Source organism: Onychomys torridus, chromosome 5 (genome assembly GCF_903995425.1).
Source record: "Onychomys torridus chromosome 5, mOncTor1.1, whole genome shotgun sequence".
Taxonomy (NCBI): Eukaryota; Metazoa; Chordata; class Mammalia; order Rodentia; family Cricetidae; genus Onychomys; species Onychomys torridus.
Window position 1 is genome coordinate 1,892,234 of NC_050447.1, and position 72,089 is coordinate 1,964,322.

Consider the following 72,089-nt stretch of genomic DNA (forward strand, 5'->3'; position numbering starts at 1 on the left):
TCTCTTAAATTTTATCAATTTCTTTTTTAACTTTCTTTTTATTTATTATTTGTGTCTTTCACATCATGCCTCTCAATCCCATTCATTTCCCATCCCTGAGTATGTGCCCTCTGCCCTTGCACAGTCAAGATGTAGATATCTCTGCTCCTTCAACAACACCATGTCTGCCTGCATGCCACCATGCTTCTCCCCATGAGGGTAATGGACTAAACCTCTGAAACTGTAAGCCAGACTCAATTAAATGTTTTCCTTTATAAAACTTGTCATGGTCTCTTCACAGTAATAGAAACCCTAACTAAGATACAGAAGGAACATTGCCAAATTCATTTTATGAGGCCACAGTCATGCTGATACACAAACTACACAAAGATTTAACAAAGAAAGAGAATTACAGACCAATTTCCCTTATAAACATAGATGCAAAAATATTCAATAAAATACTTACAAACTAAATCCAAGAACCTATCAAAAAAGATCATCCACCATGACCAAGAAGGCTTAATCCAAGAGATGCAACATATGAAAATCAGTGATTATAATCCACCATATAAACAAACTGAAAGAAAAATGCATGATCAGTAGATGTTGAAAAAGCCTTTGACAAAATCCAACACCCCCTTATAATAAAAGTATTGGGGAGATTAGGAAAACAAGGGATATAACTAAATATAATAAAGACAATTTATAGCAAGCCTATAGTCAACATCAAAATTAAATGGAGAAAAAAATCAAAGCAATTTCAATAAAATCAGGAACAAGATAAGGCTGTCCATCCTCTCCATATCTATTAAATACACTATTTGAAGTACTAGCTAGAGCAATAAGACAACTGAAGATCAACTGGATTCAAATTGGAAAGGAAGAAGTCAAAGTATTATTATTTGCAAGTGTTATGAGAGTATACATAAGCAATCCCAAAAATTCTACCATAGAACTCCTACAGCTGATAAACATTTTCAGCACAGTGGCTGGATACAAGATTAACTTTTAAAAAAGTATCCCTCCTATATACAAGTGACAAATGGACTGAGAAAGAAATCAGGGGAACAAAACTCTTCACAATAGCCACAGATAGTACAACATATCCTTGGGTAACTCTAACCAAGCAAGTAAAAATTTGTATGGCTAGAACTTCAAGTCTTTGATAAAAGAAATTGAAAAAGGTATCAGCAGATGGAAAGATCTCCCATTCTCAAGGATCAGCAAAATCGATGTAGTAAAAATATCCATCCTGCCAAAAGCAATCTACATATTCAACACAATCCCCATCAAAATTCCAATGCAACTCTTTACAGACCTTAAAAGGACAATACTTAAAATCATATGAATAAAACAAAAAACCCAGGCTAGTTAAACAATCCTGTACAATAAAAGAACTTCTGGAGGTATCACCATCCCTGATCTCAAGCTCTACTATAGAACTATAGTAATAAAAACCACATGTTATTGGCATAAAACAGACAGGTGGATCAATGAAATCAAATTGAAGACCCAGATATAAATCAACACACCTATAGACACCTGATTTTTTTTTTTTATAAAGAAGTCAGAAATACACAGTGGGAAAAAAAAAGAAAGCATCTTCAACAAATGGTGCTGGTCTAACTGGATATCAGTATGTAGAAGAATACAAATAGACCCCATGTATATCACCCTGCACAAAAGTCTAGTCCAAGTGCATCAAAGACCTCAACATAAAATCAGATACACTAACCCTAATAGAAGAGAAAGCGGGGATAGCCTAGAATGCATTGGCACAGAAGACAACTTCCTGAATAGAACACAATAGCACAGGAACTAAGATCGACAATAAATGAGACCTCATCAAATTGAAAAGCTTCTGTAAGCCAAAGGACACCATCAATAGGACAAAACAACAGTCTACAGAACAGGAAAGGGTTTTTCACCAACTCCACCTATGACAGAGGGCTAATATCCAAAATATATAAAGAACTCAAGAAACTAGACATCAACAAACCAAATAATCCAATTTTAAAAAGTGGTACAGCACAGGCAGGGAGAAGACACCCACAGCTTGATCAGCCTGGGCAGGTGCAATTACAATGAGCAACTATATGGTAAAGAAATGGGAGAGAAAGAGAAGCAGAGCAGTCCATGTGCTGAGTCCATGTGGAGAGAGGCAAAACTGCAGAAGCAAAGGTGGTGAGGAAGAAACTGAGAACATGTTGGTGTCCGAGAGCAATGCTGCCATCATGTCAAGCTAATCTGAGTGGTCTTCGCTGCCACCTAGAACCATGATGACATCCAAGTCTAGGCTTCTGTGGGTCTTTGTTGATGTCCATGGCCTGTGTTATCACCAAGGGCCATTTCAATCATGTGTGTTGAAAACCAAGGGCCGTGCTGAGCTAGCCCTGCCCTCTGTTGGCCCTGGGAGATCTGACCCTGCCCCTCAAGTTGACCCAACTCTACACAGGACAGCTAGCCCTGATGACCCTGGCACTAGGAGAGCTGGCCCCACTCCTCACCATGGGTGCAGGAGAGCTGACCCTGATGCTGTGAACACAGGAAAGCTAGCTCTACCCCTCACCTGAAGGGGCAACCCAATCAAAGGCCTGAACTGACCAACTCAGCTACCACTCAGATCTACATCCAGTGCTTTGAGTTGCCCACTCAAACATCTACCCCCTCTATGACCTGCTGGACCTGTAAAAGGACTGGTCCTGTGGGACCTGAGCTGTAGGATCTCCAGGACTCAAGGCAACAGCAAGATATCTGAGAGGAGTTTTCTGAGGGTCCAGTGTTGATGGTGTACCAAAAGCCAGAGTCCTTGAACCAGACCAAGAACTCATTACAATGAACAATTGCAAATAAAGCTGTTTGGACAAAAGGGTAAACTGTGTGATGTATTGCAGCTCCCAAGGCCACCAGGAAGAATAAAAAGGTGGTGGAGAGGTGGGAAAGACAGTAACAAAGTAGGGTCTTCTTCTTCTTGCTATTTTGTTTTTGTTTTTAATTAATATTTTTCTTCTTTATTTTCTTTTTGTGGGGGGATACTATAAGGGTGAAGGAAAGATATGGAGAGAGTGGAAAATGAGTAGGATTAGGATACATAATGTGAAATTCCAAGAAAATCAAGAAAAAATTATGTTTAAAAAAATGGGATACAGATCTAAGCAGAGAACACTCAATAGAGGAATCTCAATGGCTGAGAAACACTTAAAGAAATGTTTAACATCCTTAGCCATCAAGGAAATGCAAACTAAAACTATGTTGAGATTCCATCTTAAACCTACCAGAATAGCTAAGATCAATAACACAAGTGACAGCTCATACTGATGAGGATGTGGAGTAAAGGAAACACTCTTCCATTGCTGGTGGGAGTGCAAACTTGTACAGCCACTATGGAAATCAATATAACAGTTCCTCAGAAAACTGGGATTCAATCTACCTTAAGACCCAACTGTACCACTCTTGGGCATATACCCAAAGGATGTTCCATCCTACCACAAGGACAATTGCTCAACTATGTTCCTAGTGGCTTAATTCATAATAGCTAGAAACTGGATGCTGGGTGGTGCTGGTTCATGCCTTTTAATCCCAGCTCTTGAGAGGCAAAGCCAGATGAATCTCTGTGAGTTCAGTCCAGCCTGGTCTACAAAGTGAGACCAGGACAGGCTCCAAAGCTACACAGAGAAACTCTGTCTCGGAAAAAAGAAAAAAAAAAAAACTAGTTTGTTTCTGGAATTGTCCCTCAGCTGAAGAATGGATAAATAAAATGTGGTACATTTACATAGTGGAGTATAACTCTGCTGTTTAAAAAATGACATCATGAAATCTGTAGGCAAAATGGATGAAACTAGAAAAAAATCATCCTGAGTGAAGTAACCCTGACCTAGAAAGACAAACATGCTATATACTCACTTATGAATGGATATTAGCTCTTAAATAAAGGATAACCATGCTACAAATCACAGAGCCAGAAAGGCTAAGTCACAAGGAGAGCTCTAAGGGGTTGCATGGATCTCCCTGAGAAGAAGAAATAGATTTTGCAAGTGGACTGGGGGTGGGTGGGGGGGGGAACAAGAGGGATCAGGCAGAGGGAAAGTAGAGGGAGAGATAACTAGAATTAGGGAGCATTTGGGGGTGATGTGGAACCTACTGCAGTGAAAACTCCCAGGAATCTATGAGGGTGACCCTAGTGAGGACCCTTGTAATGGGGGAAATGGAACCTGAACTGTCCTTCTTAAACCAGGCAGGACTCCCAGTGGTGGGACTGGGACACCAACCCAGCCACAAAACCTTCAACCTACAATCTGTCCTGCCTGCAGGATGTGTTGGGGCAATGGTGGAGCAGAACTTGTGGGAGAGGCCAACAAATGACTAGTCTAATCTGAGGTCCATGCCATGAGTGGAAGCCCATGCTTGACTTTTCCTGAATAGACAGGCTAGATAGCTCAGAGACTAGAATAGGTGCCTAGCTCATTCATCATCAGAGAGGCTTCCTTAGGCAACTGATGGAAGCACATGAAGAGACCCATAGCCAAACATAGGTGAGAGAGAACCAAAATTGAAGGTCCCTCCCCTTGGAGCTTGGGGAACTGTTAAGATCAATCCATGTGACTCTATCTAATAAGTAATAGGGATTTATTAAGATATAAATTGAGAAAATACACTCACAAATACAGAACCTAGTAAACAACTAAAGTCATCCTCTGTTCTGATGGGGAGCAATCCACATGGCAATCCAATAACACCAGGAAGCAGGAAGCAGGACTTTGTGACCTCTCTCCCTTTCCTTTTAAGAGGTCACATTCAGGCTGTATAGCCCAAGGTCAAGGGTGGAGAAAATACCACTACAGGGAACCCAGAGAAAGAGGGAAAGGAAGGATTATAGGAGCTAGAGGGGTTGAGGACACCAGGAGAAGATAGCCCACAGAATGAACTAAGAAGAGCTCATTAGAGTTCACAAGGCTGAAGCAGAAATCACAAACCTACAAGGGCCCATGCTAGGTCCTCTGGATATATGTTATGGTTGTTAGCTGGGTGTTTTTGTGGAACTCCTAACAGTGGTATTGGGGGTGTCTCTGACTCTTTTGCCCACTCATGGGGCCCTTTTCCTCCTATAGGCTGTCTACTCCAGCCTTGATAGGTTTGTGCCTAATCTTATTGTAACTTGTTTTGCCATGTTAGGTTGATATCCCCGGGGGCCTGTTCTTTTCTGAAGGGAAACAAAGGAAAAGTGGAAATGAGGGAGAAGTGGGGTGAGAATGAAAGGAGTGGAGAGCAGGGAAACTTCTGTTGGAATGTATTGATTGAAGGAAGAATTAAAAATAATAATGAAAAACCTCCATTGCTCCCCAAAATCTACATCATGGTCAACAAACCTCAGTCTATGGGCTAAGTCCAACAATCACCTGTTTTCCTATGTAAACCTGCACTGGTACACTACCACACTCACCACACCATCAAGGATGGCCAACAATACTTCCTTGCTACCATGATAATAGTGACATGTAGTGAAAAATAATTCAGACAGACTGAAAAATCCAAAGAGCCAAAAACACTTACTCTATGTCGCTTCACAAAAAGAGACTGCTGTTTTCAGGAGAAAGCCCATACCACCAAGAGTGGCATCAGAACATCAGCATACAAAACAGAGCCTCTGTTCCATTCTGGGTTCCCTGAGTCCTGCATGGGCGCAGCCTGCCAGTCCTGCAGGATCTCCTCTCTGCTCTGTTCTCTGCTTGGCTAACTTCAAGACTGCACACAGAATCAGCCCACACTTCCCTTCTTCTATCTCCTCTTCTCCTTATTCCACTCCCACGAACTCAGATGGTCCCCATCTTCCTTCCTTCCTGATTGCCCTAAAGGTGTCTCTCCCCTCATCTTTCTCCCCACTGACTTGACCAGTGGTCAGGTATGGTCTCCAATGGAGGGTGCACTGGTGCTGTCTTGATTGCCACTGTCTCCAGGCAACTGGCAGAGAATTGGACTCTGAGAAAGTTCTTGATTATGTAACTGGAGAATACAGTGTGCCTCTCCATTGCTTTTCTCAGTTCTGTGCTCCCCATGATAAACCAGCCTGCCTCTATCTCAGACTTGAAAGCCATCTTATAGTAAAGATGAACTAGGTTCATTCTGTTTACAATTAAACCTGTTTCTCAAGGATTGGGCTATGCTCCACCTGTAACCTTAACTACAAATGGTTCTGTACTGCCAGTTCCAGGAAACAGCAACCATGTCTTTGTTTCAAAAGGTTATTATAAGCACTTGTTATGACCACCTTGCAACCATAGTGTTGTTTCAGGAGGTCATTATGACTAACTTGTTCTGCTTCTGTAACTCTACCTCTTTGCCTGCCAATGTCCCATTTGGAAACCCCCTACTCCTGAACTATTAAAACCTTTATCTCACCCATGTCCAATGCTGATCTCTTGAACCCAGCCTTTAGGAAAGACACCTCATGAACATGAATTTAAAAAAGCTTGCTCTAATTAATTTCTTGCTTTAGTTAATTTGGCCATGACTTTGGTCAGTGGTCTTTTTCTGCATCTGTGAGATTAACATCCAGCCCCTCCTCCTATGCAACTTCCTACTGGCTTGGAAAGAATAGACACAAAGAAATAGCACAAAGAGAACATTGCACTTACATAAGCCATACCTGGGGTAGGGGTTGGGGGAGCAGTGCAAGGCAATTGGGGACTGACTTGTTGCTAGAACACAGCAGAGGACAGAATCAGGGAAGTCCTAGAGTGGCCTCTAAACCAGACTCCAATCAGATACCCCACTGGGAGGCCACCTGCAGACACCTTCCAAAGGTGACTCAGAATCAGCACCACCTCTCAGGTTTGACTAATAGCAGAAGGGAGGAAGGTATTCAGTACTCACAAGCATAATCTCCATAGTTTCAATGAGCAAGGCTAAGCACCACCCCTGCCCCCAGGAAAATGTTGAGGAATTTCTTCAGAGTGAGGGACTGTGACAGGCCTTAAATTCCCAAGAGGGCTGGGGAGATAGCTCAGTCAGTAGAGAGCTTGCCTTGCATGAGGATCTGAGTCAGGATACCCAGAACCCATACAAAAAGCTGGGCATGGTGGTCAGACACCTATAATTCCAGTGATGGCAAGATAAGAGGCTGAGACTGGAGGTTTCCTGGAAGCTTGCTGGCCAACTAGCCTACCTGTGGAAGCTCTGGGTCAACGAGAGGCATTGTCTCTAAAAACAGGTGGAAAGCTCCTGAGGACCTTCACCCAAGATTTTACTCTGACCTCCAAATGTGTGTACCCATACACACATGAGTACCTGCATACACACACACACACACACACACACACACACACACACACACTTAAAAAATAAGTAAATTATCAAGAGCACTGAAAATATTTATGTAATAAACTATCTGAGCACCCTGGGATTCTTTCCCTTCTGTTCTTCAAGTCCCACTCACTCCCGCAAAGAGCTAGGCTGTCCTGAACAGGACCTTAGACTCATATTTTGGGTCTAATGGACACTGACTGGTGCTGACTTCATGAATTTGAGATGGTTACTTCTACTCCTGGTATTCAAATTGCTTCTGGTACCAGGGTAGCAGTAGACTTTGGGAGTATTTAAAAGCATGGGAATGAAAAGGAGGTCCTTAACTCCTCTTGGCAAGAGGGGCACATGGTTGTTGCTCATCAGAGAAAGTGAATGGGAGTTTTAGATGCCACATTGAAAGTAAAATACTTCAAAATTCCTCTCTAGTTCTACAGTGCTTCCATCTTCATGCAATTTCAGCCTTTTCCTACCTCCCTCCCAGGAACAGGGTAAGTGATTTGGTTTTACTATGTTCCCTCAAAAATTCAAATGTTGAAACCTACTGATCAAGGTAGGAAGAGGTGAGCCTTTCATAGCTGGTCAGGTGAGGCCATAGGGGCTCCTCTTTCATGGATGGCATTAAGAACCCTAGAAAAGAAGCTCCATTCAATTTTAATCCACCCTGACGATGACTCTTCTGTCACATGAAAGTCCTCCCTTCAGAGGACTCAGCCTTCACCACCAGACAACTTAACCTGCTAGCATCTTGATGTCCCAGACACATCTGTGTGGACAGAGCAGATTGGCCACCAAGACCCTGCCAGGGCACTTCTAGGCATATCATTGCCCTTCTTTGTTAAACCCAGTGTCCAGAGAGCATCAAGTTCCAGAAGGTTCTGACTCATCTAGGGCTTAAGCTCACCTCTCCTTCTAAGTTTCTATGGCTTTCATGGCCACAACAATACCTGTCCACCAAGGACTGTCCTTGTCTCCATCTTTTCTTCAACACAACCTCAGTGTGGACATCAAGCCCTCAGCCCTCATTCATGGTCTCAGCATGAAGGCTGGGACTCAGCATCTTGCATCCCATGTCCAGCTGGGCCTGGGTCCTCACAAAAAATGCTTCTGAGGAGGGGACAATCTAGCCATGTCTTCTGTATACACACTCTGACCTTCCACACAACACTGCCAGGTTCCTGTTTGGTCAGGCAAAGCATGCTGTAGGTTTCATAATGTACAATGTTTATATAAGCACAGAAGAAAGTGCTTCCCAGCTGAGCTTCTGTCCAGCCATTAGGCAGCCAGGGTCCAGGGCTTGTGTGGAACCATCCAGCCTGGCTCTGACACCATGGCTCCACAGGGTTTTCCTGAGTGCACTCATGTGCCCCACTCCAAGTTTGTCCCAAAGCTCCAACCTGTTATGTATAGCATCTTCACCCACACATGTCCCCAGGCAGGATGGGAACAAAATAGTAATTGTCAGTATCTGAAGATTGTCAGATAATAGGAGACAGAGAGAAAGCAGGTTCCATGGGCAAGTGTGATTGAGGAACCCTGAGTGGGACAGAGCCATGCTGGTTTCTTTGCCATTAAACCTCTGGAAGCCTTGAGTGTGCCCACACAGTCTAGACACCCATGTATCAAGCACAGGCAGTACATTTGGCACAAGAAATACATCCGTCAATAAAAGAAGCCAAAAGAAAGGATTGTTTGTTGATGACAGACACAAAACAGAAACATAAGATAAAAGTAATAAGGGGCTGGAGCGATGGCTCAGCTCTTAAAAGTACTGCTTGCTCTTCCAGAGGACCATGGTTTGACTCCCATGTAGCTCACAGCCATCCATAACTCTACTCCCTGGTAATCTAATGCCTTCTTCTAGCCCCCATGGGCACCATGCATGCATGTGATACATAGATATACATATAAAAAACTTATATAAATAAACAGCTATTTTTAAAGAAATAAGTCATATGGGACTAGAGAGATGACTTAGATATTAAGAACCTATATTGCTCTTATAGAGGACCCAAGTTGGTTCCCAAGGGCCCACAGTAGGCAGCCCATAAACCTGTAACTCTAGCCCCAGGGGGTCTGATTTCCTTTTCTGGCCTCCATGGCCGCCTGTTCTCATGAACATATACCCATACAGACACATACACAATTTAAAACCAATTAAATCTTTTAATGAAAGAGAGGAAGAATATATGTGAGATGTTAGAAGGTAGCACATTCTACTGATTTTTATTTTTAAAAGATTTTTGGCCAGACATGGTATCAGCACATCTATATTCCCATGAGGGAAGCTTGGATGGATAGATCAGTTTGTAAGATCTTATCTCAAAACAATTCCTAAAAGCCAAGTAAGAAGAGGGATTAGGATGAGCACAGAAAAGGCATGTGATTGCAATTTTGAACAAGGTAGTTATAAGAAGCTTTGTGGTGAGGCATGAGATGAAGGTGTGGCAGACTGGAATGACTCTGCCAGATCATGGCATCAGCCCCTGAAAGAACTCAGAAGCCACAAGGGCCAGAGGAGAAAAGCAGATAACAGGAGAGTGACAGGGGATGAGTAGGAGAGGGGACTGGATATGTCCAAGTGTCTCCCCACTGGAAGAAGTCGCTCACCCAAGATCACTTTCATGCATATGGTTTCATACCATGTTAACTCAAAGGCAGACAGCTGCCACAAATACAGGGTCTTGAAGTTCTGTGTGTAAGCCTGGGCTGTATACCCAAGTGTGCTCCTATCCAGAAAGTAAGTATCCTCAGACCCTGCCTGCTCCCACCAGCCAAACCTGCCCATCTTTGTCTCAATCCTAGTCAAGAAGATATCTCAGGACTACAGGACAGTAGACATTAGGCAGACAGATTGAGCAGTAAATGCTAAATTTAGCCCACCTTTCCCTAAACATAGGTGCTAACTAGCGTGCTTCTCCTGGCTGTTGTGAGGCTTCCATAAGGAAACAATAGTGACTGCATCTAACAAAGGCCTGTCATAGTCAGCCTGTCAGTATGCAGGTTCCTTTCCTATCTTAGCCTCTTACCTCTGCTTCCTGTAACAAGCAGGGTGGCTTGAAGCCACAGGCCTGACCTCATCTGGCCTGCTGGCTCTGTAGAGTGGGGAGAGAGGGTCTGCTGTCCTAGGCTTCAGTCCCTGCCTTGTCTTCTCTTGGTCTTTTCTATACATGTTCCCTTCTGTGTCCTCACCTCTTACACCTCTTACAAGGTTGCCAGTCACAGGATTTAGGAATCTCCCTTCCCCTGCCAATGAAGCCTCCTAGGCAGGTTCTCATCTCCAGAGTCTGTGCCTCTGTTTCCCTTCTGCTAGCAAACCCTTCAGTCCCTGGGCCTAAGCAGTCCAAATAATGCACTCCAGCATGACTTAGAATAAAGGAAAGATGTTTGTTTCCAAGACATTTCCTACTATGGATTATCCCAGGGCATCTCTGGAGCCTAAGAATGTGTAGACAGGCTATGTGGACAAAAGCAAAAGGTGGGTTCCTAGCACTCACCTGGGCGACCCACGCAAGAGCACAGTCCATCAAAACTGAGGCCACAGTGCCCCCTGGCGGCCGGCTGAGGCCCATGCCGCAGCTTCCTTGTGTTCCCGCAGCTGAGCACAGCGGTGGTGGATGTAAGTGAATTTAGCATCAGCACGGTTATTTAAATTGTTTTAATTAATCTCAGATTGAGCAGTAAATGAACCACTAAGTGGAGAGAGAGCGCTTGGGAGCACAGAAGAGAGGTTAGGAGAGGAAGGCAGAGCCTAGGTGGTAGCCAGAAATAGAGAGTGCTTCATGGGGGGGGGGGCGGGGGGGGGGGGCGGGGAGGCTGCAGGTAGGTAGCTGAGTTCTCCTGGCTCCTGGCTGAGCTCCTGGCACCAGCCTCAGCCAAGACTTGAGGAGGCAGAAGGTTGGGGAGTGCAGAGCTTGAGGGCTGAGGGATACCTTCTCCCTGGCATGAAAGGATAGAGTTTGGAGCATTGGGTATGAGGAAAACAGCAAGCATGGAGGAAGCCTGTTCAGCATGTTTACACTCATCACCCATCATCTCTTTTTCTTTTTTCTTTTCTTTCTGACAGTCTCATATATCCCAGGTTGGTCTCAAACTCCCTATGCAGCTTAGGATGATCTTGAGTTTCTGATTCTCCTACCTCCACCTGCAGAGTACTGAAATAACAGACCAGACATGACATCATCACCTTGTTTTTATTCTGTGCTAGAGACTAAACTCAGCACACACTACCAAATGAACTACTTTCCCAGACCCATCGTTTCACATCTGGCCCCTGGTAGATGGCACTCCAGTGGACAGCCACACATACAAGAGCATATGGGCAGCACAGATTCTACTTTGTTTGTTTGTTTGTTTGTTTGTTGTTTAATGAAGGCACAAAGTTGGGCAGGTAAGGGAGGAGGGATGGATATTAGAAGAGTAGGGGAGGGGTGAATATGACCAAAATACATTGTATAAAATTCTCAAATAACTAATAAAATTACAATCGAAAGCCAATTTGAAGCACCAAGCATCCTCTAGCCAAGGTCAAGAGCTCATGGCAATACCTCAGCCCTGTAGGGCCACCTGTTCCCGCTTCCTGTCTGCAGTACATGAGGGCCCCTGAAATGGACAGAGGTTGTTGTTTCTTGGAGCCTTCCCTCCCCCCTACCCCCGCCCCCCCCCACCCCCTGCTAGATGTAGGATTCTGTTTTCTCTGTAGAAGACATTTCCACAACTCTCTAGACATGCCTTTGTAATCTGTAAAATAGGTTTCTCACGTTGTATTGAATTTCACACAGGACAGAGCAAACTGCAGCCCAAAGCCTGTTTTCACACACAGCCTACAAGCTAAGAATATTCTTCCACATTTCTAAACTGTCAAAAAAAATACAGAGAAGAAGAATATTTCATGGCACATGAAAATTATGAAATGAAAATTCCACAAATAAAACTTGATGGGAATGTAGCCAGACTCCTTTAAGCATTGCCAGTGGCTCTTTGAGGTTCAGAGCAGAACTAAATGGCTGCAGCAGACACTGAGCAGCCTCGGAACCCTGAAACACTTGCTTTCTGATCACGTGGAAGGCCTGCTGACTCTGCTCTGCATATCACCCATGAGGCACATAGGACTTTGTATAAAACTGAGAATGAAAACTAACTCAACCACAATGCTCTTGTGTTACATAGTACTTAGTTTCTAATTTATTAAAAGTTATTTTAGGAGCTGAGAACATGGCTCAATAGGTAACAGTGCTTGCTCGGCAAGCATTAGGATCTGAGTTCAAATCCCCAGCACACATGTAAAAAGCCAGGTGTGCCTGTTACCCCAGCACTAGGGGGCAGAGACAGGCAGATCCCAAAAGTTATTGACCAGCCAAACTAGACAAAAAGGTGAACTTCTGGTTCAAGAAAAGACTCTGTAAGGAAATGTGATAGAGAGTGATGGGGGAAGAAGCCGACATCTCTGATTTCTGCATGCATATGCACAGGCTCATATACCTGTACACTTATATACATGCACCACACACATACTACACACAACACACACATATTTCTTAAGGTAGCTAGGGCAGGCCTAATGGCACACACCTTTAATACCAGTACTGGACAGATAGAGGCCCAGCCTGGTCTACACAGAGAGTTCCAAGCTAGCTATGGACAGGGAGACTTGTGTCTCAAAATTTTAAAAAAGAAGTCTTTGGTTGTCAGCCTCATTTTTCAGCTCTTTCCAGATAATACAGCCCCTTTTGTGCCTGGTTCTGCTCTCTTGGTGTTTACTGTAAGGGGACTTGGGAAGTGAGTGAGGCTGAGTCTGTTAGGGGGTCTTCTGGTACTGTTCTCAATTTGGCATATGGCACCTCATAAGATCTCCACCACCACCTTCTGAGCTGAGCTCTGTAGCTAGCCATATATTGCAGAAGAGAAAACTGAGGCACAGAGAGACAAATGTTGTACTCAGAAGTCCACAGAACACAAGTGGCATAGCCAAGACTCCCATCCAGCAGCTCTGCTCCCCTATGAAGCCACCTCATGCTGGGATCCTGCATTGTGACTGGCACAGCTAGTTTGTTCTGATGGTCTGTTGAGCTGTGGGATGGAGGAAAGGGCCATTGCTAGGTTCCTGACTCTCCAAGTCCCCCTCTGAGAGTAGACTGAGGTAATGGGAAGTCAAGTCTTTGGGCCCAAGGACTTCACAGGCACCTGACATCTCCTTTTTGTCTCCAGAGGACTGAAAGATGGTTCCCTAGATGTGCAGGTGACTCTTGGGGACAGGGAAGCTACAAGACTCCACACCTGTTTATGGAAAGGATGAAGCTCCTTGCTGAAGGTGGTTGAGCTGAAGTTTTCTTGGCTTTCAGACAAAATGATTCCAAGTAGAGTCTGCAGACCTGCAGTGCAGAGAAGAACCATGGGGACCTAGGGAAGTCACAGTTATAAAACTCACATTCCAAACAGTCCTGGAGCCAACTGAAGGTAGTTTTTTGTTTTTTGATTGTTTGTTTTGTTTTGTTGTACCCTATAACCCAGGATGAACTCAAACTGCATCCCCCTGTCTCAGCCTCCAGAGTTCTTGGATTATAGGTGTGCTACAACCCAGCTGGTAGGCTTTGACAATGCTGAACTGGAGTCCTCACAGAAGCAGGGCAGGACATGCGTGTGGAATGAGCTTAGCATCTCCACTCAGGACCTACTGCATAGGACAGAGAAATGAATAGTACTCCTGGAGCTGCCCCCTGCTGATTCTTTGCATCCTTACATAAAGCTGTGTCTTCTCCAAATCCATTCCCTATTCAGCTGAGAAAAGTAACCAGTGTCTTGTTGGGTCTCCATGCAGGCAGGTACACTCTTCCTTGACAGTGCCAGCCATGCTATATGGCAGAGGATGGTGAGAGCTAGAGACTCAAGTCCACAATGCAGCCCAGAGCCTCTCCCTGTCTGTGTGACTTTGGGAAGAAACTGAGACATCCCCTCCAGCATTGGCATCTCAGAACACATTACAGCTAAATACACAGCATAGGCATTTCACAACCTGGGGAAGTGGAGACTGGGGTTCTGAGAACAACACAGTTGTTTATTTATCAAGACTGGGACAAGACAGGAGTGGAGATGAGGATGTGGTGGTGAGTCTTTGGGTACCCAACCCAGCACGTGTCCTCACAGCTGCTTCCATTCTTGCAGCTAGCCCCTCAGCAGCCTCCCATATTCCACATATCCAGCAGCAGGATAGTCTATTGCTTGGTCCTTTAGACCTGGCTGGGTTTGCTCTAGAAGCAGAGAGGACACACAGCAACATGTAGAGAAATGGGGATGAGCTTAGCATCTCCAGTCAGGACCTACATACAGGACAACACCAGTTCAAGGTAAGGACTTCTGAGAAAACCAGTGAGTATGGCAGCACACAGGGCAGGGTGATTTAAGGAAGTGTGATTAATCCTCATTGTCAACCTGATTGGATTTAAAATCATCATGGAAACAAACACCTTTGGGTGTGTCTACTTGGGTTTTCCAGATTTAACTGAAGAGAAAGACACACTCAGAATGTGTATAGCCAGCACACTCCTTAGCCTATAGTCCCAGGCTCAATGACAAGAAAAAGGGGAGCTGACTAGTGGCATTTGTCCCTCTCTGCTTTGAGGCTCTGGACACAATGTGATCAGCCCCTCAACCCTGTCACCATGATCTCCCACTATTACTGTAAGCAAAACAAACCCTTGCCCCTAAAGTTGCTTCCTGCCAGGTATTTGGTCACACAATGAGAGAAAGTAACAGCAAGGACATCTAAGCAGCAGTCCTGAAGATGGAGGAGGGACTTCCCATGTAGAGGGGCCCAGCAGTGAGTGCAGCAATCCTGAAAAAGACCAAGCTTGGTGGGTTGTAAGAACTGAAAGGAACCAGGGAGGGCAATGCTACTTGGAAAGCTTTAAAAAAAAAAAAAAAAAAAAAACACAAACACAAACACAAACACAAACCAAAATCAAAAACAAAAATCAAAAACAGACCTAAGTGGTGGTGGTGAGGTCAGAGGACAGAATACAAGACAAGAAGCCGCCTCCACCATGCTGCTGCTGGGGCCATGCTGTCTAGTAGCCTGGGAAGCCACCTAAGGCCATGGGGTTTTTTTTGTTTGTTTGTTTCATTTTTCTTTATTAATAAATTTTCTACTCACTCCACATACTATCCACAGGTCCCCCCTCCTTCCTCTTCCCACCCTCCAGCCCTCCTTCCCAAGCCATCCCATATCCCCACATCCCCCAAATTAAGATCTCCCATGGGGAGTCAGCAGAGCCCAGCACACTGAGCCTAGGCAGGTCCAAGCCCCTTCCCACTGCACCAAGGCTGTGCAGGGTGTCACACCACAGGCACCGGATTCCAGAAGCCTGCCCATAGACCAGGGACAGATCCCGACCCCCCTGCCTGGGTGCCCCCCAAACGGTTCAAGCCAAACAACCATCTTCTGTATCCAGAGGGCCTAGTCCAGTCCCATGGAGCTCCACAGCCACCGGTCCACAGTTCATGGGCTTCCACTAGTGTGGCCGGTCATCTCTGCACGTCCTCCCATCATGATCTTGATGTCCCTCGCCCGCTGTATCTCTCCTCTCTCTCATCAGTTGGATTCCCAGAGCTCAGCCTGGTGCCTGTCCATGGATCTCTGCATCTGCCTCCATCAGTCACTGGACAAAGGCTCTATGATGACAGCTAGGTTATTTGCTAGGCTGATCACCAGTCCAGGCACCCTCTGGACCAGTGCCAGCAGACCAACGTGGGGTCATCCTTGTGGATTCCTGAGAGCCTCCCCAGCACCCCACCTCTTCCTATTCCCATGATGTCCTCATCTATCATGGTATCTTCCTCCCTGCCCTCCCACTCTGTCCCTGTTCCAGCTTGACCCTCCCATTTCCCTATGTTCTCATCCCCCACTCCTTGCCCTCTGCCACCCCCCACACCCAGTCCACTCATGTAGATCTCATCTACTTCTCCTTCACAGGGTCATCCATGTGTCCCTCCTAGGGTCTTGCCCTGTTAGCTAGCCTCTCTGGAGTTATGGGTTGCAGTCTGGCCATCCCTTCCCTCACATTTAGTATCCACTTATGAGTGAGTATATACTATGTTTGTCCATCGGGGTCTGGGTTACCTTACTCAAGATGATATTTTCTAGTTCCATCTATTTGCCTGCAAATTTCATGATATCATTGTTTTTTATGTACTCCATTGTGTATATGTGCCATATTTTCTTTATCCATTCTTCACTTGAGGGGCATCTAGGTTGTTTCCAGGTTCTTGCTATTACAAATAATGCTGATATGAACATAGTTGAGCATGTGTCCTTGTGGTAAGATTGAGCATTCCTTGGGTATATGCCCAAGAGTGGTATAATTGGGACTTGAGGAAGACTTATTCTCAATTTTCTGAGAAATAGCCATACTGATTTCCAGAGTGGCTGTACAAGTTTGCATTCCCACCAACACATCCTCTCCAACACAAGCTGTCTTCAGTGTTTTTGATCTTAGTCATTCTGACAGTTGTAAGATGGTATCTCAGAGTTGTTTTGATTTGCATTTCCATGATGACTAAGGATGTTGATGACTAAGCAATTCCTTAAATGCTTTTCAGCCATTTGAGATTCTTCTGTTGAGAATTCTCTGTTAAGCTCTGTAGCCCATTTTTTAATTGGATTGTTCAGTATTTTGATGTCTAGCTTTTTGAGTTCTTTATATATTTTGGATATCAGCCCTCTGTCAGATGTGGGGTTGGTGAAGATCATTTCCCATTCTGTAGGCTGTTATTCTAAGGCCATGTTGATGTCTATGGTCTGTGTTGCTCCTGAGGGCTATGTCTGGGTCCATGGTCCTGCTGTGGTCAAGGACTGTGTTTATGTCTGTGGCCCATGTTACCACCAAAAGCCACTCAGGTGTTAGTGGTCTATGTTGATGTCCTTGGCCTGTGCTGCTGCCAAGGATTATGATGGCATCCACAGCCTGTGATGTTGCAGAAGGCCATGTAGATATCAGTTGTCTGTACTGCCACCTGAGACCATGCTGAGGTCAGTGGCGTATGCTGATGCTGGAGATGTCTGTGGTCTGTGGGCAAGAAAGCTACTTGTGCAGTGATATCGATGACTGCAGTCTCACAATTGAGGAGGACATAGAAGGCTTCTGTGACAACCCCTATCTCCACCCCACCCCATCCCCCAAAAAAGAAACAACCTAGACAGGAAACTATGGAAGAGAACTCTTTAAAATTGTGATAAAGATGCTAAAGTGTAGCTTCCCCACAACTGATGGCTTCTGGTAGGGATTGCGGATGGGGAAGGACTCAGTTTTCTTTAAGGGACTGGCCACTGGGAGTTTGACCATGTTTCAGTGAGTATCTAGGCAATACAAATTGGACTTGTTTTCTTCTTCTTCTTCTTCTTCTTCTTCTTCTTCTTCTTCTTCTTCTTCTTCTTCTTCCTCCTCCTCCTCCTCCTCCTCCTCCTCCTCCTCCTCCTCCTCCTCCTCCTCTTCCTCTTCCTGCTCTACTTCTTCCTCTTCCTCCTTTTTTAGGGGGGAGGTCAAAGGGTGGGGGTAGGCCTAGGAGGACTGGGAAGTGAGTGTGATAGGATGTATGTGAAATTCTCAAATAATCAATAAAAATATTATGTTGGAAAAATATATCAGAGGGAGAAAAAAGAAGAAGTGGAAGAAGAGGAAACAGCCTCCTGTAGCTCTAGAGTCACCAGGATTCAAGAAGGCTCTAGATATTGGAAGCAGGTTTTAATACTGATTCTCATTTAAATGGCCTGATCTGGAATTGACTTAGGAAGAAGTGTCATGGCTGTCCCCACAAGAGGGAGTAGTGGTGACAGCAGAGTTGTAAGGGACTACTGACTTGGAGTATATTTTAGAAGCAGAGCTAACAGAATCCTATGAGCTGACATTGACAACCAGATGTGTCCAGATTGGTGGCCCCAGAGGCAGTAGTTTACCTCTCTGCTCTGGCCTAGGTGGACGCTGTCTATACCACCCATGCTGAAAGCCTCATTCCCAAATTTTCACTAACCATGAATACCCTGGCACCATTCTGCCTCCCCTCGATGCCTTCTGTAGCCAACACCTGAATGCACAATAGTTTATTTCTTATCACACTGGCAGGAACATCTGTTAATTATGCAGATGAGGAAGATGCTCAGGGTCCATGTAAAGGATCTGGGTGTGCTTTGCCTCTTCTCTGAGCCTCAGAAGTGATGATAATTGTGATTTTCTGTTTTTGAAGCATGGTCTCATGTGTCTGAGGCTGACCTCATTGTAGTCAAGGAAAACGTTGAACTTCTGGTACTCCTGCCTCTACCTCCAGAGTAATGGGGTTACAAGCATGAATTCACACCCTGTTTACACAGTACTAAGGAACTGAGCTACATGCTCTGGTCTCATGTGATTGTTACATAACAACAAGGTCATGTCTCCAAGCCAACGGTCTTACTTAATGTGAGAGGTCAGAGCTTTTTTTTACTTTCTAACCCCCAAGACCTTCCTTGGAAACAGGATTCCAGCAGGTGTGATGAATGTCATATGAGGTCATTCATGTGAGACAGACACACAAGGAGGAGGTCATGTGACAGAAGAGGCTGATAAGGGAGCGATGCACTCACAAGCCAAAGAGAATCAAGACTTGTGCTGGCAACATCAGAGCCTGTGAGAAGGGACAGTAACAGGTGCCTCCTAGGGACCTGCTGTGCTTTGAAGACCTGTGCCCCAAATGCACTGAAATTTAGTTCCCCAGGTATGAGCATTAGAACCCTTGCCAGTAGATTAGTACAACTCTAGAAAGGACTTCAGGGAGTGAATTTACTCTCTCTTCTGCTCCTCCACCAGGTAAGGATTGTGAGGGCTAAAGTTATGTTTTAAGTTTTAATTACTGCACTTAAAAGAGCTATAAAACCCAAAAGCCTCCAACCTGTAAGCTCCACTTGCCCAAGGACAGGTAACTTCCTGGAAGGCTGGGGGATGTTCATGTAAGGTAACAAGCCATGTTTTCACTGCTAGTTTGGTTGCCCAAACTACACAGGATGTGCTTAATCACACATAGGTAGGAGGTACATAGACAGGAAGTACATCAAGTTGTATGTTTGCCCCCAATTAGTTTTTTTTTTTTTTCTTTCTAAGCCTTTGACTAACAAAATTCAGCACCATTTTCTGGAAATCCCAGGTATGAACCTGACTAGTGTCTATCTTCCTGACCAGTATTTAATAAAGCTTGATTCAAATTTGGCTCAAAAATTGTGGTCATGGTCTTTTTCTAGCCCCGTGGGATTTGCAGGACCCTTGTTAATTAACAGACATAAGAATCTCATCACTTATGCCTTCCACCATATTATAAGCATGGAAAGGCCCTCACTTGATGCTACCACCTTGATCTGGGCTCCAGCCTCCAGGACTGTAAGAAATGACTATCTGTCCTATGTGGAATACCCAGGCTGTGGTGCTCTATGATAGCACCATGAAGAGATCGTGGTGGGCCTCTGAGACAGCACAGCACTGGAGACACCTAGATTTTGTACTGCCTGCCAGAACTAAAAGAATTCATTACTGGGGTTTTAAGACACAACTGTTCATGGCCATCTGGTGCAACATCCCCCAGAAGTTAACAGCCAACAAAGCAGAGAATCATCTGCCACCCTGGGCATGGAGCAATGTATGGCCTCTGACTGACCAGTGGATGGAACTGAGTCATGACATTTAGGCTGGAATTTGAACCAAAGTGTGCTAATATATACACGCTGTCACATCAGTGGGTCTCTCACAAGATTCATGCTTGGATCTGCCTACTTTACAGAGCCATCAAGGTGTGGCAAGATTCTTTCTCCACTTTACACAGGAACACAGAAGCCCAGAGCAAGGACCAGGCCAGCTATGCCTCAACAGCCGGGAATCTGAGGTCTGAGGACATCCACAGCCTACAGACTCAAGTTATGAAGCTCCTGAGTGGCAGCACCCTGGACAGTCCTTCCTGGCCCCAGCAGTCCTAGCTTGGTCCCCCTGCACTCCACAAGATGCCAATCCACATTCTTCATGTAGACTCTAACTCTTGAATAGTCAGTGGTCTACAGAGACTGATCTGCCGTCTCCTGAGGAAAGCATGGAGACCCCACACAATCAAGGAAACTGAGTCTCCAAGTTCCATCAACTGGCACCTCAGAGGCAGAGCCACACTAAGACTTAGGCCCTGTGACTTCAGACTAGTACATTTGCCTGGTGCCTTTGCCCCCCCCCCACCAAGGCTGCTCCCACCATGAGGCTGTCCCCCACAGTGATGCTGCCCCTCCACAGTCAGCCTGCCCCTCCCCTCTGAGGTTGCCAACCCATTGAGGCTGCTCCCCACAGTGAGGCTGCTCCTCCCTCTGGGGTTCTCCCCCATTGAGGCTGCCCCCCTCTGAGGCTGCCCCCCAGAAAAATGCCCCCAGAGGTCACAGAGATGGACATAAAAGCACTTCACAATAGCAGCATCTGAGCAAAGCAGGAGGGAGCATCTAGAGTCACCCAGCCTGGACCATTCAGATAAGGAAATCTGATGCCTTAAGCAATGTCACACAGCCTGGGAAGCCTGAGTCTCATCTCAGAGGATCTGATGCTCTTCCCTCAAAACCATAGCTACCTGATGGGTGTCTGGGTCCAGTCAGAGGTGAAACTCACAGGAATTTAACACTGGGAATTATCAACTAGCTAGCAGCAAGAAGAGGACTAACAATGAAGACTAAAACCAGAGATAGCTGATGTGGATGAAGTGCAGGCTCCATCAGAAAAGCTGAGAAAGGCAGCATGCATTTCCCACCACAAAGCAGGCTCAGACCTCCCTGGAGAGGCTGTGCTCAACATACCAGCCTGGTGCTGGCTACATGAGGGTTTCACTTGCTGTTGCTGCTGCCACAACCAAGCAGTACAGGCTGGGTGACTTACACTTGGTACACACAGCACAGGTGGGTGACTTACACTTGGTACACACAGCACAGGTGAGTGACTTACACTTGGTACACACAGCACAGGTGAGTGACTTACACTTGGTACACACAGTACAGGCTGGGTGATTTGTGCTTGGTACACACAGTACAGGCTGGGTGATTTGTGCTTGGTACACAGTACAGGCTGCTGACATGAGTGACACACATCTAGACCCACAGTTATGGAATCTGGGAAGTCCAAGATAAAGATGACATAGGGTTCAGTGTTCACCCTCTGTTTCTAAGAAGGCACCTTAACTTCTGAACCCTGTAAGCTCTTTTAAAAATGCTCCTCAAAGTCTGGTAAAGGGGCTGGAGAGATGGCTCAGCAGTTAAGGGCATTGACTGCACTTTCAGAGGACCCACATTTGGTTCCCAGAAATCACACAGAGGTGCACAACTTTCTGTGGCCTCTTGTGGCCTCTGCAGGCACCAGGCATACATGTAGTGCAGACATACATACATGAAAACACCCGTATACAATAAATTTAAATTTTGAGCCAGGTGTTGGTGGCACACACCTTTAATCCCAGCACTCAGGAGGAAGAGGCAGGTGGATCTCAGTGAGTTTGAGGCCAGCCTGGTCTACAGAGTGAGTTCCAGGACAGCCAGGGCTGTTACACAGAGAAACCCTGTCTCAAAAAACCAGATAGATGGATGGATGGATGGATGGATGGATGGATGGATGGATGGATGGATGGATAGATAGGTAGATAGATAGACAGATAGATGAATTTAAATCTTAAAAAATTTTAAAGATGTGTTATCATGCATGGGGGAATGGATGAGAGAGCAAAAGGGCCTACCTAGCTCTCTCTATCCCCATCACAAGCTTGCTCAGAATTTAATCTGACCTTATAACTTAATCTCCTCCATATTATTACATTGTCAATTAAATTTCAACATGAATATGGGGGGACACATTCAGATCTCAGTAGGCAGGACAACACCCACTGGTTGCTTCTCCCTGGAACATGATCTGAGTTTCCCCCATATCTCTAGCAGGGAGGTTTACAGAAGCCCCTGCTCACAGTCAGCCCAGAAGCAAGAAACCACAGCAGGATCCTGGGAGAAATTCCTTTCCTACAGTGCCCCCTATGGGTCAGATTTAGCATTGCATCCGCAGGTAACTTTACTGCCCTGAGCAAGGAAAGGATGGGTTGATACCACTGATAATGTGCACAGGCTCCCAACCCAGATCAGAGAAAACAGAAGGTTCCTGTCATGGTAGTCAGAGACATCCACTGCTCAGGCCCCTTACCTCATCGGGTCCTATTTCCTCAGTTGGCTTGAACACTGTACAAGTTCCCAATGGGACAAACTACTCTGAACTGCTTCTCACTGATGTACACACAGCATTGTGTGCTCTCCTCATCTAAAGGCACAGTTTTGACTCCTGATCTGTTCTTATCTCTGTTCTTAGACCTCGTGACATGTTTAACTCAACTAATCATGGGTGATGAGCCATCAGAGGAAGGCACAAATATACCCATTTCACAGGCATGGAGGCCGAGGTTCCCAGGGCTGAGGCAATCCATGATGTTTCCCCTCACTCTTCCAGAGCCTCTGCCCTTACCCTTTTAGAGCTGCCATTCTGTGGCAAATCTCAGTGCCCACACGGTTCTTGCCAAGGTCACAGTCGGGGAGGGTCATGCCGTGCATGCTATCCTACAAGACACTGCTCACGGCCACTTTGCTCCAGTCTTTGGTTCCCATGTACAACCATGATCCTGGCTGGAGTCTGCCCACTTCTTGTGCCAGTGCCATGTAGCTCCAAGCAGGTGCCTGAGGACCATTGTCTCTGAAGCCCCATCTGAGTATTAGAGTGTTTCAGGGGGGTTAAAAGACAAAATTTGAATCATTTACATTTAAGATATCCCAAATGACATCCCCATAGAGTTGCATGATGAATAAAAAACTCAAAGTGAGCAGAGATGCCTGCTGCCTGCTAAAGCATTCTGACTGCACCCTCCCTTCTATAAAACTGTCTGGGCCTCTTCAGTTGGTTGGTTTGCACCTCCTGGGTTCTGAAGGACACAGTGCTTCTTTTAAAGCTGATAAGCATTTTCATGTCCTCCAGAGTCCATTTGGACCCCAAGACCACTTCCCACAGTCCTGATGGGGTAAGCTGGGGGGTTGGGGATCACAAGGAACAGGGAGGGTGAAGGGAAAGCAGGCAGGTCAGGGGACTGAGGAATGAGGACAGAAGTGAAACAAGACAGGCTTTATGCCAAGGCCTGTCCCCTGAGGCCTGGCCATGTGTCCTCCTCCAGGTGGATTCCCTCTGCTCTGTGCCTTACTTAGTCCTTTTCTTTCCTAGATTGCCTGGCATCTCAGAGATCATATGGGAACCAGCTAAAAGCCACTTCCACAGCTTGCAAAACTGTGCTCCTTCAGAGCTTTGGTGACCCCAGGAGAGCCTCTTGTGGCTGGCCACAGGCCCCAAACATATAGCCACAGCTCTGAAGCCTCATTGCAGTAATGAAACAGAAAACATCACTTGTGGTTTTAAGAAGACCTCACAAAGGATGGTGTGTAGCCCAACCCTCTAGCTTGTTACGCCTAGGCAGACTGACAGGGAGGCACACGTGTCCTCTTTCTAGTGCACTCTGGGTGAGCCAACACTCTGACCCACATCTCAGCCTTCTGGGCTCACCCAGGAGGTGGCTGGCCAGGTCTGAGCAATCCTGAGCATGTGTGGGCCAGGGGGCAGAAGCACCTCTAGTTTATTTCCTATTAGCCCTATAATGGGACACATTTGTGTAATTGGCACACCAGTGAGGAAACACTCCTTTTCTGTCCCAGAGGCTCTGCTGGAAGTCTAACTCCACACCTCTGCCTTGCCCAGCCCTGCTCTGTCTGGTCAGTTTGGTCAGTCTGACATTTCTGAGCCTGGCAGAAAAGAGACTTTGCTGCCACTCAACTGGAGGGTGACATATTCCCAGGGTTTTATGAGTGACATGGATAAAATCATCTGAAGGCCTAACCTTCAATCCTGAATAACAATCTGTTTCCCAAAATAAGAGCTTGAAGGATCCACGCAGTGGCCCATGGGAAGTCAGCTGGGAATGTCCTGGAAACTTCATCACCACAGGACCCACCTCTCATGCCCTGCCACCAGGCTGCCTTCCTCAACAACCCTTCCTATATCCACACACTCCAGTGCATCTTTCTACCCCAGAGAGGAGGCACTGCAGGACAGCACAATAAGACCCACACACAGAATTCCATCTAGATCTGGCTGCCAAGGCCACCAGACTCCACACCATGCCTCAGCTTCTTTGTCTAAAAAGGGGACTTGCCAGTGTCTTTCCCCCTGGTGTATGGTAGAAACTCTTTAATTCTCCCCCTTGAAACATGGCCCAGGGTGGGTGTGGACTGGGAGCTAAACTGATGTCTTGATATCTCCTTCTTTCCACTTCTGGACCCCAACCCTGGCCCTGCCATGCCCAGTCCTCAAGACTGGCTTCCCATTCTGTCAATGAAAGAACTCAGGCTACAGCCTGGGCACTTAGCTCCACAGCCAGCTGTGAATCCACCTGTCCCTGAAGGAGCTGTCAGGTAATGTTTCCTCCTACTAAACGAAAGTTCCAAGTGGAGGGAACCCAGGGACCACTCATTTGGTAAAGCACTTGCCTTGAAAGCCCAACAACCTAGGTTCAAACCCTGGAACCCATGTTTAAAAAGAATCAGGCTTAGAACCTGGAAACAACCTAGATACTCTTCAACCGAAGAATGAATAAGGAAAATGTGGTACATATACACAATGGAGTACTACTCAGAAGAAAAATAATGACATCATGAGGTTTGCAGGCAAATAGATGGATCTAGAAAAAATCATCCTGAGTGAGGTAACCCAGACTCAAAAAGACAAACATGGTATGTACTCACTCATAGGAGGATACTAGATGTAAAACAAAGATGACTAGACTACTACTCACAACTCCAGGGAGGCTACCTAGAAAACAGGACCCTAAAAAAGACACTTGGATTACCCAATGACAGAGAAATGGATGAGATCCACATGAACAACCTGGACGTGAGTTGGGGTAATGAAGTTTCGAGGGAAAGAGAGCTTAGGGGAGCAGGAGATCCCAGCTGGATCAAGAACAGAAAGGGAGAACGAGGAATAACAGACCATGATAAATGAAGACCACATGAGATCAGGAAGAAGCAAAATGCTAGAGAGGCCCCCAGAAATCCACAATGATACCTCCACTGTAGACTGCTGGCAATGGTCGAGGGAAAGCCTGATCTGACCTAGTCTGGTGTTCAGATGTCTAAACACCCTAACAGTCCTGCTAGAACTCTCAACCAATGACTGATGGAAGCAGATGCAGAGATCCTCAGCCAGGCCCCAGGTGGGGCTCCAGGAGTCCAATTGGTGAGAAAGAGAAGGGATTATATGAACAAGAATTGTTGAGACCAAGATTGGAAGAAGGACAAATATCCAAACTAATGGAAACACATGAATTATGAACCAACAGCTGAGGAGCCCCCAACTGGATCAGGCCCTCTGTATAGCGAGACAGTTGAATAGCCTGAAGTGCTTGGGAGGCACCCAGACAGAGGGACCAGGACCTGTCCTTAGTGCATGAGCTGGCTGTTTGGAAACTGGGGCTTACACAGGGACACTTTGCTCAGCCTGGAAGGAGAGGACTGGACCTGCCTGTACTGACTCCACCAGGTTTACATGAGTCTCCAGGGGAGTCTTTGCCCTGGAGGAGATGTGAATAGAGGGGAGGGGCTGGGGGGAAGGTGGGGATGGGGGCAGGATGGGGGAGGACAGGGGACCTCATGGCTGATATGTAAAATTAAAACACAAATATCTGTATAAAAAAATAAAATTTGAAAAAAAAAAAGAAAAACTGTCAAGAAACTAAGCCAAGCTAAGGCCAGGTATTCATATGTAATAATAAAATTTTTTTAAAAAAAGAATCAGTTTTAGTGACACATGCCTGCAATGCCAGTGCTGGGGAAATAGAAACAGATGGACTCCTTGGGCTCAGTGGCTGGCCAGCCTAGCCTACTTGGTGAGCAACAGGCCAGTGACTTTGTCTCCAGGGGGAAAAAGTAGATACCACCTGAGAATGACATGCACCATTATCCTCTGGCCTTCACATGTACCTAAACACACACACCAAATGGAGTGGCCAGATCACTCAGATGTCCCACTCCCCTGTAGCTCCACCTTTTCTGAATGGCTTTCAAGACCACTGGGTCACTTACAAGTCAGGTGCATTCATTGTGGAACACAAAGCTCCCAGGATGTACACGAAAGATGCACATGTAGATTCATTGCACCTGAGGATGCCAATCCCCAGAGGTGGCAGGTGCTCAGGGGGTGATGGAAGTGGCATTAGTGTGTCTCAGTGCACACAGACCTTTGCTACAGTAGTGACTAAGCAAGCAGCCTTCCGTTCAAGTCCTGAACTGCCCTTTTGAGATGTGACATCATGAACAAGTTACTTGCCTTCACTGTGCCTTCTGACACACACAATAACATAACCTACCATGTGCAGTGTTATGGAAAGAAATCTTGAACACTCACAGACAGCCTGGGCCATGGTGAGCACTCAGAAAATGCTACTCACCAGTGGCTGTGTAGAAGAGTCTGGCCCTGGATGATTGACTAAGGAGAAATCAATGAGGGATCTCTCAGAAGAGAGTAATTTAAATTCCAAAGTTCTAAGAGTTTCCTTAGGGAAACTTATGAAGTCCTTGAGCATTCTGCTTGGTCTAGTGGGAAGGGTGTCCTTATACAACATCAAACCATCTGTCAGAAAAATTCCACCAGAAACAAAAAGAAAAGAATGTGATTCTATCTTTGTTTACTCTAAAAAAAAGAAAAATAGTGCAGTTAACTGTAATGAAATACTGTTAAACCAAAGATATGATTAATGTAATTTAGCTACAGAATTTAGTTTTTATTTGAAGGATAAGTTGGTCTGGTCTAATATAAGGAGAGGCATAATGGGCTGACACTGACCAAACATAACTCCCACTCAACACAGGTGATTCAAAGCTTATGACACAAATACATAAATATTTCTATGCTCAGAGAGACTGTCCACACCAGGGAAAACTCAAGTAGCCTCTTCAGGTTTCTGTGTATGCGTGTGCACGTGCATGCGTGCATGTGTGTGTGTGTGTGTGTGTGTGTGTGTGTGTGTGTGTGTGTGTGTGTTTGTGTGTGTGCGTGCGCGCATGCGCCACAGGTTGGTATTAGATGTCCTCCTCAATCACTCTTCACTTTTCTTTTTAAGACAGGATCTCTCACTAAACCTAGGCTGGCTGGCCAGCAAGACTCCAGATGCTGCTGTCTGCCCCTCAGAGCTGGGACTGCAGGTCCCACCCACCATGCCTGGCTTTTAACACAGGTTCTGGGAACAGAACTCGCTTCTCATTCTTCACAGCAGGCACTTTATCATGGAGCTGTCTCCCCAGCCCACATTTCTTTGTTTGGTGAATAAGTATTTATTGTAAAGAATAACAGACTGGAGACACAAAAACAAGTAAACAAACAAACAAAAACACTGGCCCTTGTAGCTCTCAGTCCAATCTGGTGAGTGGTAAGCCACAGACATGCTCAGTAAGTAGGTGAGCAGTTCAATGGGGAAAGAAAAGGAGACATCTGGGTGCCAGAACAGGGGTGAGCTTGGATGTCTGTCTGAGAAGGTGGCAGCTGGAAAAACTGGAAGGAGTGAGTCTTGAGACTATGTCAGTTCAAGCACTCCAGACAGAAGGAAGAGCACAAGAGGAAAGAAATGTCCAAGAGGATTTCACAGCAGGATAGCAAAGCTGCTTGAGGAAAGAAGGGTTCCCAGAGCCTGGCAGCCTATTAGTTATCATCTGGGGTAATGGGAGCATGGTGGCTTTGGACCAGAAGCAGCCAGATATTGCCTGCTGGAAAGGAAGGGCCCTGCACAGCTGTACAGGGCCCACTGTGGTGGAGGTAGAAGGTGAGTGGAACCCCACAGCCTACCCGGCAGGGTTTGTGTGATGTGTGCATGTTGTGAGATGTAATTAGAAAAAAATTTTCAGAACCAGCAAGTGGCAGGACCAAGAGAGAAAACTGGGACTGTCCCACGTGTATCCTCCACAACTGACAAACAGGTGTTTTCCCTCTGTATGTCTGTTCTATAGGGGAGAGGGTTGCAGGGCCCCCTACTCCAACAGTCTGTGTCACAGAATCAGGGGTGAGACCCCACTGCCCTGGATCATGGCTTTCCACAGTTGATCCTAGCCCTTGGTAAACTTCCTTCCAAGGTCTGCCATTTCTACATAGGCTAGAAGAGCCCTCCAGATCTTTTTACTCAAAAAATTCTGTGAATACTACCAGTTTAAGAACTATTACAGGAGATTTGTTCACTCTGTCCCCTGAAACTGTCAATAAACTGAACCTCAATTCAGAGGATGGAATCCATGCTCAGCTGACCAAAATAAACCATAGAATTTTTTGGCCAACTCGGATGAGGAGAGAAGGCCACAAGGAGGAAGGAGGAGGGGCTTAGGAGTTTCATGGGCTCTTTGGGATCTTGGAAAAGCAGAGAAGAGGGTCAGCTGGGCTTTTCTCCATTGCTTTTTGGATCCACCCAGGTAATACCCTACTATCTGACTCTGAATTTTTTTATTAATAATAGAATAATTTAGATAATCATTACAGAGAACAGCCCAGCAGGACCAGTGGACCCTTCCAGAGTCCATCCAAAGAAAGGTTGCACGATCATCTATGAGAAGCCCTGCCAAGATGCCGTAAGTCCAGCCTGTGTCTCGCAGGCTCTGTCAACAGCTCAAGTTATAAAAGAAGAAACTGAGACAGACCATGTTTCCATGACTCTTCTCTTTGTTGTGTGGCTTTGGGCAAGGCACTTACCCTCTCTGAACTTACAAAGTTATTCTACCACTAGCACTAAAAAGTGGAGTTCCTGGCACCTACAAATACACAAAAACAGCCAAGATTTCTCTTTCAATTATCATCACCTTCATCTTCACTGTGTATACTACTATGGCACCTGCCCAAAGAACTATAGGATCTCATCACACATATAAAAAGGATGGGCTAAAAGAAAGGAATGAATAAATGAATGAATAAATGAAGACATCATTCACCCAGGGAAAGGGCTGGAATGCAGAAGAGGACAAAGGGGTATGATAATGCTCAAATCACAGTTTGGGAAAAAAGAGAGCTGCTGGGTATATAAGAAATGAGGTTAAGTCATCATAGCCACATAACCTGCTACTTAGCTGGCATTTCTCTTTATTTCCAGAGTGTGAAGCAGAGAGTCGTTTGCATGTCACTGCTTGGTGATGCCAGTGGAAATGTCAATGGATCATAATTGGTCCATAAATGGACCTCACAGCAAAAGTTATCCCTCTCAAACCCCAGGGATGCTTTATAATCTTTTTAATTTGTGGCTCATTTGAGAACTCATCACAGAAAACAAACCTAATAAACTGTAGGTTAAAAGGGCTCCAGACAGAAGTTGTGGGGCTTCCCATGTGATGGGTGGCAGCCGCTAGACCTTTGAGATAATCATAGCAACTGTCACCAGGGAGACAGCTGCAAGAAGGTCTGGAGTCATTGTGGTGACAGCTGAACACAAATGGCCTTTCCTGGCTCAGCTGGAGCTGGAGGAGAAGCACATCCCAGGGTCACGCACCAGCTCTGCCGCTCACTGGCTTTGTTGGCATTGCATTTCGTCTTGGCTTACATGAGACACATTTGGGCAGTCACTGCCTTGAGTGCCATTCCATAGGTGAGGTAACAAAGGCTCACAGAGAATCTACCTCTTGCCTCACAGATAACGTGGGATTCAAACTTAGGGGCTTAGGTTCAACAAGATCATTTCCACCAAGCTGAAAAATTGAGATTCAGTGATGTACCCAGATGAGCAAGTGAGCAGTACACACACACACACACACACACACACACACACACACACACACACACACACACATTCACATGCACCACAGTGTCTCCTTGCCTGACTGCAGTCCCTCAAGCTCATCAGCTTGCATCTGGAAACCACATATAGAGAACTCTGTGGTTACACGTTAGTCAGAAATTCTCTCTGTTGAGGCAAGAACATATTAGAATTACATGTCTACTTCATGCTAACATGAAGACTCTAGCCAGGCAGTCAGGAGGCCTGGCCTCAGCACCCCACACTTACATTTGGCAAATGGATCATTGGCTTATTTACATAGCATCTTATACCCCTGCCTCATCATGGAAAAGGCTGGAGTATTTTGAATACATTCAGCCTTTTAAAGTGAAGAACAGATCAATATCATGATGAAGAGAAAAAAGGAGTCAATGTAACAGAGCTAAGTTTACCAGAGGTTAACTTCAGGTACCTTCTTCTGTCCATAGCCATACCACTCTGAACATACCTGGTCTCTTCCTATACCTTCTTCCACTCCCCACTTTGTTTTCTGTTGTTGTTTTGTTTTGTTTTGTTTTTTTTTTGAGACAGTCTCTCCTTGAACCTGGACCTTTCCATTTTGTCAAGACTGGCTGGCCAGCAATACCCAGGAACCCTCCTGTCCCTGTTGTTATAGGCACATACAGGCACACTCACCCTACTATGAGCATAGCTTGAGGGATACCTGTGGAAATGTTCAAGAAATCTGTGGAAACACATCTAGCAATCCATATGGAAAGACCTGTGTGTGGTACCTGTGAGAATACCATGGGAATCCTGTGAGAATGCCTGCAGGGGTCTGTAGAAACTCCTATGGGAAAGCATGCTGAATATCTATGAGAATAGTTATTGGGAGTAGAGCTGGGGAGCTCACTCAGCTGGTAAAATATTTGTTATAAGCACAAGTGTGAGTTCAGATCTCTAACACCCATGTAGAGAGTCAGGTATGGTGGCACATACCAGTGATCCTAGCACTGAGGAGGAAAGACAAAAAATCACTGGGGCTTGATGGTCACCTAGTCTGGTCAAACTGGCTACCCCCAGGTTCAAGATAGGCCCTTTCTCAAAATATAAGGTGGGGAGTGATTGAAGAAGACACTAGACATCAACCTCTGGCCTCTGTGTTAAATACACACACACACACACACACACACACACTCAAAAAATACATATATATATATGTAAAAATACTATAAAAATACTTGTGGGAAACCTATGGAAATACATGTGACAACATCTGTGAGAATTTGTGTGGATGTCTGCAAAATCTGAGGGATATCTGTAAGAATGAACGCATGTGAGATGTCTTTATGAATACTCCATTGTACTGCCTGTAGGAATGCTTACTGGAATACCCTGAGAATGCATGTGTGGGAACCTGTGGAAAGCTGATTTCCCTGAGATGATCACTATGGATCTGATCATGAAGGAACAATGTGGTAGTCCATCAAGATAAATCAAAATAACTTCAGCATAAATGTTTTTCAAAGTACATTTTACTAGTCTCCCAAGAAGGACTTAAAAAAAACCCAAGTACTGCACCTGTAAGATGCCTAATGTTAAGCAAATATAGTCTCTCGGTGAGTGCCCTGACCCAGTTTAGCAGGAAAAATGTAGCCTAAATGTATAAATGAGTTGAAGACAATTCACAGGTTGTTGAATAAAAGCCAACTCAATGTTGGAGGACATCTGCCAAAAATGAGGATGGGGCCTTAGAGCAATTCATTGTGAGCCACATTTCCTTTCAGACTAATGAGGCTATTCCTGGTTTATGACAATAAAACCATGTCATCGGCATAGAAAAGACCTCTAGTTTCCTGTTCCCTATAGCAAAGGGTAATTCATTCAGCTCATCCAAAAAACTTTCAAACCATAAAATACCCATTAAAGGGGACAGGGACCAGAGTTCTGGTGCTGAGGTTGAAATAGTCAGCTGGTTCATGGAGACTATGCCCCTACACACCCTGGCCTCGCACTGTGCTGAGGTGCAAATTCTACATAAGCACCTGTGGCCAGGTGGGGACCACCCCAGATTTTGCAGCTTAGCCCATGACTAGTTTCTGTCCACATGATTAGTTTCTCTCCATTGAGTCAAAGACCAAAATCAGTCATAGCTGTTGCATTTCTTATATTGTTCCTGACAAATTTCTGTACAAGTAGTATGAATAAAAAGGTCAATCATATGGAATAAATGGGCCTGAAATCCAGGGGCTCCTCATACAAAACATCAGTCTGCAAACTCCAGGCTTAAAATTTTAGGCAGGGGAAAATTGACAGGTAACTTAGTTGGAATGTAATTCAGTGAGTCTATCATTTGTAGAGCAACAGAGAGTGGAGATGGAAAAAGAGTCCTTTACAAATAGGATTATCTGCACACAAGATCATGCTGTAGAGTTAAAGAGAATGAGCCATACTGAACCCTGGAAATTTGGCAGGTACAAGTCAGGACATGCTCTAAGTGAAAACTACTCATCAGACTGCAAATTTATCACTAAAACAGAAAGTAAATCTTCCATCAAAATTTCATATGGAAGGCACAGAGGGCAAATCACTTCCTGCCAGAAGATGCAAGTTTCATCCTCTGAGTTTGAGTCCCTAGGGACCCATGAAGGTGGAAGGAGAGAACAGCTCCACAGAATTGTTCTCTGCCCTCCATTCATGTGTGTAGCACATACACAGGTGCATGCGCACACACACATTCGATAATGATAAATAATTCAATGTAAAATGATTACACACTAAAACAGTAACATTTGGATATTTTATGTAAATAGAATATAGTAGTCAATGTCTTCTTACTTGATGTCTATATTGCTATAACAGGATTTCTGAGACTGAGTGTTTATAAAGAGGCTTTGACGAAACTCCATCAGGCTGTATCACAACTGAGTGTATGGTATCAGGTGATGAGAAAGAGAGAGAGAGAGAATATTACATGACAAGAGAGAAAACAGGAATGCAAAACAAGAGAACTAAGCTCATTCCATAGCCATCTTCTCTCATGGTTCCTAACCCAGTCCTGAGAAGCAAGCATTAGTCCTTTCTAAGGATGGTGACTTCAGTAACCTAATCCCACTAAACCACACCTCTTACAGGTTCCATTATATTAGGGACCAAGTCTCCAGCACATGAACCTTTCTTTGGGAGACAAACCAGGTCCAAACTACAAAATCCAAACTGATGCCATCTTTTTTGGTTTTTTACTTTTGTTTAAGGAATAAGAATTGGAAATTGCTTGTGTGAACACTGTGGCAGCCATAGCCTCAAAAGAATAAAATAAAATAAGAATAGACTTAACCAAGGAAGTAAAAGACTTATACAATAAAAAACAAGAAAGAAAATACTATAATGTAGAAAGACTTCCCAAACATATGGCTGAGTAGAATATTATTGTGATGTGACTATGTTTCTAAGAATAATCTACAAACTCAATGCAATCACCATCAAAATTCCAATGGCAATCTTCACAGAACTAGAGCAAACAATCCCAAATTCATATGGAACCACAAAAGACCCCAAAGAATCAAGGCTATCCTAAGCAGAAAGAGAAAGCTGAAAGACCACAATACCTGCTTTCAAATTATACTGCAGAGTCAGAAGAACAAAAGCATCAGGGCAATAGAGCAAAACAGACATGTAGGCCAAAAAAAAAAGGGGGGGAGCCATAAATAAGCCCAGGCAGCTATAGTCATATGCTTCCTAACAAAGATGCCAAAAACGTATGTTAGGGAAAAGATGGCCCTTTAAACAGTGCTGCTAGTGAAAGCGGATATCCACCATTAGATGTAGCCAGATCCATGTCTCTGGCCATTCTAGTTTTCCTTCTGCTGTGATAAACACTGAGCAAAAGCAATTTAGGGAAGGGAAGGCTTCATCTGGCTTGTACTTCGAGGTCACTGCTCACCACTGAGGGAAGTCAGGGCAGGATCTCAACAGAACAAAGCAGAAACCATGAAGCAATGCTGCTTTCTGGCTCTTTCACAGGCTCCTGCTGAAGAAACTTTCTTATGCAGCACAGGACTACTTTCCCAGAGAATGGCACCACCACAGGTTCATCTGATAAAGGTAATCTCTTCCACTGAGACTCCCTTACCAGATGACCCTAGCCTGGATCAAGTTGACAGGTAAAGCTAACTAGGATACTCACCCAGTACAAAAATCAATGCCAAAGTGATCAAAGACTTCAGTGTTGGATCTGAAGCTTTAAAACTCCTAAGGGAAAATACTTCAAGATATAAGCATAGGCAAGGAATTTATGAAAAAGACTTTAATAGCTCAGGAAATAATTCTAATAACTGACAACTAAGATTACATGAAATTAAAAAGACAATATAGAATAGAAAACAACTGACAGAATGAAGAAACAGTCTACATAACGGAAGAAAATCTTTTTACAGGTATTTGTTTAACAGGGGACTAATATCCAGAATATATAAAGAACTCAAAAAATTAAATATCAACAATATAAATTCTCCATCTAGTAAGTGGACACATTAAGTGAACAAACAGATCCAAAAAATAGAAATAGCCAGTGAGTACATGAAAGAATGTTCAACTATCTTAGCCCCAAATGAAATGCAAATCAAACTATGCCTCATCCAAGTCAGACCCATCTCACCTGAACTGAACTGGCTATCATCAAGAAAACAGGGATGAGAAGGAAGAAGAAACCTCTCTACACTTTGATAGGTGTGCAAAGTAGTGAAGCCATTATGAAAACCAGTTGGGCACCTAAAGATAAATATAGGCAACCTACCATATACCACTGCACAATATGAATACTTGTGTATCCATGATTACCACAACTCCATTCACAATAGCCAAGAAACCTAATCAGTACAGATGTCCATCAGTGAATGAATGGATGAAGAAAATGTGATGTGCTACAGAGTGGAGTATAATGCAATCATGTAAAGGAATGAAATTGTGCCACTCACAGGGAAATGGATGTACCTGGAGATCACCATGTTAAACAAAATGAGCCAGACTCAGATAAATATGACATGTCTCCTCTCATCCATAGTCTAGATTTCAAGTAGAAAGGGGACTGTCTCAGTAAAGGCAGGTAGCAGGAGGGAAGGATGAGGGGGGTGAATATGATCAAAATACATTGTATACATGTATGAAAATATACTGAAAAACTGTTTTGTATGAAAATATATACCAATTAAAAGTATACCTTGGCTTGGAAGAATGTATTGTAGTCTTTAAAATCTCTAGGAATAAATTCTAAATGTTCTTATCATAGAAATGCTAAGTGTGTGAGCTATTTCTATTAGTTCAGTTCAGCCATTCCATGCCATATATATTTCAAAGCATTCTGTCATATGCCATAAATATATATTTGATCTTTTAATTAAATAAATGCTTTAATCATTTAGACACAATAGACTAGCCAGCTGGGGGTGGCAAGAGAGAGAGTAAAAGGAACATGGCCTTCACATATTCCTGTGCCTGCACCACTGCACACATTGCCCAGTAAGTTAGTAAGCCCCCTTTGTTTTGCCTCTAGAGAATGGGAGTTTGATCATTTGCAGAGCTCAGGACTCCCAAACACACACACATCCCAAGCAGATTGCCCCTTCTTACTGCCAGGCCCATGTGCCTCTCTTTACCTGAAGTGCAGTTGGTGGGAGAGCATTGCCCACACTACCCACAGGCCCCACCCTTTCCCTTTCCAGGCCACTGATTGTGCCTCTCTCTGCGTGCTCTGCAGCATGACCATGGAGCAGGCCTGAGGAGCAAACCAGGTGAGCCTCAGGAGTGACCTTAACCTCCGTTGACTGGCACACAACAAGATACAACTTGAACTATTCTTGTAAATGCCCAGGATACAGAAAGACAAAATCAAAGGAAGAAATCAACAAATACAATCATATGGGCTCCCCCATGAAACAAACAAAAGAAGGCAACTTTATAGCTGGAACCAATCAAGCATGTCATGTACTTTCCTAGACTTCCATATCTAGGAAAGCTCACCTCTTACATTGCTTGGAGTAGTACCTCAGACCACTTCTAGTTTGGAGCTGCCCAATTCATGAGTAACTATTGGCTCAAATAAACTCTTTATAGTCTCACTGTGCCTCCATGTATCTTTCAACATCTGGACATTATGTTGGACATCTATTTATTATCTGTTTGCTGTCCCTCTATCCTCAAAGCCAACTCCCTGAAAGCAGGGACCTTGACTTTTTTTTTTTTTTTTAAACTGTGATTGTCTCTTTCTCTGCTTGCTTACTTTCCTGTCTGGCACATCACCATGGGTATTTCAAAAACATTTGGTGAGTGTATGAACGAACAGAAGGCACAGCTTCTGTGAGACTCTGTCCTTGTATTGTATTGTATCATGCTGTACTATACTGTATTGTGTTGAGAAGGAGAAACTATTGGACTTTTGACTGAGAGTAAATTTAGAGACTGTTAAAATAAACCTGTGTTTTCTTTCTGGGCATTTTTGTTGTTCTGGATCACTGTATAACAGGTACTGTACCACTATCAGTGGAAATAGACTCTTCCCCATTTGTTTGGGGGTTTTGGTGTGTGTGTGCGTGTGTGCATGTGTGCACATCTTCTGCATGTGTGGGGGCACACTGTGTGGGGGTATACATAGATGTGCATGTGGAAGCCCAAGGCTGATGGATTATCCTCAGTGGCTCTTCCACCTTATTAATTGAGGGGGAAAATCTCATAATCAAACCTGAAGCTCACTAGGCAGCTTGCTCTGAGGCTAGTATTACAAGTGGATGCAGCATTTCCATGAGTTCTGGGATCTGGACACTGATCCTTACCTTGGGCAGCAAGGACTTTCACCACTGAGTCACCCCCCAAGTCCTCTTAGCTCTTTTTTAAAAAAACAAATTTTTTTCAAAAGTTTTATTTGAAGTCTCAAGTATTTGAAACAGCCTACTCCACTTGAATGGAGCTTGTCTAGCTTTATTAGTCTTCAAAGGACACCACCCACTTCCAAAGTAAATCAGTATTCTGAACTCGCTCCTCTCGGTCTTTGTTCCCAGCTCCTGTAAGCATTCCCATCAGAACTTGAGGCAATTGTAAGGAAGCTGTTTCTTTTTAAAATGCAAACACCATCAAATTTCTAAATGTACACACTTCTTGACATATTTAGTTTGTTTCCACGTTTTTCAAGTTTTAAATACCAAAAACAAAGAAGGTACAACTTTAGACAAAGTAAAAAAATTAGAAGATGGATTTCCTTTGCTGAAGTATTTAATGACTAAGTTGTCAGATCCAGTTTAAACTGAACACTACAAAATTTCTTAGTAGTACAAATCCATGGATTGTTCTGCATACACATGTACTGACCAGTGGCTTCAAAGGCATCTTTTAATTATGAAATAGAAGGAAAGAAAATGCATCTTCAGACACATTATGAACTACCCCATCACAAATACTGTTTCATTTGTGTATTGTAGGGTGCCTATTTTATAATTGTGTATTGCATATGAACTTCCTTAAGATTTGTGTTTTTACAGTGTATGTGAGTGCTTACAGTCACCAATGGATGCAGTGCTGACAGAGACCAGAAGAGGGCATCTGACCCTGTGGTGGGGTTGAAATTACATAGTTAGCCACCATGTGGGTGCTAGGAACCAAACTCAGATCCTCTGCAAAAGCAGCAAGTGTGCTTAATGCTGAGCCTTCTCCACCTCTCCTAGATTATTTATTTTTATGTGACAGTTAAGTTGCTCTCTAAAATCATAGTCTCAAAGAAATGGTATCATTTCCTTGAAACCAAAAGTGTTGAATTTGGAGGCAGCTTCCGAGTTTTACTGGTGGCAATTACTCACTGAGCTCTGTAATAGGCAATATCCTGGAGATGCAGCCTATGGGTGTTCCCAACACTTACCTACATAGTTCAGAATAAAACAATGGAAGTATACATTGCACTCTGCTCCTGTGGCTTATTTAGATCAAGATGCATAAATTTAACTTTCATGTAAGCAAATTGTCCATTTATCTGATTACAGTCAATTAACACACGTCTCTTACATATCCTTTATTTGACCCATGTGAAATATTAACCTAAAGTCAAGATGAGGAGAGAGAAGGAAAATGCCAATCAATTTTTCAAGCTCCAGAAAATAAACATATAAAAGAGCACTAGCTTGTTTGCTGACTGTGTGAATTTTTTGTTTGTTTGTTTGTTTGTTTGTTTTTTTCGAGACAGGGTTTCTCTGTATGTCTGTGTGAATTTTCTAGTGGCTCTAAGGAAAGCACCAGGATCCACTCAGAGGAGAAGTCACATGACTCAGCTGGCCACAGAGCAGGAGAGGACATCCCATAAACCATTTATGCCCTGACTCATTAACGCTCCCCTCTTTGCTCTGGCCCGCCCTTGGATCCCACAGTCAGAAGTCCCACAGTCCCTGTCAGGAAATCCCTGCTTCATCAGACTTCCAAGGGTGACCTACCCCTAGGTCACTGCAGAACCTCATCTCTCCCAGATAAACCAGAGGTTCTGGCACACAGGATCTCTTGGCCTGTTCCACATCTCAGAGAAGTCCTCCCTCTTCTAAGTTCTCTTCAGGTAATGGGGACCAGCCCTGCCCACCCCACCTCCCCCTATAAAGGTGTCTCCATTCTAACGCTGAAATTCACATTCACAGTCAGCTAGGGTACCAGTCAGTCGCTCTTTGTGTTGCAGCAGCCTACGGCTTCCAGGGAAGTCCGTAAGTCCTTCCTGCCATCCCTGCACCCCTTTGGTCTGAGTCTCAGTTTCTCCACATGCCTCATACAGGTTTTAAATGCCTACCATGCAAGACAAGAAACACACATCTGTAAGGGACTACTCATAGCTGACCCTCGCCCACCACACCCTGGCTCAGCCTCTAAGCGTCTGAAAACCCCATAAACTCTCCTAACCCTAACTATATAAATACATTTTACTGGCCTCCCCCACTTTTCTGCTCTTCTGTTCCACCTAGCCATTTCTCCAGTACCATGCCTCTGCACGGCATCCTGTATCTATCCTCCAATCCTGGCTGCCTCCCTCAGCTCTCTGCTCCAACACCTGAATCCCATCCCATCTCCAGGGTTGGGTGGGGACTTGTTTCCCTTATCAGGCCGCCCTCCTCCTTGGTTACACAGCGTCCTTTGAGCCGAATTCTTGGCAAGATAGAGCAGTGAGTGTCAGCTCCAAGCCTGGAGTTTATTGGTCAGAAAAAGTCTTTGGAGCTGTCTCAGAGGTAGGTGAAGGGTGACCAAGCAGGAAAGAAGTAGAAAGGACCCCAAAAGAAGGAGAAGTAGGTGGCTAGAGAGTTTAGTATGTGACTGGAGATCAGGGAGAGAGTAGAATAAAGCCAACAGCAGCCAAGAGACACAGGGGAAGAGTTAGACCTGAGATCTGTGAAAGAAGCATGGGCCTGGAAGTGACCCAGCATCACCCTTCCTGAAGATCTGCAGAGACACAGGTGCCCAGGAAGTCTCATTCTGGAGACTGGAAGCTGAACTGAGCAAGTCCAGAGGGCATCTGAGAAGACCCCTCAAGCCACAGGGGGTTCAGAGATCATTTGGCCACTAAGGGCACATAGGTGACTCCCCAGCCTCTCAGGGACTATCTGGGGCCAGCAAAATGGGACACAAGTCAGACAGAAGACAAAGGTGGACAGTAGCTCCAAACCAATTCTGCTTGTTTTCTCTTTGCTCTGTTACCCTTGGGAAGTGATCTCCAGGATCCTTGCCTACGCTGGTGACTAGGAAAGCCATCACCTCCAAGAAGACCCTCTCTAGAAAACTGAACCTCTGTCTGGAAGCAACTATAAACCTGTGGATACAGGACAAGCACCTGCCAGCTCTTCCACTGGAGGCCACCTCCTGATCTTGGAGGTGTATGAGGTCCATGGAAGTCCTTGTGTCCAAGGAATTGTGCTTGAATCACCCCACATCAGGATCCTTGATTACTACCTCTGTGTGCCCTCTGGGTCCCCAGAAACTCCAGGAAGAAAGTACACCACCCTCTGCTGGCATCACCCTGGGCACACACAGAGTGTTCCTCCCAGCAGGCTTCAGGGCAGGCCACAGCAGGCCCTACGATCCACAGAGACATGGAGAAGGAGAGTTCAGGGTACAGTGAGGCCCCAGAGAAGCTGGTCCTGTCCTTCTCCATTGATGCTATCCTGAAGAGGCCCACAGAGAGAAGAAATATACCAAGACCACAAAGCATAGGTGGAGAGGACGCTAGGCAGACAGCAACCCCAGGTTCCAAGCTAGAGAGGCTCCCACAGGATCAGCCCCTAGGTAAGTGATTTCTGGTCATTTTCTTTTGTTCTGTGGGCTGGGTGGGGGGAGGGTTTGATGGTCCTTGTCAATCAAACAGGGGGCTGTGGCATCCAAATGGATAGTAGGTTCTAGGCACAATGCTTTTTAACCCTTGTAGTCTAAATCAGAATGTTGGTATTCAGAGTGCAGAAGCCCATTGGCTGAGTCCATTGCAAAATGCAGGGGCACAGAACTTATTCTTGTGCGTAGGCTATGGCTAGGAATTGTCAGTCACATTCACCCTGCATTAATGCTGTGGCAGGCACTGCTCTTTCATATGGGCAGAAATTGTGGTAACTGGACTGATAGGGAAAGAGGTGGATAATGTCACCAAGTCACAAAACTAGAAGTCACAAGCTGAACTCAGGGTTGGGCACACCCAAAATCTTGCTTCTAGTACATTCTCCCCATGAGCTGAGCTCAGCCTGCATGATTTCTAGTAGCTGAACTTTACCAGGGTTTGTCCTCATAGATTTCCCACACCCACATCTGTAGCCACCCCAGGACATGCACCTACATAAGTGACCAGAGAGTTTTCAGGCTCTCCTTCAAGCCAGCATCCACTCATGGCAGTGGATATCCCTTGCTGTGGGAGCTGGGACAGCCAGGGTCAGGGAGAGGGTGTCTCCATTCTGCCTTAACCTGCTGTGTGACTTTAGGGAAGTCCCTAATGTCTCTGGTCTCAGCTTCACTCTGTGACACAGCTCGGGGGGATAGAAGTGGGGCATGTTGGTGCTTATGAAGGTCTCAAAGGCCATTTGGTCATGAATCTGTAAGCCTGGAGTCTCTCACAACAGATCTGGTCTTTCTCATTTTCACCCCTTTCATCTAAGAAAATGTTAGGCAGAAAACTCAGGAGAGTTCTTGATGGCATTGCCTCCCCTCACAGAATCCTGCCCCCAGCCATGCTCCCATGGAGGTTCCTTACAGGGGCTATGGTTGGCTCCAGGCAAAAGGACAATCCAGGAGGGATGCTGCCACCAGTAGCAGGCTGGCTGATTCCCTAAGAGAAAAGGGCGTTGGGCTCAGCTTTCAGAAGTTCACTGGTATCTTCCAGTCAATTGAGGATTCACAGAAGCCAGTTCACTGGGACTTTAACCGTGTATTTCCTGCTGCAGCTGTATAGATGAATACCACCTTCCCCATCACAGTAGGGGGAGGGAGTGCTGCTAATACTGACAGCTAAAGAGACTGCTCTTTTTAGGCTGCCACTGAAGATTCTAGCATGTTCTATGTGTATGTTCCTGCTAAGCCCAGTGCAGATACCAGAAAGTGCTGGCCAAAATAACAGCCACAGCATTGAAGGGTGCCCTAAAGCCCCATAACACCTTCTCCTTTGTTCTAGCTAACGGTCCTATGTGTGAGCCCCACTTTGGAAAAGGCAAACACGAAAGAGGAAAGACACTCCGCATAGAAACTGCACAAGCAGGAGCACTAGCACTGGGCCCTGGAGGCCATGAGTAGGAAGTTATTTCTGGTCGAGATTTAAATCCATATAGCCCTAGGCTAGAACTCGGTTTCCCCAACCCTTGCAGCAGGTGCATCTGGCAGTTTATGACAGGTGAAAAGCCGCAATGTCAATAGTTCTGGAGTTACTACCACCTTAGTCAAATGTCAAAGGCGCTGGTTAACCAGAAGTAGTCAGGACAGACTGATCTCTCTTCAAATGTGTACATTTGAGCAAAATAAAAAGTACAGATGAAAAAAGCTGAAGCAGACACAGTGCCAATGTGGCAGCGAGTACAAAGGTGGCCTGTCCGTGGGCTGTGCTGTGTGCACAGTGCTGGGACTAAAGAACACTGATGGCCTGTGGACATCTGTGGGCTATGCTGGGTACATAGCGCTGGGACTCAAGAACACTGACTATTAAGCCCAGACATGGAGCCAGTGCACAGGAGGACTTTTAACCAAAGCACTACCCCATCTTGGCTTCAGTGTCATGTTAACATGAAAGAGCAGTGCTAGATCTCCATAAACTTCTTCCCAGCTCTGATATGCCTTGACTGATTCAGCAATAAATCAGTTGTTGGAAAACCCTAGAGAAGTCCATGGCAGTCATTTTTCCCTAGCAGAGACTTCCTCCATGCAGAATGCGCAGTCAAAATGCCAGGTGGGAAGCGAACAAGGTAGATAGGAGGTAGCCCCTGTCAACCACCCTATCTCCTCCCTACCATCCAAGGAGCCCCAAGGAAAACACAGGATGTGTTGGCTGACCAGTGCCCTTAAGTTCCTTGCATTCTGTCCCTCCTATGGGACAGAACCCCCAAGAAGGGAAGCACCCAAGAATAGTAGCAAAGCTTCAGGTCCTTCACTGTCCGGATTTTACATGTACAGGACTCGATGGAGTGGCTGGTAGACACAGCCTCCAGTGATGGTTTGAATCCACAGGGTCATGTTTTGAATTCCTGTTCCCCAGATGGTGACACTATTTTGAGAAACTCTGGGGCCCTTAGAAGATGAGTATGCCACGAGTGTGGGTTTCTGAAGGTTATACCTTGGCCCCGAGTTCCTCTCTCTCTGAACCTGGCCTATAATGAAGTGATCAGTCCCTGACATCACATACCCTGGGCTGCTCCACCATTCCTCCCCTGCCACAGTGTACTAAAGACCTCTGAAACTATGAACCAGATGGATTTTTCCACTCTTAAATTTTCTTGTCAGGTTTTATAGTCATGGCACCACAAAAGTAACCAACCCCACCACCACCTCCACCATGGAAGGAGCTTGGATTAGCTGTAGCATTTCAGGTCCTATGTCCAAGTTTGTGACTCTAGCTCACACGACTTCCAAAATCTTCCAGAATGGCATCCTCCTAAGTGACTGACTCAAAGCCCTCTCAAATCCCAAGTCTAAAAGCCCCAACATCAATAAAGTAGTCACCTCAAACCAATCAGGTGAGGCCAGAGGCTGTGGCTGGTGGACATGCACGTGTTTGGACATAGAGTGGAGTCCTTGCCTTACAGATTGTCCTTCATCACACTGCTCCACAATAGGGTAATGACTTCTTGTCTTAAGGCTCTCGTGAGTCTTTACAGGTCACTTACAGTCTCCAGGACAGAAGTTTCAAATTTCTTTGCAAGTGTATATTCCTATAGAGATTTTATCCAAATATTCCAGGAAAGGGGACAGATGTTAGTCATTTATTGGTCAAGAACAGCTCATCCTTCTGTTTGCAGAGCCATGTGATTCCAGGTCTGTCTAACCTGCTCACTGAGCAATAAGGCTGGATTTTAGTAGAAAGAACGATTAGATTCTTCCTCTGATATTGATAGGAAGGATAACAAAATATATCTATTCCCTCTTGGAATAAAAACAAGTTCTAAAACACTTTCTGTGTCACGTACTCTAGCTATACTGCTTGGGTTGTTCCCTGCACTGTCTCAAGCACAGGTTGGGGAAGGCCCACGGTGTGTGGGGAGGTGGCATCTGAAGTGTACATTCACACACATGTGCCTTCTCAGCAAGGAAAAGGGGCATTGCTATTGAATTATGACAGCACATAAAACTTACCTGTCACTTTGTCCCTGAAACTGGTGTCTTGGGTTTCATCTCACCAAACCTAAGAATGTCATGACAGTCGGTCACTATGATAGAGCAGAAATGAGAGCTTGGTGAAGGACATCAGACCCCACAGAGGGGAACGGTGAATTCTGCACAAGGAGGGCTGCAAAGAGGAGATGACCGTGAGGTGGAGCAGCAGGGAAAAAGAAGAGAGCAGCCTGCACAGCAGTCACAACAATAGGAAAAAGTGTGTTTGCTGCAAGGAACAGCAGAATCCAGTGTGACTCCCATCTAAATATCACCACATGGAGACAAGAGCCTCTGGCCTTTAAGGATGTACATCAGCATTTTTAAAAGCCATATTTGGAGAATGTAGCTTCCACTGAGGTAGAAGAACACAGCTGCCTTGAGTAGGGCACCCAGTGAGTCCCACACATTTCAGTAGGGGAGCTTCTCCAGGGCTTCTTCCCTTTGTTTTTTTGCTGTAATCTTTCTTCTTGTCCCTTTCCACTCTGCTATTTCTTTCTATTGTCCACTTAGCCAAAAAAAAAAAAATGTGTTATTGCAAAAAAATAGAAATATAGATTAAAACCTACAAGAAAATGTAACTAGAGTGTCTCCATCTAGCTGTCTAGCTGTGCTGTTGTTACTTTGGTAGGTGACAGACACTGAGACAGAATTTTGTATATGAAAGCTGCTTGCTGCAAAATGAAACTTAGCACTCACTTCTTTTCAATTCTGTTGTGTGTTTCCAGGAGATTCACAGCAGACCTGGACTTGTGCTTTGAGGCATGGGTAGGAGCTTGCTAGGTAAAGGAGAACAACGTATTACAGACATGGGGAGCACTAAGAAAAGCATCTGGAGGGTGGAAGGTTGTGGACAACTGGGAGGCGGGTGGGGGGGGATCCCACTGTGGTCAGGTATGGCTGCAATCCTGGGACTGAGGAGGGGGAGAGGAGCTGTTGGTAAAAAAAAAAAAAAACGATGGTAAGAGCCTGTTTCCAGGCTGAAGAGCTAATCAATCCTCTGGGTACAAACAGAGCTATAGGAAGTCCTTGACTGATTCCAGAGAAGAGGCCAGAGAACAGTACTAGGGAATCTCCTGGCTGTATCCCTCCTTCGTGTGTCAGGGATTTCTAGGCCACAACAGGCTACAAATGTTCCCAAGATCTCCTTGATAAACCTGTTTCCCTCAGTGACAAAGACAGATCTATTCCCAGAGGCTTCTCCCAGTGGAAACACCCTCTTGGATCTTTAGCTGAATAGCCAGGGCCAATTAGCAGACCACAGAAAAGGAGCAATCAGGGGAGGGAGTTGAGTACAGAGAAACATCAGTTTATAATTAGGTGGCCTAATCACCTGCATAAATTGTGTATTTCTTATGATCGATGTGCTAAACTGCTCAGTTTTAATTAAGTTCTGCTGACTTGTTCTCTTTGAAGACTCACTGAAGTGTGATTCACAGTGTCCAGAATTAACAATGGCCAGGAGAGTCACTTGAAAGAGGTAGCAGCAGTCCAGGCTGCCTTCATCCATCTCTCCTGTGCTCAGGTGCTCTTGTCCATCACAGAAGATGGAGTTGCGGGGCTGTGCTTACTGACTTCTTTGCCAAGAACCTGGCCTGGACCAGGAACCTAAGGATTGTTCCACTCTCTACCTAGTGACCCTTCCTGGTTGAAAATATGGGCCTGATGATCCCTAATCCTCTCTGAGCAGGAATACAAAACACCCTGGCCTTTGCTTCTTTGAAGGACCCCATCCTGGGCCGGGAACAGCTTCCCTAGTGGGCTCAGATTTTCAATACCCTGATGAAGAAATCCCTGAGGTCCCAAAGGTATATAGGCTGCATCATGTTCCAGCTTCTCCTCCATCCACAATCTGTTTATACTGTTCTTCCTCTGGCACCTGCTTCTGACCCTTGCGACCCATTATTATCTATCACCTTACCTTCCTGACCTCTAGCAACCTCTAACAGCACATGACGGGAAAGTTAAAGCATTGATCTCTGTCCTTCCTGAACTGTCCTCTTGGATGTTGCACTTGCCTCTCCCTCCCTGCCCTGTAGTCCCTGATGAGGTTGACTCTCAATAACCCCTGGAGAATTTCAGCACAATCCCTACTGATGACATCTCCCTCCTTCCCAGGCACAGGCAGAGAGGCAAGTAGAGCAAAGTCTATACTTCAGATTCTGCTGAGGCCATCAAAGTTGGCACCATGCCTATCTCATACTTCCTTTCCTGGAGATTAGTAACAATTAAATGATATGTAATGGAGAAAAACACAAAGTTTGGCCCAGAACGTGATTCTTCCAAGAATCCAGCAGACAGCCCGATGAGAAAGAGCTTTCTAACAGAACATTCCACAGTGGTAGCCAGTTCTACAGCTACACAGTCCACATGTGGCTGCCTTGCTATGGCTAATGTGGCTAAGGGGCTGAATTTTCTATTTTACTTCATTTCAATAGCCACTTAGATCTGGCAGCTGCTATTTTGGACAACACATTTTTTACCTCCCTGCATGATATCCAGCCTCAGGTCCTAAATTATTTCCCTGACTCTAGGGTTCAAGTCTGTCTGTCTGTCCCCAAAATGGACTTGGCCCTGGTTGGGAGCCCAAGCCACTGGGAGTGACCTCAGCTTTGTATTTCTCTATCTCTCACATCTCTTTGGTTTGAGGTTGTTCCCAAGAAGGGAATATAATAAGAATCATCATTAGAAGGAGAAAGACTTTGATCAAAATATGCTAGTTGTAAAAATAATTCTTTATAAGAAAAAAATCACAATAAACTTAAGGGCAAAAAATAACATAAAGTCATTATCAAAAGAAAATAATCAGCATTGACTACTGGTACCTATGAACCCACAGCCAGTCCTGGAGAAGGGCCTTGGCATCTTGAGCCAAGTAGGCTAGTCCATTTGGAGCTCTCTCTAGGCATTGGCTGTTTGGTTAATCTAAGATCCACTCCTGCCTTCCAGGGGTACACTATTCAGAAAGAAGGCTGCAGACAAATATGAGCTGCCTTCCCAGAGTGCTTGTGTCCTCCAAGCATGAGTATGAATCTTCCCTGGACAGGGAGACTCATCTGAAAGTGAAGGCAATTTGGCTGAGAGTTTGTGCTTTAAGATTACTGCAACTTTATCTCCAGAAGCCTTGGTCAGAAAACAATCCACAGTCTGATCATCCCTCCAGCTTCCACTGTTGCTTGGCTCCATGAGGGCCTAAAGGACAATGCTGGCTGAGTCTCCCATTCTGAAATAGTTCCCTGGGGAGGGGGGGTGCCCAGAATACTTTCCTTTTTGTATGATTGGTATGTGTGTGTAGTCAGATTTTTGGGGGGGGAGGGCACCAGCTTACAAATAACAACATGGAGGCTTAGCCTTACCTTAGGCTTGTTTTTAACTAGCTCTTATAACTTAAATTAACACAACTATTAACCTACATTCTGTCACATACTGCCCATCCTGTTTCCTCTGTGTCTCCTCATGTCTCTCTCATGTGACTAGTTTACTACTCCTCTTATTGCTTAAAAGTCCTGCATATACCTCCTGCCTAGCTATTGACCATTCAGTTATTTATTACACCAATCACACCAATACCCCTTCACACAGTGTACAAATATCCCACAACGTGTGTGTGTGTGTGTGTGTGTGTGTGTGTGTGTGTGTGTGTGTAAATGTCCATGTGGGTGCCCTTGGAGGCCAGAAGGTGAGTCAGATCCCTTGCAGCTGGAGGTATGGGCATTTGTGAGCTGTCCAATGTGAGTTCTGGAATCTGAACTCTGGTCCTCCAATAGCACAGTAATCAGTATTAACCATTAAGCCATCCCTCCACCCCCAACAACTACTTTTCTATCTGCCACACAGACATAGATGTGTCTGTTCCTTTGGTATATGTCCATCATCATGAGAATAGTGAATCATAGATGCTAATAGTACCACTTCATTTCTATGTACAAATGCTTTTTAATTGCTCATTTTTTTCAAACATTTGCTTAGATTATCACTAGTTTGCTCTATCATCTAAAAGGACAGTTTGTACATAGAATATAGACAGTAGGTATTAACTATTATGAAATTGTTAGGAATGTCTAACTTTTCAATTGTCACTACAAGATATTATTCCTATCATATTTTGTAGACAAAAATATTTACTTTGAGCCTTTTCTATGTTGAGGTCCATCGGTTGATGCCTATCCTTGGACTCTATGTAGCCAAAAACAAATAAAGGTCAAACAAGAAAATATTTAAATCTTTTAAGACTGAATTTATGTCCCAAAGAGTCTGTATAAATTAGAATTATGACAGAGGAAGTGATCAGTCCATCACAGATCTATGAGCTTGTTGCAGCAAAACACCTATGGTATGTGCTACAAAGCCAGGCAGTTGAGCAACGTGAATGAGGCTGGGTACATAGGTTAGCAGAGTGGTGCCAGTGTGAAAACCCACCGTGGTTATACAGAGGGCTATGCCTGGAGGGAAGTCTCACAAGTAGAGCTGAATACATAGGGTCACTCTCTTGAACTCCTTAGCAATTTCAGGTTAGAATTTATGTTTTAGAAGGAGTCCAATGAGGAATTAAGCAAATGCCAGGATATCACCATAATGATGGGGAGCCTCCTCTCACCGTCAATGCCTTCTTCCCACTCCTGCTGCCCTAGGATGAGCTATTATCCCCATCCTATGCCATGTGCCTACCTACTTCCACCTTGGAAAGGGGCTGCCTGAAGTATGACTTCCAGGATACTTCAAGTCAGGTGCCAAGTTGCAGGATGGGGTCAAATCTCTCCACTAAATATGCATGTTTCAAAGCCTTGGGGTAACTCCCAGGACCAAGGGAAGACTAGCATAGCCCTTGAGTGTGCTCAGTCAATCTGTCTCCCTCAAAATTAAATAGCAAATTAAAAGGCCACCATGAGGGCTGAGGAGATGGCTTGGGGGTAAGAGAATTAGCTACACAAGCATGAGGACCCCAGTTCAAATTCCCAGGACACATGTAGAAAAACAGGATGTATCTACATATACAGCTGTAACCCTCTGAGGATAGAGACAGGAGAATCATTGGAGCTTTCTGGCTGCTGACCTAGCTCCAAGTTCAGTGGGAGACCCTGTCCTCTGGGAATAATGACAGAACAGTACACCCTCTGTCCTCCTGTAGCTTCTGTGTTCGAGTATGCATGTGCATACACACATGCATATAAACCACACACTGCCATGTACACATAAACATAGATACATAGATAGATAGATAGATAGATAGATAGATAGATAGATAGATAGATAGATAGATAGACAGATAGATAAATCCCATGACGGAGAGTGACAATCTAGGTAATAAAGGAAAAGACTCTTGGATCTTTTCTAAACAAGGGGCCTCACATTTTCATTTTGTGCTGAGTCCCACAAATGGCAGAGCCAGACCTGAATAGAACTGAGGCTAGACAGGAGGCTTGGAGACGGACTGGCAGGGCCCTGCTGCCACCATGCTCAACCTGTACTTTGTAAGCCAAGGTTGGCACACTTTTTCTGTAAAGGGCCAGATGGTAATTATTTCAGTCTTTATAGCCATATGCTCTCAGATGCAATGACTCAACACCATCATTATAATGCAAAATCAGGAAGAGACAATTCAAAATGCAATACATAGAGCTATGTTTCAATAAAACTTTATTTAAAAATACAGTGGGCTTGGTTTGGTCTGCAGGCCATGTTTGCCATCTCCCATTATAGACAAAGGGGTGTGCCTTAACAGAAGAAAGGCACAGAATCTAAGAATTTTCTAGATAAAAGTTAACATGACTTTAGTGGGGAGAAGAGGATGAGCCTAACGGGTGTTCTAGAAGACAACGTTGCTAAACTCCAATTCCAAGAAGCCAGGGACCAAGATTCAGGAGTGGCCATGGATTTGGAGAAGGAGAACAAAGCAACATGAACATCACCAGGGGCTGACATCCAGGTCACTGGCCCAACTTGCATGCTTTCTTCCACAGAAGAAAAAAAGAACAAGCGGAGAGTTCGCACTACCTTCACCACAGAGCAGCTACAGGAACTGGAGAAACTCTTCCACTTCACCCACTACCCCGACATCCATGTCCGGACCCAGCTGGCTTCCAGGATCAACCTGCCCGAAGCTCGAGTACAGGTACAGTGCCCAACTTCCACCCAGTCTCCTGCTGGTCCTCAGACCTCCAGGTCTGCCCCAACAGAAACTGCCACTGGGTTGTGGCAGTGTCCTGGGTAGTCATAGCCAGATATGTCTTTCCAGGCAATAAGATCACCCTCGTTTCATAAAGGACCTCTCCTTTGGGGTGGCAATGTAATGAATAGACATTGGTGTTCTCCATCCATCTCTGTCCCCATGCCCTCCCTCTCAGCTTATCCATGCTTCCAAAGGTTACTCACACTGTCAGGCATAGCAGTTGAGGATTGGGGTCAACCAACATTTTTACTAAGAGTAATCACTTTGGATTTTGCTAGACATACAGTCACTATCTGAGAGGGCCATTTTCCCTGGCATAGTAGCCTGAGAGCAACCACAGCCAAGGCAGAAACAGGTGAGCATGGTGGCATTCCAACAAAACTTTATTGACAAGTGTTGAAAACTTTTGTTTTGTTTTGTTTTGTTTTGTACAAGTTGCAGGTGTTATAAAATAATATAAAATACTATTCTTTTTGTTTCTTTTCTCAATGATTTAGAGCTAGGCAAATCACTCTCAGCTTGAGGACTACTTAAACATTTGGAGTAGCAGGGGTAGCTTACCAGGGTACTGTTGGCCAGCCTAGTAAAAAACACCTCCATGTCCCCTTGACGGAAGCAGAGAAGTAGACAGCCAAGGGTCCATGGTCAGAGACAGGGATTCCGCACTAACAGCCTAATCTAACATCTGTCGTCTCTTTACCCCTGAGTATCCACTCCTCTGTCCATGCTTGGATATACCATAGCCCTGTGCCGCCACCAGGGTAGACCTGGTGCCCTCTTCCAGATACAATTTGTTTCACAAGTCCCAGGCTGGCATGAGAGGGTCTGCTATATCCCACAGTAACACTGTCAGCACTCTCTCTAAACATAGAGGCTTCTACATCATTCTTTTAAAAAAAAAAAATGCAGTGCATTTGTTCTCACTCAAAATCAAAATAGAGATCTAGCCCGACGTACCACTTTTTATCCAACCTCCTTTCCTGTTGGCTAGAGCACAGCCCAGCCTCAGCCAGCTCCCCTCTTCCTCCTACATGGAACTGTGCTCCAGCTGAGTATTTAGCACCTGCATCTGCCATCAAGTCTAGAATCCAACACCTGCCTCCCCAGAATCACCAAATACAAATGGCCGCATGTCAGAGACCATCAGGGCGCCCAGGAATGCAGAGATCTGCCAATGTTCAACCTATAGATGCCAAGTGGCCCACAGGGGTTGCAAACTGGTGGCCTGCTGATGGAAAACAGCCCACAGATGGGTTTTATTTGGCCTGCATCACATCTGAAAACTCAAAAGCATTCACATAAAAAAATAAAAGTCAAGATTTTTCACACTGGAGACTGTATGAGTCCAACATGCTAGCTGCTTCCAGGTGGCAGTTGTTTGCAGGACCTAAGATCCTCTTTAAGCTCTGTTCACCAGAGACCCTAGCCAACCCTTCTCAGACCACTCATGCATGTCCCCCACCCCATTTCCACCCAGAAGACTGTGACCCTGGTCTCTTCCCTCAAGTCTCCAGACTCTACATGTAAACAACTCTCCCTCCCATGGTATTATTTTATAAACTATGAAGTGCTTATTCTTTAGGGGAGATCAATGTTCTGCATTTACATACATCCATTTTCTTTCCCTGACCACAGATCTGGTTCCAGAATCAGCGAGCCAAGTGGAGGAAGCAGGAGAAGACTGGAAGCCTCAGTGCATTGCAGCAGGCTGGTGAAGCCAGCTTGACCCTGCCCTCAAACATGGACATGGCTGTGAGTGGCCCAGCCCTCTAGTAGGGTTGGAGGGACAGTCATCTGGGTGCCTCTCACCCAGGCTCTGAGGAAGCCCAGGGGGAGGTGCCTACAGTACCAAACACAATGGAAATCCTTCCAGAAATAGAAAGGCCAAGGAGATGCCTGGAAGAGGGAATCGGGGGCAAGTGGCTGGCTAGTTGGCTCTCCCTGTGAATGACAGGAAGGTTTTGTCACTTGTATGAAATTTCACAGTTCACAAAACAGAGTCATAGGGTAAAGGATAGAACATGGCGGGGTTGGGCAGCCAGCTCTAAAGTAGACTGCCCAGTTTCAGATCTCAGTTCAAATCCCACATCACAGTGTGGCATAGAAAAGTCATCTTGCTCCTTAGAATTCAGTACTAAAGTTTTGACCAAGATGAAATGACTAAGATCTGAAACACTCTATTCATGGTCTGCTACTGAAGAAGTGGATCTCTGTGTGACATCCCAGACACATGGTTGCTATTCATGCTGTGAGGATTAGGTCCAAGTAGGTTTGCCAGGGCCATTCAGGATGATGAAAGTCCTAGGCAGGCAGGACAAGCTGGCCACACTACCCACCACCCACTACCTGAGTCATGGAGGCACCTGGGAGGCAGCAGGAACAGTCCTTGGCAAAGGTAGAGACTCATTGGTCCTTTCTGATCTCTCCTGACAGGGTCCTGTGCTGACACCCAATGCTCTGCCAATGTTGGTGCCTCCCACAGGGTGCTACCCACTGTCTCAGCCTCAGCTCACTTCAAACTGGTTCCCTGCCCAGATCACCCTTGTCCCATGGCACCCATGGGATCTGCAGCCCTTGCCTGGCTCTCTCACTCAGCAGCCTTGTGTCCCTTCCCTCGCCCTGCCACCTCCACACCCCAAGTGGGGCAGCATCTGTGCCACTTCAACACAGGGACTGGTTGCTTTCTTCCCAAGCAAGCTACTCTCCTCTCCCAGTGATAGCAGGCAGGCTTGGACCTCAGAGAAAATCACTCCACGATCCATCAATGGCACACAGCCCAGGAAGCTACCCAGAACTTTGCCACTGAAGACGGCACTGGTGTGACAGGAAAAGACAACACACATCTCACCAGCCGAAGTCCTTCTCCCAGTGCAAAAGCCTGACTGAGGGCTGGGGAGGAACTCCAGAGTAAGCTGCTTTCCATTCACCCCTGTGCTTCCCCTAATGGCTGTGCCACCTCCAGCTGGTCACCCACACCCTCTGGACCTCATCTGTAACACAGCAGCCAGACAGATTATTTCTGAGGACACTCTTCTCCCTTACTTTGGGGAGATGAGCCCTGGAAAACACAAGGCATGGGGAGGCCCAGGAGGGACTGCACATCCATGTATTCATTCATGACATCTGTACTAACCACTGAACATTGTGGACCACTTGGAAATAGATGTGGAGCTGCCCAGGTCAGTTGAAAGGTGATGCTGATCTCTGCCTGCAAAGAGGTGTCGGTGACGTTGGCTCATGTCTAGCACATTACTAATGACTTTGGTATGAAAAATCTCAGAATGGAAGAAAAATAGAAGAAGTGTTTTTAATTTAAAACAGAATTTAGTGTCTTTATCATTTGATGGTCTGGGAAGGGGTGTCCCATCCTCATTGGCATTACTGACAGGGAAGACAGCAAAGTTCTTTGTGCACACAGGGCCCTGCTAGCCTGTTTGGCTCTGTGCTGAAAAGCCCTTTGTTCAGGTCTGTTTCTTTCCAGAGTGATTCTCAACCTGTGGGTTAATGACCCCTTTGGCAAACTTCTATCTCCAAAAATATTTAAATTATGACTTCTAACAGTGGCAAAAATACAGTTATGAAGAAGTAACAAGTAATTTTATGCTTAGGGGTCACCACAACGTGAGGAACTATATTAAAGGGTTGCAGCATTAGGAAGATAGGGAACCACTGCTCTAGACAGACCACATGTCCTGCCTGAGTCTGGTTCTTGTCTCTAGGATGGAGACAGTGGCTCCCTGCTGACCTATGGTATAAGGCAACCCAGAGACACTGGGTGGAGGGGAGTACACCTTACAAGTGTGAAGGGCAGGCAGACTCTGGAATGGTGTTCGCATCTCATGCTTCACTGGGCAGGTGATGGCTTGGGTCCCCACCCCAACAGTTCCTACTACCAGGGAAGCCTCCTGCTCAGCTGTTTTTCTGCCTGGAAGTCTCAGAGGCTTGTCATTACTGCTCCCCTCAGCTGCCCAGCTGAGGATGACCTCTGTATATAGCTCCAGACTAAGTTCTAAAAAATGTGTCCTGAATCTAAACACACCTGAAATGTGCAGGAGCCCTGACCTACCCCAGAGCTGGGCCAAGAGTTGGGAAGACTAGGTCTTAGCTCTGTATACCCTCTAATTTGTATCTGAGCCTCAGTTTCCCCATATGTAAGTGAAGGATAACAGTGCCAGCTCTGCCCTGGAGTACCCAATATGACAGAACTACAGACCACAGCTCCTCTCACTGAAAAGTACCCAGCCAACTGGAGCCCTTGAGATTGGAACCTGACCTACCCTTAACTCTGGGTGGCAGGAGAAAGCAGGGGTGGACAGAGAAACACAAAAGGAAGTTAACTCAAAAGGCTCATAATTGGGCAGCCTATTGTGTTGTGTCACTGTGACAAAATGCCTGAGATAAACTATTTATAAGGAGGGAAGGTTTCAGGGGTTGAAGATCCAAGTCCTCTGACCATGTTGCTTTGGGCCAGTGGTAGCACAGTACCTCACAGTGGAGGGTGTGACAGAGTCCTGTTACTTCATAGCCAGCAGGAAGCAAAAAAAAAAAAAAAAAAAAAAAAAGCAGAAGGGGACCAGGGGTCCAGTATCCCCTTTAAAAAGCACACCTTCAGCAATCCAGCTTCCCCAACTCCTAAGGGTTCTGTCACCTCCCAGGAGCACCTCAGGCTAGAAACCAAGCCTTTAGCACATGGGCCCTGGAGACATTTAGGCTCAAAACCATGACACGGGAGCCCATTTTGTGGCCAGAAGTCCACTATACAGATGTATCTTTAATTTTTCTAACATTAGACTTATTGTCTACATTCTTAGCAAGAAATGTATTCTTGTAGTTTTTAGATTATCAGTAACTCAGATACTTCCTGAGCCAAATCCCCCAGAGGTTGAATTCAGGTCATAAGGTTTTGCCCTTACCTTCTGAGCCATATTGTCAATCTTGGAAACATGAATTGCTCCTCTACAAGAAGCTCAGCTTCAGCACTTGTGGGAAACATGGAGTCTGAGGCACATCTTCTCACTCAAGCACTTTCTATTTTCTTACCTATACCCCTGGGACAAAGGAGTCACTTCCAAACCCTTATCAACCATGTAACCTCAAACAGCAAATGACATGCCCTTCCATCTACTTCTCCCCTGATAAGTTTATTGCCTCTGTGGGAGACTGTGACAAATACATGAGAGCCTCTGGCACATGGCAATAATTCAACATGTATGGGGAGAGTCATTTTCCCCAAACACCCTTTTAACCCCTCTGCTGCTTGGAGCAGCTACTCTGACCCCAGGTGCTATCCCAGGAGCTCCTGACTCCATTTCTTGAATGCCAAAGAACTCTCAAAAGAGTGATCAAAATCATGAATGTATTTCTTCTTCCCTGGGAAAGGCACACCTCCTTTGCTAGCTTCTCTGAGGCTCAGAGTAAGTTCTTATCAGGAATCCTGACAGGCTGAGTTGAATTCTGACAGGCTCTGACTTTAGCATAAAGATCAGCAAGGGAATGCAAGGGTCACTAATTTATCTTTTTTTTAATTTTTATCATTGTATATGCATCATATATATGTTTGTGCATGTTTATGTGTATGAACACAGGTATGCATGCACTGCCACTTACATGTGGAGGCCAGAGGGCAACCTCACATGTCAGTCCTTTCCTCATACATGCTTGACACAGAGTCTCTTCTTGTTCACACAGCTATTGTCCTAGGAATCACTTAGGTGAAGGAAGGAAGGGAGGGAGGGAAGAAGGGCAAAGCTGGTGTGGAAAAGACAGTTCTCAAAACCAGACTCTTAGTGGGGAGGGTCACACAAAAAAGCCAGGGATTCTGGGAAGACAACAGCACAAGTTCCAACATCTGCATGTCCATCTAGACCAGTGGTTCTCAACCTTCCTAATGCTGTGACCCTTTAATACAGCTCCTTATGTTGTGACCTCCAACTGTAATTTTGCTATTATGAATTGTAATGTAAACATCTGATATGCAGAATATCTGATATGTGACCCCTGTGAAAGGTGAGACCCAAGGGGTCATGACCCACAGGTTGAGAAACACTGTTATAGATTAAGACAAGCCATGCTCTGTGTGGCACCTAGGACAATGCCAAGGTCAATCTGGAAAGGAAAACATAACAGGCATAAATCCAACCCTAATAACTAAGAGAGAAGCTTCCCAAAGGCCCTTTGTGCTCCCCACCTCTCCAGTCCCTCTCCCAGATAATGCCCTTCAGAGCCCTGCATTGGGAACATGTCATCACTGAGGCCCCTGGACTGCACTGGGAACATTCCTATCTCTGCCCTCTGCCCTGCTCATTCCTCAGCCAGGAATGCTGTCCCCGCTTTGTGGGTACGTCTTTCCACTTTTGTGTCATGTCCACATTCAAAGGATATTCCTACTGTCCTCCTTCTCACCTCTGAAATTAGAAAATCTTTTACATAATCCAATCAAAGAATGTCTAATATCTGTTACATGCATGTGATTTTGTAGCTTGGAAAAAGTTATCTTTATAGACAGAAATCATAGATAAGTCCTGCCTTATCTTATATGATGGCTCTTCCTTCTCACTCCCACAGCACTGTGAACCTTCTTTGTGATGATATGGCCCTGATTCTGAAGTCCTACCTTATGCCAGTCCAATGACACAGGCTTACTATATCAGAGAGACAATGTGACTTGCACAACATCACATAGCAGATGTCTATATTTAGAATTCATTTCTGCCTGATACCAAAGTTTGGAACTACTATACATACAGAATTACAATGATACAGTTAATGTGTATATATATGGCTTATAAATAATGCAAACATGTAAATTGTGTACAAAATCTATAACCATATAAATCCATATGTGGTAGGCTATGTATCTACTGTGTATGTGTAGCCTCCCATGTTTACTGTGTCTATTCTCCTTTCCAGTGCCACGTGAGGTGAATGGCTAAATTCTGTTCTGTGATTAGACATCTTTCTATTCCACATCCAATTGTCTCTCCGACTCCAACTGTTATGATTTTCTACACGGTTAGAAGAAACAGATTGAACCAGACCCCAGTACTCTATAAGAGCGATCAGAAAGAACTTGGAGACAGACCGGCAGGGGCTTACCATGACTCCAAGAAGCTGATGGAATGGGACACCACACAGGTACCACTGTAGTTACCTTTGCCAGATGAGGCTGTTCTAAGGACTCACCAAGAGGGCCCTGACCGCTGGATGACCTCTGGGTGGGGAGGAAGGTTACAACCCTCTTATCACCAGAAGGTAATAAAGTCATTTCATGGCAATTAGAATCCTAACCAATTAAGTCATTTACAGCTCCAAACAATTACACAGGGATCCTTATCCCCCAAGAACACCAAGATGTTGTTTGAAGTGGAACATAATGGCCTCAGGTAGGAGTAGACAGGAGGAAAAGATTGTGACCAGACCTGAGAGGGAGATTTCATTATGTTTAATTAGCATGCACAGTAACTGGTTCTCTTGTGGCATTTTCATGCTTAGTTTTGGTTGATTCCTCCACTCTCAACTCTCCCAGTCTCCTTGTCCTCATCTGCATTTGTACCTTTCTGATCCCAGTATTCCTCACTTCCACATTCCTACCACGTGAGCTCTATTATCACCCCCCTTCCTTGGAACCTCCCTCCCCAGCCTCACAGGTCTCTTTCTAGTTTCCCATCCTCTACACACACTCCCACATAAATGTACATACATATATGAAACTTAGAAACTAGGATCTGCATATTGGAGAGAATATGTGATATTTGTCTTTCCAAACCTGAGTCATCCCACTTAATACTATATTTTTCAAATTCCATCCTCCTTAAGCACCTGGCTCACTCCATCAGATGCAGGCTACTTGCAGTGTCTGTAGGTGTTTCAAGAAGGGTACCCAAGTGAATACAGGTTATGACCAGGGCCTCCCTCCTAGAGAAAGGGACCTGTCATGTGTCCCAGGTGCTATGAAGGTCCACAGGACAGAAAGCAGGCTCCTCAGGAGATCTTAACTCAGTGACACCCAAGTGCCTCTGACTGTGACCACTGAACCTATTCTCCCACCAGGAGGCCATGAACACACAGCAAAGCTGGAGAAGTGTGTATCTGATCATCACAGTGTCCCCTTAAGCTAAGGCTAGACTGAATGGGATCCTGTTCCAAAGCCCTCCATGATCTTAGGGTGGGGACTTTCCCTAGCAGAGACCAGTCAGCTAGCTAGGGGTCACCTTTGAAAGACAGGGGGAAGACCCCACTTCAGAGAATCTGGAGAAATAGGCAATAAAGGATAAAAAGAATCTGTCAAACATGGGTCACCAACTGAAGGACTTTACTTCCAAAGGTGACAGGAAGAGACTTTTCTGAGGGTATCAAAGGGGGAGAATTGATGTGTAGATAGAAGTTCAGCAGACAACCCAGGAAGCAGAGAGCCTGATGACTCACTTCCTTTCCTGGGGCTCTACCTCCTAAAAGTTCCACAACCTTCCCAAACAGCATCACCAGTTGGGGACCAAGTGTTCAAATATGGGAGCCTGTGGGAGACACTTCACATTCAGACACAACAGCTAGTGGTGGGGATGGTCCAAAGAGGCCAGGAGGACCAGAAAGAGCCTCTACAGAGTCAAGGCCCCACGTGGAGGCCTAAGGGACAGATAGAAGTCAGCCCTGAGGAGATTGAGGGCAATGTCTCAGGATGACACCTCAACAGTGCAAAGGCTCTGACATAGGGATCTACAATAACATGTTCAGAGTACCCATTTGTTCTTACTTTAACGGTTCCCTGATTGAGCTGAATAAGTTATCACCGTCCTTGTCAATGTCATACACAGCTTGACTCAGCCTCAGTTTCCCCACCTAATGACTTCAAGTCAGGGTTACTTTCAAAGATGCTATCTGGATTAGTGAGCACTTCATAAAAAGCAATGGAATCCCCCCTTGCTGTAGAAGGGAATCGTGTTCTCAGAGTGCTGGTGGGAAGCTACGGACAGAGCCACCTGCATTTCTGATACCTGGTAAGTACCAATTGTTGCCATAACTACTGTGCTTAGATGGATGTGTCCTAGGAAAGTGTCTGTTGTGATCTCTGCTCATTGTCCCCTGAACTTCAGAGTTCCCTAAACAAAATATGTGTCTTTAGTTGCTGATCCTTAGTGTGGAACTGCCAAGTGCATCATGGGCCTAATTGAGGAGCTGTTTGGGGGTTCTGTTGTTGTTGTTGTTGTTGTTGTTGTTGTTGTTGTTGTTGTTGTTGTCATTGTTGTTGAAACAGTCCAACATGCAGCACACAGGTTGAGTATCTCCCCCAATAGCTGTGAACACAGGCCCACACATCCACACATGAACATCACATTAAAATGTCAAAAGGTTAGCCATCCCAGCTGAGCCACTCATAGCAGAGCTTCCCACTCTTTCTTCCTGCTCCTACAACACTACCACTCTCTGTGAAGTGGGACAGTGGAGAAGGGACAGGCTGCTAATCTTCAAAGCATCATATTCTTGTACTGGTGTTTCTTAGTACTGAATTACAATCATTGAAGAAAGAAGTCATCTTTAATCCAAAACAAGGGTATTATTTGGTACCTTTTCCTTACTTCAAAAATGAATTCCATCCTCGAGGCTTATTTATTTCATGTGTGCTTCTTCATCTATGCAATTGCAAATGTGAGCATGCCCACAGCACACCTGTGGAGGCCAAACAGGGTTTCTTCACTGCTTCCTACACAGTGGCCCACATCTGATCCCCTGAGCACTGGCAGTGTGATGTTTTGAATCCAAAATGTCTTCCACAAGTGTGTTGAACCCCTCATCCCCAGCTACTGATGCTGTTTTGGAAGGTTATGGAAGCTTTACAAGGTGCAGCCATGCTGGCAGAAGTAGGTCACTGGGAGCAGGCCTTTGAAGGTATCTGTGGTCCATAGCAATGTGAACAGCCTCTGCATGACTCAAGCTGCTCTAGAGACCTTGCCTGCAGCACAGACTGATATTGTGAGTCAAGATAAATCCTCTGGCCTTAAGCTAATATTGGGTATTTATTCACAGTATTTCAAAATTAGTGCAAGTACCTAATTCTGCTATGGAGACAGATGGAATTCAAAGACATTAAGCAACATGTCTGTAGTCACAGAGCTTGGAACTATACAAACTAAGTCTAGAAAACAGTTCTTTGGCCTCAGGAGGCCAAAACTCCTGTCTCTACCCATCCACATGCTAGGCTAATTCCAAGACTCCTTCAGATCCACTCATGGAAACTGCAAAATTGGAGACCCTGTAAGAGAGGATGAGGATGAGAAAGGGAAGCCACTAAGCTGCTTTATTTTTCTGTGCCAGACAAAGAGTTCAATTCCAGAAGTGTTATCTGTTCCATGGGTGAGGATAAGAACTTAGAGAGTCAGAGGGACTCACCCAAGGTCAGACAGCCAATGAGGATTAGGACCAAAACCTAGGCCTATGGGATCTACAGGACAGAGAGCTCAAGCGAGTCTTCTTTTTAAAAAAAAAAAAAAATCATTGTGCATGCATGAAGTGTGTGTGAGAGCAGGTGCATGCATGTGAGAGGGTGGTATGCACATGGTGGTCAGAGGACAACTTTCAGGAACTAATTCTCCCCATTCACAGTGGTACCCAGTGATCAGACGCAGACTGTCAAGTTTGCATGTCAAGCACTTTAACCCAGAGAGCCATCCCATTTACTCTCAGGGAATTCTTTAATCATGACCTACTTTGCTCTTCATGTATCCAAAACAGACAAGGCCAGACACCTTCTTGCCCTCATGGCATTTATCAGGTGCATTCCAACCCAGGGCCCTGTTTAGGGGTACCACTTGTGCCCACAGAGGTTCATCAGACCCCAGTAAATGTATTCAACAGCTGTCATCTGCAGTCTCAGAGAGCCTACAGGGCTGGTTACCTGTACATCTCAGCACCGAGAGGGTTGTCAGCCACTCAGGAAATGCCTGGAGGTCTTGAACTTCTGAACTTCTGGCTCACCTCTGCCTGAACCCAATAATATAGCCTTTGCTGATATTACTTTATAGTCAAGATTGTAAATTCTTCCCTGGTCCCACTTTATGGCTGTCAGATAAAAACATCTGCCTGGAATGAGGCTCTGGAGGAAGTTTCTCTGTATAAGGTGGCATTGTTACAGCATGGAGGAGACAAGCTGACCAGACCTTGTAAGCCCACAAGCAAGATGTCACACCAAGCAGCCTTGAGTATAGCCACCTCCAAACCCTCACAGCTCCCCCTGCAGCATCCCAGCCACCTGTCATCCCACCACCACCTACCCAAACCTTGGCTTGACACAACATTCATTTGTGTCCTATAATCATATTCATTCCACAAGCTATGAATGAGACACAGAGAAGCAGGTGTTCACAGACAGACACATCACCCAGCCGAGGCTAGACTATAGATCCTGAGCACCACCCACTCCATCCCAATAAATGCTCATAGAAATCAAAGCAGCCAGTCATGGTCTAGTAGAATCCTGGGCAACCCTAGGAAAGACATACACACACACACACACACACACACACACACACACACACACACACACACACACACAGCAGGCCTTCTGCTGCACAGGTAGGAATGGTCCCATCCTCACCCTCAGGACCTTGCTAGGCCCTGAACCCCAGTGGAAAGGTACAAGAAGAAAAGCAGGTGTCTGCAGGCCCACTCCTCTTTCAGAAGCTATACTCTCTGGGACATAGTCCCATTCCTCCACGAATGCAGGGAAGGACAAAGGGCTAAAAATGCCCAGGACAGCACTCCAGAAGACTCTCAGACACGTGCATGCAAGCCTAAGCCCCATTCTCTCTGCCTAGCTCTATCCATGTGAGTTACTAGTGTTGTTTGAAGCTGGGTGCCCTCGGTCATGGTCTTCCACAACATACAGGCAAAGGAGCACAAGGCAAATGCTAGTCCAGGGTCCAGCAGGAGTGAGCACCTCCCTGCCTTCCCATGATGACCCACAACCGTCCCTTTATGTGCCTCCTCTGTCTTAACTTGAACAAGTCCTCAGTCGGTACAGTTGGTTTCATGTCACCTTCTTCCCTCTAGCCTCTGATCAGGAGGACAAGAATTCCAGGGCCCCCCAAGACAACCCCACTACCCCCATCACCACTGCCCCTAATACCTGGGAATAAAGCCATTGTAAAACCAAGGACTACAGTCTGACTCATGGTTCAGCATGGCTGGACAGAAGTGCCTCTTTGTGGAGCTGTTTTAATCTTTCCTTGCAAATCAATAACTGCTTACTTTGGGGCGGTTTTAATTAGTGAAGCCCTGCTGAGTGTTCCACTGATAAAGTGGCCTGCTATTCATATTAAGTGTGTCAGGCACCTGCCAACTTTATCGCTGCTGCTATTGAGATGAAATCTTCCTTCCCAGGCCACACAGCTGGGTTCTCTGAGAGATCTGCTCAGCCGCTGTCACCTGAAAGCTGGGGAAAGGGGCCTTCTAAGTGACTGGGATTGCTCTCCTGGTGGCAAAATCCTTAACACAGCCTATGGACAAAGGGGCTTTCTTCAACAGCAGGAAGTAACCTCCAAATCAGTGAAGCTCCCCTGCCCTAGGCTTTCCAGGCTCCTAAATGAGCTACCAGTGTGGAGATCATGAGATTTATTAAGGCCCTACTGTGTACTAGCAGCAGCACACTGTTCTTACAGTAGGATTCTCTTGTCTCCAGAGATGTCCACACTGACCCTGTTTCCTCAATGAGGTCTCAGTGCAGAGGCCACGGCACTCCCCAGGGACAGAGGGTTGGGAAATCGACAGAATGCCCATCCCAATGCTCTGTCCGCATCATGCTTTGGTGAAATTGGGGCTTTCCCCAGCCTGGGCAGCTTCTCTCCTTAGGTTTCTGGTTTGGTCACAGGCTCACACTCCACTCAGCACCACCTCCACCACCATCCGCCCATCCACTCCACCGCTGCCTGCCTATCTCATTCTCTTTCCAGCCACCACTGTTAACTCTAGGTTCTGGCTGGCAAGTGCTGGAAAACTGGAGCATGAGGACTCCCAACCAAAAACTACTCCATCAACCTCAACAGTCGATGTACATGAAGAGAAACAAAAAGAACTCCCTATTGGAGGAAGAAACAGTATCTGGAGGCATCAAAGGTATCAAAACGCTTCAGGAGCTGGAGAAGCGAAGATATGAGTTCAAATCTCATACGTGCCTGTTGTTAATAGTGTAGCCTTGAATAACCAGCAACATTCAGCTTCCGTTCTATAAACAGCCCTTCTAAAAGTATCCCAGGACTGTGGGGTCAAGTGAGAAAACTATGTTGTGGGTTGAAAGTGCCACCCACAAGAAGTGGATGAGCCCTTCTTAGTGCAAGAGTAAGATACAGAAAACAATTACCTTTCTGTTACTGTGATAAAAACACCAGAGTTGACTTTAGGGGGAGCACAGGCTGTTTGAGCTTGCAATTCCAGCTAACAGTCCATCACTGAGAGAAGGCTGGGCAGGAACCATGGAGGACAGCTTCTTACTGAAGTGCTTTCCAGCTCACTCATGCTCAGCCACTTTACCTGCATAGGGATGGTGGTGGCCGCAGTGGTCAAGGCACTTCTTCAGTTGAGCTGTGTAGACGAATTGCTAAACAGTCTTATAAACGAAATATATGGAGCCAGGTATTGGGGTAAATTCTGAAAAATCAGAAAGACAGAACAAACCACAGCCAATTCCTCAGCTGATCTTGTTTCCTCAGACTGAAGGCTTCTGAGTCCTCACCTGAATAGATCTCAGCTGAACTGCTGCTCAAAAACCTAAAAGCTTAAAAAGCCTAAAAAGCCTCTAGTTCTGGTCCTCACACCTTATATACCTTTCTGCTTCCTGCCATCATTTCCTGGGATTAAAGACATGTGTCTTTCCTAAGCAAGACATGAGATCTCAAGTCCTGGGACTAAAGGTGTGTGTCACCATGCCTGGCTGTTTCCAGTGTGGCCTTGATCTCACAGAGATCTGGATGGATCTTTGGTTCCAAAATGCTAAGATTAAAGGTGTGTGCTACCACTGCCTAACCTCTATGTTTAATATAGTGGATGTTCTGTTCTCTGACCCCCAGACAAGTTTATTGGGGTGTACAATATATCAACCACAGATGTGCCTCTTTCTAGTTGACTCCAGGCTGCTTCAAGTTGACAATAAAAACTAACTAGCTCACCACTTGTCGCATGTCACTCTGTGATGATCTTGTCTTTTTTTCCTCCCTTACCTAGACACTTATTTGCTTTGTGGGATCCTTGTACTGCCCCCAATTCACAAATAGCAAACCTCAGGCCAAGAAATAAGCCTTGACTAACTTTCTTGAGATCTTTTGGTACTCACATTATTCTGAGATAAATAAAATGCCACTCTAATGTCATGTGGAGGCTGAGGATGTTGCTCAGTTGCTGGAGTACTTGCCTAGCATGCATGAAGCCCATTCTATCTCCAGCACTATATAACACCAGACATAGTAGTATCCACCTATAATCTGAGAACTTAAGGAGCTGAAGTAAGACCAACCTGGGGTATAAGAGACATTGTCTTATAGAGAGGAGAGAGGGAGACTGAGCTCCCAGAAATCGTCTATATGCTGTATTCCCCAGTAGTAACATCTCACAAAACCACAGCACAATGTTGCAGTGGGTGAGCATGCTTGAGACAAAGCATGAGGACTGGAGTTTGAATCCCAGGAACCTACATGGAAGCCAGGCATGGCCACTATCCCTGTAACCCCAGCATTGGGGTCTGAGACAGGTGAATTCCCAGCATGTACTGACCAGCACACCAAGTCAAATTTTGAGCTTCAGTGTTAGTGAGAAACCCTGCTTCAAGGTGGAGAGAGATAAAGTAACACACCCAGTATCTTCATCTGACCTCAACATGTGCGAGCATAGACCCACATCCTCATATATGTGCACACACAAATTCATACATACACAGTCACATACAAAATAACAATAATTTAAAAAAAACTACCTGGAGAACTTCCTTTGTCCATCCCTGTAAGCATGTCCTTGATGAGGGATCATCCTTGTCCTTTACATGAGAAGAGTGAACTATCCCCTTCATTCCAGAAGCATACTGCACCAGACATGGGAATCTAGGTGGCATTTCCCAGGGAACTCAAGACTCCATCACTCCTCCACTCCCAGAGCCCCTCCCCAATCTGCCTTCTCCCTACTCTCAAAGTCATATGTTTATTTCATCTTTATAATTCAGTGTGTTCAATTGTAATTATCAGGAAACAAGGGAAGGCATATCTATTCCATCCTCCTGGAAACAAATGTCCTGTACATATTTTCATGAGGAGAATCTGTACTCCACCTGGGCAGTAGAGGTCCCAGAGCCATAGCCACCAAAGCAAAAGAGCAGTCCCCAGAGAAGTACACTAGAATGTACTTTGATGTCCCCATTACTGGGAAGCCTTCAAAGGCTATAAAACAAAAGACAGTTAAGAGTCCTGTCAGTCCAGCTCAAACCTTTGTAGAATGTGGCAAGAGACCATCCACAGGCCCCACACTCCCATTCTATTAGCATGTGAGCTAAACCATTTAACTATGCATGAGACCCACTTCTAAAAGGCCAGCTCTTGTTCTTTCCTTTCATTCATTCATTATTTATTGAATGAAACTGACTGGTGATAACAAACTTGTAACTGCCTTTTAAATTGTGTTCTTATTTTGTACCAGGCCAAGTATGTCAGACACCACTTCAAATCTTGTAAGCCTTGAATCTGTTCTAGCCACTGCTGTGAAAGCCAAACTTGAGTTAACAGAAACCCACAACTGGACAATGTTCAGAAAGTGAGAGACTTTGGAGAATTCAGTCCTAAATGAGATGTGTTCATCAAACCCCTCTGAACTGCCTATGGTTCAGAGATCTATGTGGAAGAGGAGGTGGAAAGATTCTAAGAAGCCAAGGAGATGGACGACTCCAAGGAAACAGTGTCTTCCAGGTGCAACAGGAGTGATGCACGTGTGCATGCATATATATGACACTGAATACAAAGCCTGCCTTTTCTGATTATTAGGGACCTCAGAGAAAATCAGTGAGACCATAGGACCCACAAAAGGGACACTTAGTTAAAGTAGCCTGAGAAGATTGAACACCATATTTCTCTGAGTACATCAGGCTGAGGATATTCCCTTCCCCTTTATAGAGGAGAGGGGCATCCCTTCACTTAGAGACCCTGAAAAGAGCTTTCCTAAGGCTGGTATCTCACTCACTTACACTCAGTGTCTGCTCTGAACTGCCCCATTGCCTTCAGGGGTAATAAACACACAGCAAGACAGTTACTCTTGGCAGAAGTGAAATACAGTTACTCTTGGCAAAAGTAGTACTCCCAAGGAAGAAGTTGCAAAAAAAAAACTAACAATCACTCTGTAGGACCTGATCAGTGAAAAATAATGATTCAAAGGGAAGAATGTATCAATAAAGACACTCACTTGTAATATGTCCCTGAGAGGACACTTTGTAGTCATACTAATTCTGTGGAGACGTTCCTTGACACTCAGAAAGATGTTCTACAATGAAAGTGAGGGAGGCAGCTCAGTCAGTAAAGTTCTTACAAGCATAAAGACCCAAGTGGCATCCCAAGAATCCAAGCAAAAAGTTGGGTGACATAGCACAAATGCAAACTAGGAGACAGACAGGCAGATTCCCCTGCTGGCCAGAAAGACTAGCCTACTTGATGAGCTCCAGGCCAGAAGGAAACCCTGCCTCAAAAAGAAGGTAGATGGCATCTAAGAAATGACACCAGAGGTCCCTCTCTAAGCCTCTACACAGACATCTGCACCCAGAGCATACAAACATATGAAAGATAAAAGGAAAAAAGAAAAAGATATTCCTGCTGGGCAGTAGTGGCGTACACCTTTAATCCCAGCACTCAGGAGGCAGAGGCAGGTGGATCTCTGTGAGTTCCAGGCCAGCCTGGGCTACAGAGCGAGTTCCAGGACAGGCTCCAAAGCTACACAGAGAAACCCTGTCTTGAAAAACCAAAAAAGAAAAAATAAAGATATTCCACAATGGGTGATTGTGGAACTGGCTAGTGGGGCAAAATCTGAGAAAGAAAGGTTAGCTGGCCTCATTTTGTAAAATGAGCAAGTCTACCATTCCTGGAGTGGTACACTATGGGAGCAGAGTAGGTTCAGAGGGAGCCTGCTTCTTCAAGAACATAAGGTCCTTAGCAAGCCATCATGCCATCCTAAGGATTGCTCTCTAGGACCACTGCCAACCTCCAATGTCTAAGCCCAGATTCTCCCAAGGGTCTGTGCTTGGGCGCTTTATGTGGGAATGTGGCCCCCAAGTGAAAAAAGTGAAGGTAAGGGGTTTGAACAGGAAAGAAGGGAGGCCAATAGAAAAAAAAAAAATCATCCTTTTGCTAAAGGCAGGAGATGCTGTTGGGGGCCTGGGATGCCCAGTGTTTGTGAGGCAGGGAACTCATTGCCAAAGCCAAGGTGAATGAATTCTGTGGGAGACAGCAGGCTTTGATTCAGGCTTTACTTTAAGGGGACCCAGACTCAGTATTGATGAAATCCACTAAAGCCAAATGGTCCACTCCCTCTTACAGATACCTAAAGTCACCTTTCTCACTACAGGATTTGAAAGGCCAGAGACATTCCAAGATCCTGTGTCCTGTGTGGTTTTTGTGGTTTTCAATTCTACAGTTTCTGGACAGACTTGTCACCTGTCCTAAGTTTAGAATCCATTATTATTATCATGGTGGTGATGGGTAATTAAGCAACAAATGCACTAATCTCATTAAGCCAGTTTTTAAATTAATTTATTTTAATGCATATAATTAGCTAATATGATAATGCTCTCTTTCATCCAAAGACAGCCTGCAGGCTCTCCAAGCTCTGTGTGTTATGATTAATAGATTTTCACACATTTTAGAAGGGAGGAGTGCAGGGAGTTGCTCAAAGTCACACAGCCCTCTGCTTTGGGTCACTTAGCCCATGGGAATGCTCTGCCCCTTACCTGTTGCTCTCTTCTCCCATCCTTGGACACAAACTCTACCTCACTTTATTCTCTTTCTTTGTCCTTGCTTGTCTCTAGCCTGGAAGCCCTTCCCCCGTTCCTGTCTAGCTGACTGTTCTCCTTCACCTTTTGTTGCTGTGATAAGCCACCATGACCAAATACAACAAAGAGAGGGAGGAGAGGGTTTATTACATATTACAGGTTAGAGTCCATCATCGAGAGAAACCTAAACAGGAACCCAGGGATGGAAACTGAAACAGAAACCATGGTGAGTGTTGCTTACTGGCTTGTTCTCTGTCTTAGCCACTTAATAAATGAAGGGTTAGTTCATGACCTTCATGGTGAGGAGCAGTAGCTGAGATCTTACATTATCCACAAGATAGAGGCAGAGAGAAAGCAAGACTGGGCCTGGCATGAGCTTTTGAAACCTTAAAGCCCACCCCAGTGACACACCTCCTCCAACAAGGTCACACCTCCTCCAACAAGGCCAGACCTCCCCCTACAAGGCCAGACCTCCCCCAACAAGGCCACACCTCACCCAACAAGCCCACACCTCCCCCAACAAGCCCACACCTCCCCCAACAAGCCCACACCTCCCCCAACAAGCCCACACCTCCTACTCTAACAGTCCACCACTGGAAACCAAACATTCAGATAAATGAGCCAATGGGGGCCATCCTCATTCAAACCAACCACACTCTCCATGGCTTGCTAACTTGCTTTCTTATACAACACCTGCCCAGGGCACTGCCCACAGTGAGCTGGGTCCTCCCAAATCAATCACTAATCAAGAAAATGCCCCCATAATCATGCCCACAAACCAATCTGATGGAGGAGAGTCCTCAGTGGAGGTTTTCTCTTCCTAGGAGACTCATGTTTGTGTCAAGTTAACAAAAACTAACAAGCACAACTGACCCCTTGTCAACTTGACATACAAGTGCATCACTATTAAAGCATAATCTTTCCTTTCTTGTTTATCTCCACAATCTCATGCTAATATTGCAGTATAAAAAATAGTATAACTCTGAAAGTCCCAGTCTTTTAAAACTTCAAACCCTTTAAAAATCTCAAAATCTCTTTAAACTATCCAAATTCTCTTATCTATAGGTTCCTGTAAAATCAAAAACAAGTTAAACACTTTCTTATGCCAAAATGGAAGAAGCAGGGCATTAAAAAATTAACACTTAAGCAAAACCAAATTCCAAGAGAGTAAATACCTAAGTTTCCACTGTCTGGAATTCATTCATGGCTTTCTGGTTTCCAGAGGGCTTGGGCAGGTCCACCTCTCCAGCTCTGTTATTCATAGCACACACAGCTTGTCTTATATACTTGTCAGCTCTACTCCAAACCTGCTGCTATCATTGGAGGTCATCCCAGGTCCTGGCATTTCAGATATGTTGGGGTTTCCACTGCAACTGAGGTAAGACCTTCACCAATGGCCTTTCCTGGGCTCTTTGAGGACTCTGACCTTGTCACATGTTGCCATGCCTCAGCTTCTATGTTCCCTTTAATCCTGGAGTCTCTACTACTACAACTGAGACTTCAAATCTACCAGGGGCTTCTCCTGGTCTCTCATAGTGCCAAGTCTCAACTGCTCTCCATGACCCCTTCAGTCCTGCCAAGTCCACCAAAACCAAGAGCACACAGAAGACTCATAGAGTACTATGTCTGGCTGCCAATGTGAGATACGGGCTTGGCTTTCTCTGATACACAGCTTATGTGTGCTGAGTAAACAGTTTCCAGAAGATTTCACTTAATGGTGCTGGTCTCTTATTAATCATAGCTGATTTTTCAGCCCTAGCTGAAGCTAACCAGCATCCACTGTCCAAGCAAAGCCAAGATTTTACTCCCAAAGATTCTTAGTCCGTAGCATCATATAAATGACCCTGATAGAGTCTTTGCTTACCTCTTAAACTTCAAAAGCCAGACCCTCATTATTTATTTTTTTCTCAGCATTATCTTCCAAGATCCCACACAATAGCTCACTAAGCTTCATGTACTCAATGGCTTTTCCAGTTCCAGGTTCCAAACACTCCCACAGTCTTGGCTAAAATAACATGGTTAGGTGTTGTGGACTATTAGTTTAACTATATAAAGATGCATTGCATTTGCTTATGTTGCAGAATAATTGTTTAACTAGGTAAAGATGTGTTACTTTTGTTTATGCTGCATTTATTTAACTAAGTAAAGATGTATTGCTGTTCTATCTTGACTGCCTAGGGTGCCTGACTGGTCTAATAAAAAGCTGAACGGCCAATAGCTAGGTAGAAGAGGTATAGGCAGGACTGGCAGATAGAGAGAATAAGTATTGAAAGGCCATTGTAAGGGAAACAAGGCCCCCCCACTAGCTCTGCTAATTGTAGATTCAGTGGAAAATACTGCACTCTGCCCCCACGCCCCATACCAGAAAGTTAGCCTACCATGCTGTGCTAACAGGATGCTTGCAGGATAACCGCCTGCGGTTGTGCTTGCAAGATAAATTGCTTGAGAAGAATGCTTGCCAAATAACCCCTTGCTAGATAAGCTTGGAATTCGTTTACCCACCCAGATTCTGAGAAATACCCCGAAGACATCTGGCCTCCAGATGTCTGCACTCTGGATGACCCCGCTCCCCTGCCCTGATAGAACCGCCTCATAAAAGGCCTGCGAGCCTTAGACTCAGGGTCACCAGTTATTTCTGGCCCTGGTGGCCCACAAGCGCGTGCTAATAAAGCTTCTTTTGTGACCCGATATCGGAGTGAAGCTCTCTGTTTTGGACGCCGACCCTAACATTTGGAGGTCCCACGGAGATTGGTAAGGACAGTGGTGAGTCGGCGGGGAAGCAGCTGTTCAAGCGGCCCATGAGGACCCTTGGACGGTGGGGGACAGACATGTCCTGAACCCACAGGCTGCAGCTCTGGAGGATGCTCTGGAGTGTGGGGACCCTGGGACAGGGGCCCCGTCTGACTCTCGGGCCAATAGACAATCTTTTGGTTTCATTTTCCCTACCATTTTGCCGGCTTGTCTTGTTTGTGTGTTGTGTCTCGATTTTTGTGTCCTTCTGTGTCTGTTTCTACTTGTTTGGAATGGGACAGTCTGCCTCCACCCCTTTGTCCCTAACCCTCTCTCATTGGTCGGCAGTGACGGACCGCGCGTCTAACCTGGCGGTTTGGGTGAGAAAGAGGCAGACTTTCTGTTCGTCTGAATGGCCCACCTTCGGAGTCGGGTGGCCAGTAGATGGTACCTTTGATCTTAATATAATTAGGGCAGTCAAACAAAAGATTTTCATTCCAGGTTCGCACGGACACCCGGACCAGCAGGCCTACATTTGGGTATGGGAGGATCTGGTGACTGACCCTCCTAAGTGGGTCCGACCCTTCCTGACTGCTCCTACAGCACCTTCACTAACTTCTGCCCCGATTCTCGCGACAAAGCCTTCCCAATTGACTCCATTACCGACTCCATCCCCTCCTCAACCCCCCTTACCTGAATCTCAGAATGACCTCATTTCATTTGCCTTAGACTTCCCACCACGACTGCCTCCCTATCGGCCCGAACCACGACCTCTGGCAGAGACTGGGCCCGAGTCTGTCTTGGTCTCTCCATCGGGTCCAGCACAGGGAACCCGCCAGAGGAGAGCAAGGCCCCCGGATGAGGCACCCCCGGCTATCACACTGCCTTTGCACCCCATTGGGGGAACGGTCGATGATGGGGCCGGGGGTGACATGCCCGCTCTCCAATACTGGCCCTTTTCCTCCTCTGACTTGTATAACTGGAAAAATAATAACCCTCCATTTTCTGAGGACCCCTCCAGATTAACAGGTCTCTTAGATTCCATCATGTATTCCCACCAACCTACTTGGGACGATTGCCAGCAGCTCCTGGGGATCCTTTTCACTACGGAAGAGAGAGAGCGCATTCTCCTGGAAGCCAGGAAACTAATCCCCCAGCCAGATGGGCGACCGACTCAACTCCCCACCCTGATTGATGAGCGCTTCCCATTAAGATGACCAACCTGGG

The 72,089-nt window shown here is 45.4% G+C and overlaps 1 protein-coding gene across 1 annotated transcript; it reads left to right on the forward strand.

Annotated features, from left to right (window-relative positions):
- The first annotated feature begins 28,103 nt into the window (after positions 1-28,103).
- Isx (intestine specific homeobox) lies at positions 28,104-52,957 on the forward strand. Its single transcript, XM_036187557.1, has 5 exons — positions 28,104-28,197; positions 40,165-40,416; positions 49,926-50,077; positions 51,770-51,886; positions 52,568-52,957. The coding sequence occupies exons 1-5, from the start codon at positions 28,104-28,106 to the stop codon at positions 52,955-52,957; spliced, it is 1,005 nt and encodes a 334-aa protein (XP_036043450.1).
- The last annotated feature ends 19,132 nt before the right edge of the window (positions 52,958-72,089 follow it).

Coding starts and splice junctions, on each gene's coding strand:
- Isx (XM_036187557.1), top strand. CDS start 28,104: ATGGTGGCTTTGGACCAGAAGCAGCCAGATATTGCCTGCTGGAAAGGA. Junction 40,417..49,925: donor CCCACAGGATCAGCCCCTAG/GTAAGTGATTTC, acceptor TTTCTTCCACAG/AAGAAAAAAAGAACAAGCGG. Junction 50,078..51,769: donor TGCCCGAAGCTCGAGTACAG/GTACAGTGCCCA, acceptor CCCTGACCACAG/ATCTGGTTCCAGAATCAGCG.